At 50.5% G+C, this 60,948-nt stretch overlaps 1 protein-coding gene across 5 annotated transcripts; it reads right to left on the minus strand.

The window, feature by feature from the left end:
* Positions 1-25,891: 25,891 nt before the first annotated feature.
* HM13 (histocompatibility minor 13) lies at positions 25,892-50,539 on the minus strand. Of its 5 annotated transcripts, none has more exons than XR_012086087.2 (13): positions 50,237-50,539; positions 47,027-47,125; positions 43,600-43,682; positions 42,085-42,173; positions 40,622-40,707; positions 40,323-40,448; positions 39,452-39,509; positions 37,940-38,023; positions 36,490-36,526; positions 36,067-36,169; positions 35,091-35,176; positions 29,935-30,148; positions 25,892-26,580 (listed from the first exon to the last, which is right to left on the minus strand). XR_012086087.2 is itself a non-coding variant. In XM_072996624.2 (12 exons), the coding sequence occupies exons 1-12, from the start codon at positions 50,522-50,524 to the stop codon at positions 26,496-26,498; spliced, it is 1,224 nt and encodes a 407-aa protein (XP_072852725.2). In that variant the 5' UTR covers positions 50,525-50,539; the 3' UTR covers positions 25,892-26,495. The 5 variants fall into 5 exon arrangements, 2 of the variants coding, with proteins under 2 accessions (XP_072852725.2, XP_072852724.2); XR_012086086.2 differs by having other exon boundaries at positions 40,622-40,746; XR_012086085.2 differs by having other exon boundaries at positions 40,622-40,749.
* Between the last annotated feature and the right edge of the window lie 10,409 nt (positions 50,540-60,948).

The raw sequence follows: 60,948 nt of genomic DNA on the forward strand, positions 1-60,948 counted from the left end.
AAGAGAGCCAGCGTGATCCAGCTGACAGAATGCTAGACGAGGACTCCGGAGAACTGGGTTCAAATCTCGACTTGGCCGCGGAAACATGTGTTTTGTGTGTGTGGCCTCGGTGAACCAGTCTTTCAACACCTCACATGCCTTAAAAGCCCCATGAGGGTCACTAGTTGGAAGCAATCTAACATTACAGGTACCCCCCCCCACACACACACACACACTCCATGAGTTCACACAATCCATTGTTCCATGAGCCACCGTTAAAATGCCATTATCCTTTGCGTTTCAGCACAATAACTTTCTGTGCCGGGTTTTAATCTCCTTTTACTTATATTGGTTTTAATCTTTCTGTAAGCCTTCTTCAACTCCACTCTTGGCAGAAAGGTAAAGGAGGAGAGAGTCAAACCCCACAGGCAAAAAGAACTGCTGGATAACGCAGTGGGTTTGGCATCAGGTTGGGAGTTCGATTCCCCACTGACGGGCAGGACTGGATGATCCAGACGGTCCTTTCCATCTGCGCAGTTCTAAGAAAATGGTGATGATAATGAACCAGCCAATCAACAATAAGTTAGGTCAAATAATTATCTCCGGGGCCCAATATTGCTTTACATTATACATTGTTTTCCTTTTTTAAAAAAAAATTGGGGTCTATTTTATTTGTAAGATGCCTTTATCGGTTTCAAGAAAAGGCACACAAGAAACTAAATTGTTGTTGTTGTTTTATAGTTGATTTCCCTTCCTCTTGTTTTGAGAGTAAAACTTCAGCCTTTGCTTTTCTTCTTCAAGTATCAAAGATGTTCCTTAACTAGCCGTGAAGTCAAATTGCATTGAGAAAGCAGAGTTCAAAGCTTAGAATGGAAGCAAACCGCTTTGCAAGATAGCTAAACTCCTGTACAAGTTGATGAAAATGGACCAAAAAAACACAAAACAAAAAAAACAGAACCTAAGCAAGTTCAACAAACAGGGGTTCTTCGCGCTAGATGGTCTCAAAGATTAGGAAAATCAAATTAAAATTAAAGATATATCGTTCTCAAAGTGAGTGGTGTTTTGCTGCACCTGCTTGGCTAACAAGCATGATGGGAACTGCCAACCTAGCTTGTCCAAGTCGGGCAGAGCCATAACCATCATTCTTAAAATCCCCTTCTGTATCCCCACATCCCTGTTGATAAAGTAGAAGTTGAAAATACCCAGGGTGGTGTCGTGGACAGAATGATGGACTAAGACTTTAGAGACCTGGGTTCGAATCTCCACTCAACCAGGGAATCTCACTTGGGGAGCAGAGCTTGTAAAAACACTCCTTAAACATCTCACTTACCTGGAAAGGCCCTCTTAGGGTTCCTATAAGTCAGTTCCCAGTTGAAGATACATAACATCAACAACACCCCCACAAAAAGGATTTTGATTCCTCAGTTTTGCTCAGAGTGAATAGTTGTGTGGGCTTTCTTGGCCACACAAGAAAACAAAGGAGAAACTGAACATGGATGACCCATTAGATCTCTCCTGGCATTTCTTTCAGGACACCAGCGTCACAGAAAAGTGCTGCTTATTTAGTTATTCCAAATATTTACAGCCCCCCCCCATCTCACAAGATCTCAGGAGCCAAGGAGCTTCCATTCAACCCGTTTTGCATGGATAAAAAAAGTTGGCACCCCCTAGATTCTCTCCCAGTTTGTACCCCAGTGGAATCAGTTGTCCTACCACCCCTGTCTCTCTCACTGGGTCTGTTGGGGTCCTTCAAGATGGGCAACTTGTTGACCTCTCCATTTAGAAAATAATATCGTTCTGGATCACAGCCCTCTCTCCAAACCTTAAAACTATATTTGGCAGACTTGCTGGTCTGAAAGGGTGCCCAACCCTTTGAAAGGAACCCTTTGATGGGGACATTTGGCCACCCGCCTGGCCACCAACCCCTTCACGGATTGCTGCCTTGTCGTGGTGAAGGGCTTTGAGTCATTCAGAGAAGGGCTATGGGCGATGCCGTGCAGGGCTACCCAAGACGGGCAGGTCCTAGTGGTGAGTTCTGACTCAACGCGATCCACCTGGAGTAGGAACTGGCAATTCCACTCCAGTATCTTTGCCAAGAATGCCCCATGAACAGAAACAAAAGGCTAAAAGATATGACGCTGGAAGAGGGACCCCTCAGGTCGGAAGGCGTCCAACATGGTACGGAGGAAGAGCAGAGGACAAGTACAAGTAGCTCCAGAGCTAATGAAGTGGTTGGGCCAAAGCTGAAAGGACGCTCAGCTGCAGATGCACCTGGAAGTGAAAGGAAAGTCTGATGCTGCAAAGAAAAATACTGTATAGGAACCTGGAATGTAAGATCTATGAACCTTGGGAAGCTGGAGGTGGTCAAACAGGAGATGGCAAGAATAAGAGGAGAAGGGGACAACAGAGGACGAGATGGATGGACAGTGTCATCGAAGCCACCAACATGGCTTTGACCCAACTCTGGGAGGCAGTGGAAGACAGGATGGTCTGGCGTGCTCGGGTCCATGGGGTCACAAAGAAGAGTCGGACACGACTTAATGACTAAACAACAACAACAACAAAAAGAGAGGTTTCTACTAGCCTGGCTCTCTGTTGACATCCTGGTCCAGCTTGCTGGGTTTTACCTGGGTTTGGGATCTATCTGCCAACATTTCCCTCCTGGTGGTTTCCACAACCAGCTGGCCCGGAAGCAATTCTGCCCTCACAGCAGTCGTTGCCACCTTTGCCTGTGACCCTGCGAGGACCTTGTCCTCCTGGTTTCAGCCATAAGATCTGAGGGAACAGGGAACAAGATGCTTCCATAACCTGGCAACCGGTTTCAGCTGGAGATGGAGATGGAGGGGGGGGGGGACATGAAATAAAACCAAGTTTTTAGAGGCTGCTCTTAAAGCCGGCCAGCATCCAGTGAACACTCCTGCCTTTTGAACCAATAATAAACCAGGCAAGCATTTATTGAGAGCAGGCAAACACAAGGGAAACTATCCATATTTTATCTGCCAGGGGTGGGTCTGAATCAGAGGTAAGGCATGCAAAATCTTGAGATTTCTTTGCCAAGAAAAGAGATGAGCTGATTTTGCAACCTGGAAACAGACGTGTTAACAAGAAGTAGCTTTCCTCTGACATCTTTCAAAAACTGGACTGGGGGCTCATTTGGAAAAAGCATTTCATTCATTCATTTGATTTATATACCGTCTTTCTAGAAAATCCCTGCTCTGAGTGCCGTACCACGAAAATGCCCACGGCTTTAGGGTAACTGACGACAGTTTGCAAACTTTGGGCCAAAAAAGATCACGGTTCGGAGGCTTGCTGTAGAGAACGATGGCCCTTGAACAGGGAAGACGGTCACAGCTGTGGCCATATCACCTCACATCGCTTTGGCCCACGACCCCCAGAGCGAAGGCACCAGGTTCCTTAGGGCAGATCAGGCCTTGCCCTTCCTCAGCTTCAGGGGATGCTGAGACCTGCCTCCTGACCGGTGACCGGTGGATCGGGGCCCTGCTAAAGTCTCGGCCTCAGCCTCGGTGTGGGTGTGGAGGGAGCGAAGGGAGGGCTGTCTCCTTGGCTCTGGTCACCAACCGCAACGGTACTGGTGGCCACTGGTGGCCCAGAGCCCCTTGGCCAGCATAGCTGTCCCACGAGGGGTGTTGCTTGACCCACCTCCCACCACGGTTTCTGGGCTAAGCTCAGAAGCCCAGCCCAATGCCCAATGGGTCAGTCAGTTGGAGTACAACGGGCCCCGAGACCTGTGCTCCTTAGGTGGCAAACGTTATCCTCCTTGATTGGCGGAATTTATTTATTGGTTTCCCATGAGTAGTTGCTCCAGGGAACTCGAGGGGGTGTACGTTCCTCTCTGCCCCTCTGCACAACCACCCTGTGAGGGAGGATCAGGCTGAAGAGCGGCCACTCGCGGCCTTTCATGGCTCCGTGGCAATTCGCACGAAGGTCTCTCCAAGTCTGCTCCAGAGCCTTAACCACGACCCGACACTGTGTATCTCATGAAATCCCACTAAACTTCGAGGGGTGTCTTTCTAAGGAGGCGAGCACAGATTTTCCGCGTGAAAGGCTGAAGCCACCATCTGAAAGATGCTGGCCTGGGAGGAAGCCCCACTGAACTTACTTCTGAGTAGATATGCATCAGACTGTAGTACTGGTATCAAACGCAGGCGGTGGGAAACTAGCCCTCCAGATGTTTTAGACCTCCACCCCAGAAGCCTCACCCACCCTAGGGGGGAGCTGGAACATCTGGAGGGACAGTGATCCCCCCCCCAGCCTAGCCTAAGCTTTGAAGAGTGGGTCCGATGGGAGGCAGAGGCTGACATTGTCTCTAGCTGCCAGATGTTCAATGGCACACAACATCTGGAATTTACACCCTAAAACGGGTCAGTTAGCCTTTCCCCCGAGAGCCAGCACTGTGTCGTAGCGACCGTGTCAGACTGGGATTCCAGAATCCTGGGTTCAAATCCGTACTTACGGAGATTCACGGAGCGGTGGCAACAGTAAACGTCTCCTCGAGCACCTCCTCGCTTCACGCAAAACCCCAGTGAGGGTTGTTCTGAGTTGGAAGTGAGTTGACACCAAAGAAAGACAGAGACATCCTATCTTTTCATTACAGTACAGCCTTACAAGGTTGGCTTCGGGGACAGATCCTGTCTTCCTCGAGACCACCAAGTGAGCAAAAATTAAAGGTGCCCCCCCCCGTCTTGCCCATTTCCATCTCAGCCACGGGGAATGCTGCCCTGCAGTTGTTACCAGAGAAGGCAGTTGTGTGAATTTCTTTCAGCCCTGTGGCACAAAAACTAACGACCAAGGTGTGTGTGGGCAACTTAAAAGACTAAAACAGGTGCATTTGGGGGGGGGGGTTTGCTTTTTTGCAAGTTGCAATCCACTTCCTCTGTAATGATTTGGGCCATCATCCTTAGGGCCCAGGTTTATATGCACAGAGGACCCAGGAGGGGTGCGGAAACCCTAGTGATGTGGGAATGAGAGGGTGACAATTACCCTGGTCACAGGCTTTCGAAATGACCCCTTGCATTGTTCCCACCAGTAATGATCTGTCAAAGGGCTGATTACCTAGACATCCGATGAGCAGGAATCTTTGATGGCTTCCAGGAAGTGGGCTGAGGGTTAGGGTTACGCCAAAGAAAATGTAAGTCTCTGGTTACTGCTCAGCCCAGGACTCAGGACTGTGTGCGAATTCAAATTCCAAATATATATATATAGAGAGAGAGAGGATGCTAAGAATCCTCTCTCCTTATTTAATCCCGTTCATGTCCACAAGAATCCGTAAATGCAGACGACTTCAACTCTTTCCTCAGTGGCTTTGAGATCCGTGAAGGAGCGTTCAGGGAGGTAAAAGCGTTCTGAAGCAGGCTTTTGCGCACGGCCGTTTCTGATGTCCGACTTCTGTGAATTTATTCCCTTGTATATATAACATAGTTTAGTTGTAAAGTGGTTAGAGTAATGGGCTAGAACAAGAGACCCGGGTTCAAATCCTCTCCCAAGTTGCGACCTTAACTGGACGACCTTGGGCCAGTTGCTATCCCTCAGTCCAATGTACCTCGCAGGGTGTACTTGGCGGGTACACAGAGGAAGGCCTTTCCCTGTGGCTGCTCCCAGCCGTTGGAACTCCCTCCCACTGGAAGCCAGCCTGGCCCCATCTTGGCTGCCCTTTCACAAGCAGGCCAAGACCTGTCTCTTCCAGCAAGCCTTCCTTCAGTGAGCGACTACCTAAGTGGGTGTTTTTAATGAATGGTTGCGCCTTACTGCTTTGCATGTGTTTTTGGTATTGAACTTAGTTCCCGTTTTAAGATAATGTTGTTGAATTTTTTTAAAATATTTGTACACGTTCCATTTCTTGCTTTTAAACATTGTCTTTTCCAATGATGTAAGCCGCCTTGGGTCCTTTTTAAGGATAAAGGCGGGGTAAAAATATCTTAAATAAATAACAATGTATAGAAACGAACAAACACGTCCAGGGAGCTTGTTGGAAGGAAAGGCAGGCGAGAAATTTAATAAAAGACCATCTCTGTTTATAGGGAGTGGATGGATGTCCTTCGGAACCCATCTTCTTTCTCGTGGCGCCTGCAGAAGCGTCCTGTGTCACTCAAAGGCTTGCAGGCATCCATAAACATTGAATTAGTCAAGGGGAGATTCTGTTTTGCATCTGTTATTGTCTGGCGCCAGGGGGGCCCCAGCTGTTTCAGCCCGATGGCTGAATGGTCTGGGCAGCCATTCCAGGGTGCTTTCCTGGCCCTCTTATCTCTCCTCCTCCCTCCTCCTCCTCTGCCCATCCCTTGTTCTTTTCAGGGCATTCTCTGAAAAGGTCTTCCTGGGGGGGGGGGATGGGGGGGGACGACTCGGACAGAAGGATGGGTTGTTGGCCAGCTTTGCTCCAGATGGTCTTTGCTTCCTTCTGGATCTGGCAGGCCCTTCAGATGCAGATGGTGGAAGGCGGCCACCGGGCGCCCCTCTTAGCATGACAAAGTGGCGGCCCTGTGGGGGGGGGGAACCAGAGAGGGGGGGTGGGGAGGGGAGCCTCTCTGGAGGAGAGATGAGGGGCTGCTGGAGGAGGGCGAGCAAAGCCAGACCGTCCCGAGGGTCACACACGGACCGGAGGGAGGTCCGGCCAAATTTGGCACCGATCCCACCACCCCTTGGTGCCACCTTACGGGCAGGGAGGCCACCGGATCACACACACACACACCCCCCTTGAAAACAGAGGACCTGCCGTCCCTTTTTAAAGCAGGACAAACCAGGATGTCCGTTTGTGGGAAAGGACACATGCCTCTGGATAGGAGACAAAATTAGAAATTATTTTTAGCATTCCAGCGGCCTTGCAATCCCACCCCACCCATGCGGGGAAGATTCCCCGCGCGAGCCAAGCGGATCTTTGGCTCACAGACCTTCCAGCCGCCTCCTTGGTCCTGATCCGTCCGATGCAAATAGTGTTGCTTTCGCTTACTATTTTCTTAGTGTGGTGTCTGTTTGATCCTTTTTGGGGTACTGTATTTGATTTCTCGCTGTTTTTAGCTTCCATGATTGTCCTTTAATGATGTGTAAGCCGCCTTGGGTCCTTTTAAAAAAGAAAAGCAAGGTACAAAATATTTTAAATACAGTAAATAAACCCTCAAGGACACAATCCTGGACATTTTGGCTCAGGTGTTTAAATGCCATTGAGTGTCGTGGCGTAGAGGCGTTTAGCTTCCCACTCACATGGCAGCCGATCGCCTTAAATTTTGGACTTCTCGGCAAAGAGCTTCATGCAGTCCTGAACTCGTGCGGGAAAACCGTGTTCTCCAGTACCTGTGAGGTAAAAACTGGTTACTTGGGTTTTCCACATGTGAGCAAGGGTTTCACCCTACCACATTCATCGTTTGATTTACTGGCCACCCCTTCCCCTCTGCCGATCTGTCTCACGCTTTTCAAAACTCCTTTAGGGATATAAAAAGCCATTCTGGCTTGCTCTCTGCAACACCGTCCACATATCTGATATTTATTTATAGCTTTTGCTGTCGTCAAAAGGACAAGATTGACTTTTAAAACAGTGGCTCGGCCAGTCCAGTTGTCAGTAAGGGAGGAACCAAAGAAGGTGGAAGTGAGTGCAAATTGCCAAAACACCACCACCACCACCACATACCTGGATGGGCCAAATCCTGGCGAGGAGGCTGGAGAGTCAGGAGGAAAGACGCTGTACGAAGTAGCCCCCGCGGTGCCTGCTTTTTGGACCCTGTGGTCTTATTCTAGGAAGCATCAGGAGCAAACCACCACCACCCCGGTCTCCTGAGATGCCACCGTTGGGGTGGCATGGCTGGAGACTTGGGCCCTCTCTCACTGAGACCTGGGTTCAAATCCCTGTTCAGTTGCAAAACTCTCCAGGTGCTCTTGAGCCCATCTCAAGCTTTCAGTCTAAACTATATGATGATTATTCTTCTAAAATACCGGGCACAGTCAATCAAAATTATAAAAAGATTGACTGGTATACCATAACAGATACAAGTTTTAATCAAAAACCTAAGTAGCTGTTAAATATTGGCAGCAAGATGTATGCTGTTCCCAATATTGCAATTTTTTCGTAGCTCTGATGGTGTGATTTCTGAGATCTGCAACTTATAGTATTGAGTGAAATTTCTTGATATTGTTCCCAAAGCTCAGATAACGAAGTGGACTATGGAACTGTGTTTCTTCCACAGGTGAGATGTTTCGATGGCCCGAATATGCACTGATCTGAGATAACGGGAAGAGGAGGATATATATTTTAGTGGGTCTCCCCCGTTGCTGTTTTTTTCAGGAGCACCTCCTAAAATGAGACCCTGTGGTGGAGCTGACTTTGGGTGTGCATCGACCCAACATTAACCCTCTTCTTCCTTCAGGTACATGTGTGAACAGGCCCCGAAATGACCTTTTCTCACATCCAACGGAAATGTTTATAAGCATGCTGTCGCTTACAGGTCTCCGTCTGTGACAGATGCATGTATGTTACGGATACGCTGTCATAAGCCCCATGCCTCTTACACCGTCCTTTCTCCAGAAAGCGCTCGGATGACCAGGCGAAGCCTGGCGTATCATCAACCCAGTTTTGTTCGAGAAGGAGTTCCGACTCCAGTCCTCTGAAGAGGCCCATGGCCACAGAGACTGGCGAAATGTTAGGAAGAACAACCTTCAGAACAAAGAGCCAAAGAGCCCGAAAAACCCACAGCAACCAAAACTGGGCTTCTCTTTCGGGGAACTTGTTATGAGCGGCTCATGCCCGCAAAGTCTTCACAGACCACACGGAGACCAACTTATTGCCATTTCAACTACAGAGCCGGTTTGTTTAATTCTATTTGTTTGTTTGTTTATTATCCCGCCCCCCCTACCCCAATACCACTTCCAAGACCTGTTAATAAGAGTTACAAACTGAAAAGCACAGCAAATCATAACAGCAAGGCCCCGATCAATTACTATATTTAAAAGGATCAGGCCCTCTCTCTCATTGTCTTTTGGCCGCGGTGAGAACCGGACCCTTGACTTTTAGAAATCAAAAGGAATATGAGAAGGTTTGGCTTCGGCCGAAGCTAGGAGATCGCTTTGGCCCTTTGCCGTCCGATCCATCCCTTCCCCTGCCAGCTTGTCCGGGCCAAATTCTCTGGGCTGGGTGACCCATCCTAAGGATTGTGGGGATCCGAAGCATGCCGGACCCCAGCCTGGACTTCCAGATGTGTGTGGATGGCGATGCTCTTGTGAAAAAGCCGGGCACGTGGCTCCGTCCAAGGCCCTGCTCGGAAGGGCGGAGAGAGGCGAAGAAATAGCCTTTTCCAGGATTTTACGGGAAGTGATAAACTGGGTGGGAGAGTTTGCGGTGTCTTTCCGCCCAGCTGCCATCTCTCCAACCCAGGCCATCTCTCCAAACATTCCTGGGGTTGCTGCAAGACAAACGGGAGATTTCCTGCCAGAACAGGCGGTGTTTCCTCTGCGGGAGGACGAAGCAAAGGTTTTCCCATCTGGAGGGACCCCACCGAGAGCAGGAAGGTGGTCCGAACAGCTGGCCAGACAGAGTGGAGCCAGGGTTGGGACGGGGGGGGAGGGAGGAGGGAGGTTGCAGGCAGGGGTGGGAAGAGGCGACCCAGCCTGGGAAGGGCTGTTATTGTAAGGATCCAGGTGCAGGCCTGGTTTGGCGCTGGGACAGCCAGCGGCAAGTCAGCGGCTCAGAAAAGAGCCAGGAAGAGAGAGAGAGAGAGAGAGAGAGAGAAAGCTCGGCTGTCCTTGGCCCCCCTCGTTGTAAAAGCTGGCCACACGGGTGGTTTTACCTCCCATTCCAGCAACCCTTTCCCTGAGTGGGTGGGTTGGGGGCAAACAGTCCCCTGTAATGGAGGGAGATGCCTCTGTGTCCCAGTTCCCCCCTCCAAAACAAACAAACCCCCCCAAAATTGGCTTTCCAAAGGTGCTCCAGAGGATTATGGTAGATCTCGTGCTAAAGATGACCTGGACAATCCATTTACCCCCACCTGGTTTTGGGATTCCTGGCACCGTGCCAGCATCATCGTCACAACAACAACAATCTTAGAACTGCAGAGCTGGAACGGGATCTATGGATTATAGAGTCAAGGAAGCCCAGTGGGGGGAATCGAACTCCCAACCCACCGAGGTCTAAACCACGGAGCTACCCAGCAGTAGCTTCAGGACCGGACGGTGTGCTCCTTAGAGGGTGCGCTCCAGGGCTGGCCACCCTCTGAACCACATGCCCTCTGGATACGTGGGTCTATGGCCTTCGTCCTCCCCAGCGACAACGCGGATGATGGAGGCAGGGTGGGGTGGGGGGGCTCCCAAGCCAGCAACCTGTCGGGTTCACGGCTGCTGCGGGAAGCTGACTGAGCCACAGAGCAAACCGCAGCGACCAAATGGAGGGGGTCTGCTCCCCAGGGACGCTGAAATCAAACCACACACCCTGGTCTTCTGTGAAAACGCCGCATTTCTGTGGCAGGCAGAGAAACCCTTCCACCCCTGGCAGCCGTGGAACTGTTGACTCTTCCCCGGAGATGGTTGGCAACCTGCAATGAACGACTGTGAATTTGGGGGAAACAAATCCATCTGTGCCAATATTCTTCTTGAGCACCTTTCTCTCCCCCCCCCCCGTCCCTGATTGATAGGACAGAAAATATCTCCGTGCCTGCTAGATAGTAAAGGGTTTGTGTGCAGCCTTATGTTTATAATGCCCCTTTTCCTTAAAGAAGCTCAGTAAAGGGGGGGGGGGAGCTCTCTTTCTCCCCATTGATCCTCACAAGAACTCTGCAAGGAAAATCATGCAGAGAGAGAGAGATGGATAGAGGCCAAATATCACCCAGTGAGTGTCATGGCCAAATAGCTGGTTTATTGATTGATTGAGTGAGTGATTGATTGATTGATTGAGTGATTGATTGATTGGACTTATATACCGCCCCATAGCGCTACAAGCACTCTCCGGGCGGTTTACAATTTAATTATACAGGCTACACATTGCCCCCACCACAGCGAGCTGGGTCCTCCTTTTACCGACCTCGGAAGGATAGAAGGCTGAGTCAACCTTGAGCCGGCTACCTAGGATTTGAACCCCAGGTCGTGAGCACAGTTTTAGGGTTGAGTAGGCTAGGAAGTTTGGCTTCTGTGGAGTCAGAGGTTGGGAGCTTGATTCTCTAGGGTGGGGGGAAAAGAGCCAGCCTGTATAGCCTTGGGTGAACTGTGCAGCCCCAGAGCGCTCCCCAGAAGACAGAGAGGGGAGACCACTTTGGAGCACTCCAGATGTAGAGAGACCCTCTGGGAGAACCAGGCAGCTTCCCCAAGGGTACACAGGCTGGCTGAACTGGGGGAGGCACAATGGTACCAAATCAAGCTCCTGACTCCTGGCTCAGCCGCCAGTGGTCCAACTCACTGAGCTACCCTAAGCAACTTCGCAGCACATCATTCTACTTGCTTTCCATGGTAGACATTCCCAGGGGGTAGCTGCAGAACCTCAATAGGAGCAGGGAAATTGTGGATATTGACTCAGAGTGCTAAGATTTAGAGTGTGCCATTTTTTTTCCGCAGCTGGCAGAGCACAACCCGATCCTTCTTGAGCACCTCTACAGCCTCCCCTCTGCTCGCCCTGGGCAGAAGACAATCCAGAACAGGTGAATGCAGCGTGCAACTCGTGTGGCTGTTGTTCTGCCGGATCCAGGCGTTCCTCCCCATTTGCCCAGCCTCTTGCAGTCCATCCCAGAAGGTCTCCAAACCCCGGGTGTCCAAATGGCTTGTTCATGGCTCTGAACTTTAGTCTGTCGTAATGAAATGGACAAAGGGTCTTGTGTCACTCTGAAGCCTGTGAAGTTTTTTATTTGGCCAAAGCTTTCCTGCACTGTTTTCAGCCTGGAGAAAGGGGTTGCCATATGGCAGAATGGACTTGGTGGCCCACGATTATCTTTTTTTTTTCCTGGGCTGACCGACCGGGTATTTCAGACGCCTGGAGTAGGGCTGTCGCTGTTCATCTTTATGGAACTATAAGGCTTTCTGTCTTGGGACCCTCAGATCAGATCAAGACGTAAAGTTCTGCTCAACAATCCAGAATTTCTGCCTCCGTGCAAAGGCATAGGTGAACAGCGATCTTGCCGGCTCCGCTGAAGCTCTGCCAACGTCAGTCTTTAGGATAAGAATCTCGGTCACGGGGTGTGTGTGTGTGTGGAGGAGATGACATCCCGTCCGAAAATGGTCAGTAGCCTCTCTCTGCGGGACCAACCACCAGCCTGATGTTCTACAGACACAGTAAGGATGCTGACTCCCGGGAACAACAGGCAGGAAAGGTTCCAAGAACCCTTTTTCAGGGCTGATCTCCACTGGCCATTCCCAGGTCTCTGTTTTTCCTTTTCCAGCTGACACTCAACCATCTGCGGCCGCCAAATGGGCGCAGTTCTGATGGGCTGTCACACCGGTCTCATGCCCCTCGGTGCCTTTTTAAAAACCAGAAAACTTAGATTTCAGGTTTTTTAAAAAAAACCCTCCTGGTTGTCTGTGCATTAAATCTATTTATTTATTTGCCTGACTTCTGCCCTCCCCCCCCCCCCCGCCCATCCAGACCAAAGGTCTACTCCTCTGGCTTCACCCCCATGCTTTTGAAGGCGTGGGCTGTGGCTCCCCCAAGACGAAAGGCCAAATAAAACCAGTATACTTTAATGGGAGCTTTCGTGGAGAAGTCCAGCTCTGGAGAAGTTTTTGCCGAACGTGCTAGCCCAGGCCAACGCAGGCACCTCTTCTAAAATACAAGTGGCTAGTCCTTAAGAAGCTGCAAGGCTCTTTGTTCTGTGCCGTGTCAGCAGCTGGAGGGCATCAGCAGCATGGGGGGGGGTGTCGTGCAAGCATGATGCTTCCCCTCGTGCAACCATCTTGCTTCTCGGGGACCACGCTTGGGCTCCCTTTCTGTGGACACGGGGATGCTGAAGGGCGCCCTTTCTCAATATTGTGCCGATTCCGAGTCCATGCCTACAGTAATGATCTGAGAACTCCAGAGCTGGAAGGGACCCTCTAGAAGATCATCACGTCTCCAGCCCCTGTCAAGGAGTCCCAGTGGAGGGGAATCGAATTCCCAACTTCTGGCTCCCCATCCAGAGACCTCAAACCCCCAGCTATCCAGCGGTTCTGCCTCCACGTATAGCAGAGTGGAGCAAGAGGGAGAAGATGAAACCTGGGGCATTAATGACCTAGGGAGGAGGCACAGCTTGGAAAAGCCCCCTTTCTCCTTTCCCCAGCCAGGAAGATTCCTGGAACCGTAGATGAGAAACGGAACTTTGCCAAGGTCTGTGCAGGGGTCTATTACAGGGGTGCAGTCCTCTGAGCCAGAGTATTATGAGAACCCCCCCAGTCCCTCGGCATCAGGGTCCCCCCCTTTCTCCCCAAACTTCTCCAGGCCTTTGGGCAGCCAAGTGTCATTTCTGCCCAGGCCACGGCACGCGGGCGCAAGCACATCTGGAGTCTAGACTTGGTGGCTCGGTGGGCCGGGCTTGCCGGCTCGGCGGTGCCCATTCCTCCCCGCTACACTCTGTTTGCTTAGCTGGAGGTATTTAATTGGAATTAAAGTGGCCTCTCTTGTTTTTGTGGACAAGGCCGCTGGAAAAAAAGTAGCTGCAAGTCATCGAAAACATCTGCAGGAGACAAGCGAAGGGTCATTAGATGGCAGGGCGCGAGGCGCCAGTTTTAGTGCTTACAGCCGACGTGGGGAAGAATGGCTCAATACGGCTTTTGTGGACAGGCAGCCGAGCCAGCAAACGGGGCTTGTTGATCCTGGCATCGGGCACCCACTCCTGGGATACTCCTGGGTGAGCGCCCGGCACCGCCGGGCCGGCAGGAGAGGCAGCTCTCTCGCGCACCACCGCCGGGGCTGGGACAGCAGCTAAGAGATACAGGCTGGGCCTTGTCTCTCCTGCCCCCTCCCCTCCACGCAGAGGGGGGGTGGTTTGTCATTGCTTTAAAGGGGGTGGAGGAGCGTGCACCTCTGAGAAGGCTCAAGTTATGGGGGGGGAGAGAAAGAAGCCTTAATGTTTTCCACATCTGCCACACATCCCATGGTACCAAAAAAGCTCTTTTGTAGAAACGCACACACAGAGCGCTACATTGGATTTCCCACTTTCAGAGAATCCTAGAATCAGGGAGTTGGAAGGGGCCCAGAAGGCCATCTAGGCCAACCCCTGTTCAGTGGAAGAAGACAGTGGAAGAAGACAACTTAAAGGAGACTTTGGTTGGTTGGTTGGTTGGTTGGTTGGTTGGTTGGTTGGTTGGTTGGTTGGTTGGTTGGTTGGTTGGTTGGTTGGTTGGTTGGTTGGTTGGTTGGTTGGATGGATGGATGGATGGATGGATGGATGGATGGATGGATGGATGGATGGATGGATGGATGGATGGATGGATGGATGGATGGATGGATGGATGGATGGATGGATGGATGGATGGAGCTTGTAGACTAGCCAACCTAGTGAAAGATTACTTGGGGGCGGTTTACATCATTAAGCAAAACATTCAAACTAAAATAAAAGAACACATAAATCACTGGTTCTTAACCTTGGGTTACTCAGGAGTTTTGGACTGCAACTCCCAGAAGCCTTCACCACCAGCTGTGCTGACTGGGGTTTCTGGGAGTTGCAGTTCAAAAGCATCTGAGTAACAAAGGTTAAGAACCACTGACATAGATAACAGCACAGGCAAACCCAAACAAAATCAGGAGAGGCGTCCGAGGATTTTCACCTGGGGGCTTAGTTGAACCGAATTAGATCTGCCAGGTGGTGGTCTAAGTTTCTCTTGAAGGCCTCCAGGGTTGGCGCGCTCGGCACCTCTCAAAGTCATGGGTTCCACTGTGGTACAGCTCTAACAGTGAGGAGGTTTTTCCTGATATTCAACCGAAATCGGGCTTCCTGTCACTTGAGCCCATGATGACGTGTCCGGCCCTCTGGGCTGACGGAGAACAGATCTTTCAGACAGATCTAGCCGAAAGCTTGTTGGGGAAGGAATGCCACCTCCCAGTATCCTCGTGCAGCACAATATGCGGCCCAGGTTCTCCTCAGCTCAACTCACATCCAACATCCTGCTTGCCTAGCAGCGAATCAAACACCTACAAGAAAATCCAGCAGCTGAATATGAGAGAGCAACCTCACCCTCCCACCGGTGCCGCCTAGTGACTGGCATAAGCCAGCGGCATTACCCCCCTTGGGCACGGGAAGGGATGACACTGTCATGGCCAGCGGGGAGCGATGGGCAGGCCTTTTCCTCCTTCATGAAAAGATAAAGGGCAGAGACTGCCAAGCCTTCCTGCATTCCAGATGTTGGGCTGTGATTCTGAGCATTCCCTGCCATGGGCTATGTGCAACCTCTAGCGGAGAGCAATTCATTCAGCAAAACACGTTGCCCCTTTAACCACAAGACCATTCCCCTCGAAAGATAGAAGCATCTGGGCACCTCTCCTTTAGGGAGGCCTGCAAACTCTCCAGGAAAAGAACAGCTAGCGGGTGGGAGTGTGTATAAAAAGCTGCTTCTCATCCCTTTCCCATGTTAAAGAACCTTTGGTGAACAGCACTGCCAAATCAGAAAGTCTGACGCCTGAACATCTCTCTAAGAGCCCTATAGACCTCTAGGGGGAAAACAGATGCCTGGTGTTCATTGCAGCTGGCATTTATCTCTGAAAGGGCTAATTCCAATGTGAAACCAGATAATCATGTCCAATAATAGTACATCTGCGTATCCAGGGATACAAGGGTATCCTCTTATCAAGGATAAGCAAGATGCTGCCAGGGCAAATTACCAAAGGAGAAAGTTAGGGCCCAGACATTTGCTACACCAGCAAACACCACCTGCTGGTCATGTTCATGCATTGTAACATTTCATGGTCTAGGGGAGTTCCCCTTCCCCCCCCCCCACTGTTTTGTATTTCTTTATCAGTTGTTTACATGTAAAACTGTCAGCTATGAAAGAGATTCCTTTTGCAAGACAATGTTATTTCACATTGACCCTGCTTTCAGATTTGGCTGGAGCTACCCGATTAATTCACAGTGACTTTGGGTAAACAGCTGTTCAAGCGTCATTTTTAAGAGCACAATGCACATTTTCGGGATTACACTTTCTACACCCCTACATTAATTATTTTAATACTCTATACATTCAAAATTTCAAACCTGGACAATGCCCTGCACTGCCTCCAGTTCTACCCCTACACCACCAGTATATTAACCCCCCCCCCAAAAAAAAACCACTCTTAGATTCACCTCTCCTTTGCCCCATCCTGGAACCCGAGCCTCCCCCCCCCCCGAACCCCCATCCCTCCACAGGTGTTTGGATTTCAAGAGTTGATAACAAAGAGAAATTGTCTCTCCTGGTAGACTTTTGTTCCCTCTTTACATCCTGGCTCTGCTGGAAAAGTTACTTTTGGAGACTACAACACCCAGAATCCTCCCACCTCCACCTGCCGCATAGCCCATCCTTTGCCACGCTGACTGCAGCATTCGAGGAACTGTGTTCCAAAAGGTGAATTTTCTGAGCTCTCCTCTTAAGAAAGGCATGGACTGTTCCTGCTCAGCATGGAGGGGCAAGTGAAGCGGCTAGCGCTTCCCTTGTTTGGACCCCTGCTTCTGAACTTTCTAAGCTGCACTAGGATCTTCCCCTCCCTTTTTACCATCCTCTCCATCACCCTTTTTACCACCTTCACTGCCCTTTGTTTTAATTTCCCTTTTTGCTATGTATTCATTTATTTTTTATTATGTTTTAAGTTTTTCTTTCTTCCTTCCTTATCTGGTTGTTAGTCCCCCAGAGCGGCCTGTTTGCCAGATGGTGCAGGAAATAAATTCAAATAATAAATAAACAAAATAGATAAATCAGTTTCCTCCAGTGAGCTCAAGGCAGTGCCCAGGGCTCGTCCCCGACACCCAATTTGCCCTCACAACAACCCTGCGAGGTAGCTCGGGCTGAGCAGGGGGTAACCCCACCGAGCCCCTGTGAGGAGGTGGGAGGTAGTCCTGCCAGGTTATTCAGCACAAACTGCCGAGAGGTCATCTGTCTCCAAATACGAGGCGAGCGAGAGGAGCCTGAGGGTTGATTCCCCACATTCAGAGGGACATGCACGGGCATGGTGATTGGTGGGGGTGGCTGGTTTGGAAGGGTACCCGGCGTCACGGTGCAATGAGTGGCAAGCCAAGGTGGGAACTTGCTCCGTGGGCCACGATGTTGAGCTGGCCTCCCATTTGCAACACAAGTAGAGACGGGGCCGAAGTAGCCTAGGAGAGGCTGCCAAACCCTGGAGGGCTGCAGTTTACTTGAGCCAGGTGGCCAGTCCTAGGGATTAAGTCTGCCACGGAAGCACGGGGCTGTCTGCCGTCCACCTGCGGGTTACAAGTGTTGACCCTCTCAAGGACTGGCTAGTTCATTCGAAGGTTAAAACATGCATGTCCCTTTTTAAATAGGTGGTGAACCTCTGTTTGAGAGTATGTTAAGTGTAAAGGATCGGGCCCCCTCCAGTTTGAGAGAGGAAGCTTCTGATACTCTTATCTCAGATCCGTGATTGGAGATAAGAAGGCCTTTAAACAAGAAGTGCACTGGACAGAAGGGAGCTGCACAGAAATGAGACAGGAAAGGTGGGCAAGCAGGCTGTGGAGCTGAAAAGCACGCTTGGGGCTTGCTCCTGAGCGATGCTTTCCATGTTTGGAGTGGGTGGGTGTCCATATTGGTAAGAATTTGAATCTGGCCCCGGCCAAACAAATATGGACTTCCCCTCCTCCATGATTGGCCTCAAGCCGTCCTAGAGCACAATTGTGTTGTGGGGAAATATATGTGTATTTTATGTTGGAATTTTATTAAAGTTTTAAAAATAAAATTAAAAAATAATAATTTATTTGCACCTCCGCATCTCGAATCGGCTCACAGAAATTTAAAGAAAATCAGGGTCCTCCATGTGTCGGAGGCTGGTAACGCACGTTACGGGCAGGCTCACGGTTTCCATCCTGACCAGCTGTTTTGACAGCCTGGAGGCAGGTTTGGAGCCCGGAGGTGACCCGGCACAGCTGGGGCCAGGTGCGTGACATGTGGAAACTTAGCCATCGCCCCAAGCCGAACCCCTCAGAAGACCCCACAGGGTTGTGGGGCAGCGGAGGCCCTCAACCTGCCTTCTCCAGGACTTGAACCACGGGGGGGTGGGGGTGGCCAGTTGGAAACCGCCAAGCCACGGAAGAGAAGGCTCCGAGGATCTCAGACAGAAGCTTCCCACTGCCAAGAGGAGGGACAGAAGGAGGCAGAGAAGAACAGGAATTCGGCTACGGATGACCCGGGAAGGGAGACCACAGGCGTTCGGGCCTGAAACAGCACTGTATTTATTTATATAGTTATTAGACTTATATGCCGCCCATCTAGACAATGTCTACTCTGGGTGGCTCACAACAAACAGAATAAAAACAATTGTAATACAGCAACAATTTCACAACAATAAACAGTCATCCAAGATGGAAGATAAAAAGATAAAAATTAAGTGTCCTCCCTTGTCATATTCAGCTCAGAAATATTATTTTTGGGGGACTAGACCTCTCAGAAGGCTGACCGCCGTAGACCTGATGCTTTTGAATTGTGGTGCTGGAGGAGACTCTCCCTGGACTGCAAGGAGAACAAACCTATCCGTTCTGAAGGAAATCAACCCTGAGTGCTCACTGGAAGGACAGATCCTGAAGCTGAGGCTCCAAGACTTTGGCCGTCTCATGAGAAGAAAAGACTCCCTGGAAAAGACCCTGTTGTTGAGAAAGTGTGAAGGCAAGAGGAGAAGGGGATGACAGAGGATGAGATGGCTGGAAAGGGTCATCAAAGCGACCAACATGAATTTGACCCAACTCCGGGAGGCAGTGGAAGACAGGAGGGCCTGGCGTGCTCTGGTCCATGGGGTCACAAAGAGTCGGACATGACTTAACAACTAAACAAGAACACCTCTCAGATTCCCTCAATGCTCTTTTAATAATATACACACCATATATAGTGTGATTTCTGGCTCCCTCTCGTGGCCGGTTCTGGTAACTTCATTGTTTAAAAAAAATAAGGATTTTTCTTCTAATATTTTTAATATTTTCAGACTGCAGATAAGTGAAATAGCAGCAATGGATTGTGTAGATAAGGGAGTCCTGCTGTACTGCCAACACACACACACACACAGAGAGAGACACACACAGACAGACAGACAGACAGACACACACACACACACACACACACACACACAATATTTTCCGAGTCCTACTTTTCTAGGAGAGTAGAAAAGCTCTAGTTCTCAGGAGCTCCAGCCTGCATGGCCAATATGGTGCTTGGGGGATACTGGAACTTGTAGTTCAGAGAAACCTTCCCCCTGCCTTTGGAACTGGGCAGGTTTTGGGGAGGGGTTAATATAAATCCAAATATCAGACCTTCCATCAGAAGCAAACCAAATGCATGCAGTGTTTCTGTTCCATCTTTAGACCAAAGCCAATTTGTTCCAAGCTTTTTAAACATGTAAGCTTTTGAGTTACACAGAACCCTGTTAGCAGGACAGTTAGGTCTTGAGATGTTCGATTAGAAAGAAAGGTTTTAAAAAAAGAAAATATTTCTATTGTTAAGGGCTGCCTCCCTTTCTCAACCACATCCCTCCAAAGATAGTAAAATGTGAGCGTCACAAACTTTTGCAGGAGAGGCGCTTCTCATGGAAAAGCGGACCGTTCCCCTGATCAAGCAGCCGAAAGAGAAAGAACTGGATCAGAAAGGCCCTTGTATAAATCTCAGATCCACTACAAATTCATGAGGTTAGACTAAGGCAAACCAGCCTCTCTCTCGGCCTCATGCAACGTGGGAACACCAGTGGTGGCCTCCCTTGGAGGGCTGTTGTGTGGACAGATGGAAAATAATGTGGGTGACGTGAAATGAGCACCCCAAAGTCCCAAATGCAATCCCTTCCAACCGTGTTCACCTGTAGCAGGGAAACAGTAAAAACCTTGTGGGATAGGAATGCGCGAAAGCTTACGCCAAATGAAACGTGCTGGTTTTAGAGGTGCCACAGGATTATTTTGTTGTGGCAGAACTTTCGGACTTACTAATTCTATTTCTTGGTGCTTCTCCTCCGCCAGAAGCGCAGGAACATTCAAAAGCACTTTCTTGGCTAACTTCAGTTTGCGGGGTGGGTCATGGTTTAGCTCGGTTGGGCAGAGATGCACTTTCGCCAAACGCTGAGCCCCCGTCTAAATCTGCAAGCAGCTCCTGGTCGCGGCATGGAAGACTGCCAGTTCCAGCTTTTTCTAAACTGGTCCCCCTCCAGATGTGTGGCCCCCTCACATCTGGAGCCAGTGGCTTGGGAGCAGGCTGGATTCAGGTCGCCTCTTCCAAGGGAAGCTTCTGAAACCAGAAGCTTGACCTCGACATCTTGACTTTGTTGCTGCCGTCAACCATCCTTGACACCTTTGGGGCAGCTCCCAGGGAAGGAGGGAGGGACAGAGGGACGGAAAGAAGATGACCCTGTTAGTTTAGTCCTCGTCACTGTTTGCTCTAGAAACCAGCCGAGTTGGCTGCCTGTCTCCATGTCTGTCAACATCTCGGGATGAAAAACAGGCCATGAGCCACCGTTGAAGGACGGACAGAAGGGACGCCAGGGTGGGAAGGGCACAAGCTGTAGCCCTTTCTGCAAGCGTGGAAACTGTTTTGCTGGCACCCTGTCAGTCTTCAAGGCTCAGCACCACAGCTCTCAGTTGGCAGCTGAGCCCAACGGCAAGGGGGGGGGTCATCTCACCCAGGCTGCCCGTGCGAATCGGAACGGAGAATATCCAGGGGCATTTTTGCAAGGAACTAAATTTTTCAAAAGCAGGAATGTCCTTGGTCCAGGTCATCAGAAACACGGATGATTAAGTGGGCAGAAATGCACACATGCAGTTTTGCGTGCATTTGTAAACACTGTTGTTGACAATGAGGTGGGAGGGAAGTGAACAGCAAAAAATAATAATAATGCAGGGATGAAGGCACATTTATAACATGATCAGCATTGAAATGTGCCCCAGATGGTCTATAGGGCCCTTTCCCACTCTGCAGTTGTTGTTATTACAGTACATATTATTATAATAAGGGCAGGTGAGTTGCCCTGAGCCCTGCCATGCTTCGTTCTTTTCGAAGGAGCTTGTAACTTCAATAATTTGGGTCTGCTTTTGGCACACATTGGGGTGCGCGGGGGTTGCTGGGAGCAGAGGCGGGGGGCGCCAACATCTTAGGCACCTTTACTTCATTCCTGGCTGTCTTTTGGAAGTGGAGTCACTGTCCCAGGGGCCACGTCCTTGCATCCTTTCTATTTTCTCCCTGCTGTGCAAGAGAAGACCAGGTTTCTGAGGCCATCCCCAGGATCCTGATGGTGTTCAGACCCTCTGACATCTGCCCAAATATTATATATTTCTCAAAGCCTATGTTCCTTGACCAAAAACACACACAAGGGGGTGAATAGTACCTGGCTCCAGCTGTCTGCTTGTTGTTTTTTTAACTTGTTTGCAAGAAACTTCCTTTACACAGAAAACAAGTAAATCCTATCAGGGCTGCTGCTGAGCTGTCGACTTAAGAAGGGCCACAAGGTTAACTACCCCCTCCTGCCGATAAGATGGAGAATAGCAACTCTTTGCATAGCATCATAGACAGGACATGGAGAGGTAAGCGCCTGATTTTTTTGCAGGGAAAATAATTGTAATTACCTTGAGTCCTCTTTGAGGAGAAGAATAGGGTATAAATATTGCAAACAAATAATCAGAGCAACATAGAGCTGGAAGGAAATCTAAGAACCCACTTGTTTTAATCTTGGATGATGAAGCTAATTCATAGCTGAACAAAGCATTTCTGAGACATGGTTATCTCATTTCTGTTTACTGGGACGTGGGGGCGCTGCGGGTTAAACCGCAAAAACCTCTGTGTGGCAAGGTCGGAAGACCAGCCGTCGTAAGATCGAATCCACGTGACGGAGGGAGCTCCCCTCGTTTGTCCCAACTCCTGCCAACCGAGCCGTTCGAAAGCATGTGAAAATGCCAGTAGATAGATACCACCATGGTGCGAAGGGGTAAGGGCCTTCCGTGTTTAGTCACGCAGGCCACTGGACCACAGAAACTGTCTACAGACAAACGCTGGCTCTACAGCTTGGAGACAAGGATGAGCACTGCACCCTAGAGTCAGACACAACTGGACTCAAGGTCAAGGGGAACCTTTGCCTTTACCTAATTTCTGTTTAAAAACATTCAAAGGAAGAAAGCCAGAGGTTGGGAGTTTGATTCCCCCACTGTGCCTCCTGGGAGAACAGCCAGCCTGGGTGGCCTTGGCACAGCTGCACAGGAGTCCCAGGGCACCCCAGGAGAACGGGAAAGTTGTTCTCAGTCTTCTCTATCAGGAAAACCATGAAAAGGGTCACCAGAAATCAAAAGTGACTAGATGGCAAAGGATTATTAGCTGGCTGGATAGCTCAGGGGTTTAGCTTATCTGGCTGCGGAGTTCAATTCCCCCACTGTTTCCCAGGCGGAAGAGCCAGCCTGGGTGGCCTTGGGCAACCTACCCATTCCCAGAGGTGTCCCTAAAGGATCGTCCTGTTAATCCACTTCAGCCTATCCTCTGTCTGGAAAATCCTAGAAACGGTCGTCATAAATCAGAATTGACTTGATGGGACATGGTTATTATCATTCAAGGAAGACATAAAGAAAGGACAGGGAGTGGATTTCCCCCGAAAAAGCAGCCAAAGGCCATCGGATCTGACCAGACTCCAGGCAATAAAGACTCCACAAAAGCACAATCCAGACCCAGGTTGCATCTAAGGAAATGGGCCGTGGCCCACGTGGCCAAATGTGGTTGGCTTTAAGGAGACACGAGACATTTGCTCATTGACTTCAGTGTAACAGACTCTTGTGGCTATCCTTCTGGAACAGGGGACCTAACGGCCTGATGCAAACAGAGCAGAAGTGTCCGGAGCAGGAGGGCTGTTATGGACGGATGGACACATTGCAACAAAAGGAAGCAGAGGCAGTTTGTAAAGTTGCTTGTCCTTCAGAGAAACCTCCCCCATGTAGACATCACAAAGCGACGGATTCATAACAGATCGTACAACCTTCTCCTGCAGGCAGGTACAATTTCTGGTGTCCGTCGCCACTGGACAGGACCGTAACCCAGACGTATTCAATGTCCTGTCTACCACATACGTTAAGACTACAACGGCCATCATCCACAGAGACAATGGCCTTGGATGCCTTTCTAGGCTGGCTTGTCAACTTCTTGTGTCATCACAGTGTCAAGTCAGAGCAGTGCGACGGTTCAAAAGGGGAATTAGACTTCCCTTTCCCTTTTCTTCTTGAATGGCCATTAGTCATGGTGGCTGCAGTCCACAATATCTGGAAGGCTGCCAGGGGTTCCCCCCCCTCAAGCTGTAAGAAAGTTAGCATTCACTTCCTGAAGGCTTGGAGGCACCAGAATCCAAAGGCCTGTGGTAGGACTTGGGATCATCCAGAATGGGTCCTCAGCTTGGCAGCTGCTCAGCCCTGTTCCCATATAACTGAAGATGATGTGGGAGAGGGAAAAGGTCACCCTGGCGTCGTTGCAGGAGGACACGGCCAGTGGGTCAACGAGCCATGGCCGAAGTTGACTTGAGGGCTAAACCAGGAGCCCTCCTTCAAGCACCTCAGACAGAATCCTATCAAGTCCATGCAGTTAAAGAGGGGAATGTTTTTTGAGGAAGGCGGAGGGGGGAAGAGAGAAATGAAAAATCAAACAATTGTAAAGATTTCACTGCTACAATTTAAGTTGAGCTTTTGTGGACCACGTCCACTTCCTCAGACCTAAGGGAGAGATGGTTATGGCGGTCCTATGGATCCCTGGCCCCGTGACCAGGTGGGGAGACAGATAAGGGACAGAAAGGGACTGTGGTTTGGTAGCAAAAGAGTAAGACTGTTGGGCTGTGAATAATTTCATTCATAAGTCTCCAAGAGTACCATTAACATGAGTGGCAAACTGAGAACTAATGTAGGATTTCATGCTTGGTAGTGACTTAAGGACCCTTGATTGATATTCAGTCCTTTTAAGGAGGTCTCTTAACATCCATAGATGCCTTATCACAGCTGGGTTGTTGTTCCCCCCCCAAGTCTAGTTCTATAGTTGTTTTTCTCTCTCTCAAGACTCACTCAGAAGTCACTTAAGAGGCTGCAATGTTCTGAAACAGGTCTTAGTCAGATGCTCCCTCCAATGTCCAATTTATGTGCGCAATCCTTCTTTTGCATAGAGATTGTCCCGTTTGTCTTTGTGGAGTGTCGAGGGAGATTGTGGGACGAGATCGCTCACAAGAGCGGAGGAACACATAAAGGCACCCAGGATGTCGGTTGGTGTGACGCGGTTGGGTCCTGTAGTTGTGTTGCGAGAGCAGATGTTGGGTGCAAGAACTGGCCTCTGGATTTGGAGCAGGGCTTGAACCCCACCTCCATCTCCATGTTGCGTGGTCTGTTGTTGTGATTGTGGGGCTGTTTGCAAGCCTGCCTAGGCCTGCGGCCACCCCGGGCTCAGGGAAGGGCAGTATTCTTGTCAAGCGTGGGTTGCAGGCCATTTATCGTGAGCAGACTCCGTTGTGGGGAACTGGGTCAACTTTAGCCACTCACTGGCACTTGATGGAATTGCAGAACCAGGAGTTCCCTCTTAAAGCGTTCAGAAAGTGACGATCACGCCCAGAGGCTGTGCCTTCTGGGGTACCGGATGCACGGCTCTGTGTCTCACAGCCATTCCAAGCGGACGCGCTTTCCCTGCCACCAGCTCAGAGATCCTTTAAATGCCAGCGGCTGGTCCTGGGATTCCTGGCAGGCCAACCAGCAGCAGGGCTGGATGGACCATTCGGGGTCCCCGAGAGGGAACCGTGGGATGGGACCTAAGAGCCCCTCATGCGTGCTAAGCCCTGCACAGAGGCCGAGAGGAAAGCTGCAGGGCTCCCCATCTAGTGGACCCAATACAGAACGCAACAGGGAGGACGAATGAAGTAAAACATTAAAGTCTTCACCAATCTTAAGTTCGCCCGACCGGGCACCCGTCAGATGTGCCACAGATTGCATGTCCGTTTTTCTCGACATCGTGGATCCTGCATGTGCTGCCCCCACCCCGGGCCAAAATATATTGGGACTACAGCTCCCATGATCCCACACCCTGCTCTCCTTGGCTGGTTGCAGCATTATGGAAGTGGTAGTCAAACACATCCCGGAAGCTCCAGATTGTGGAAAGCTCTCGTCATTTGCACCCTGGGGTGGGGGGAGGAGGGAGGGCACAGCTTGTCTGCCACCGACGGCTGAAGTCATTTTCTCCCAGCTGTGAGACCCTGGCAAGCTGCCGCTACCTGAGAGGGTCACGAAGAACTGGGAGCAACACGGGCCAAGGGTAAGAGGCAACCTCAGAGGGATCACGATTTGCCCATCCAGGCTCGGAGAGAGCAAACAGCAACCCCTCAAAGCGGCTTCTGTGGCCACGAAACACCCCCTGCTTTAAACAAATCATCTTTATACTTTATACAGAGTGCTGTCCTCTGAAGATGCCCATGGCCACAGAGACTGGCGAAACGTTAGGAAGAACAACCTTCAGAACACGGCCAAAGAGCCCGAAAAAACCCCACAACCATCTTTATACTGTCTGCTCCTGGAGGCCTCCAAAAGCAGTGAGTTTGTCACCAAATGGGGTGCCCGGCCTCGGAACCCCACAATAAGGATAGTGGGACTTCCAGTGACACCCAGTTTGTGATGGAAAATGTGGGCCCCCACAAATCCCCCCAAAAGCCCCACTTCTGCTCTTGACGGAGGGTCCCAAAGGCACGGTGCAAGCAGTTCTGCCTCTTCCCCTTCCAAAGGGCTTTCCCTGGCAGGAGCGGGAGGGGGAAGATGGGAGGAAGACACGAGGCGGCTGACAAGGGAAGACAGAGACCTCGCACTCTGCTGCAAACTTCCACGTCGGGGGGGCTCTTCCGAAGCCCCTGTAAAAAGCGCAGCCTAGACCACAAGCCGGCCGACGGCGCTCCAGAGGCCACGGAAAAGAGCCAGCCCCCTGGGTCCCTCAGGAAGTCGTTTTTATTTAATATGATAAGAAGCAAGTCCACAATACAAAATTTAAAAATCAGCCCCAGTGCGACCCCAACCCCCCACCCGGATTTTCTTCATCCCACCAAGATAATGAATGAAATAAAGGGGAGTGGGTGTCCAGTGCGGATGGGGAGGGGCCGGAGAGCCCCATTTGGGCCCCCCCATCTTTTCCCTTCCCTGGGCGAACGGGGGGGGTGGAGCCTCACGCAGGCAGAGATGGGGTTCTCAAGGCACCCCCGACTCCCCTTTCCCTCATCCTCCGCCCCCCCCGGCTATTCAGACAGATGGGGACACCTACAAACACACGTGGCCGTTACAGGATCCAGTTACTTAAAAGAAAATGAAAAAAAAAACAAAAACGAAAATCACTGGCGATGCAGGGGGTGGGTCGTTGGGGGAGGGCGGGGGGTGGAGGTGGGCAGCCGGCCTGGCCCAGCCCGGCTGAGCAGCCCAAGGTCACTTGTCCTTCTTCTCCAGCTCCGTCTTCCCTTCTTTGGCATCTACGGCAGGCACCTCCTTCGGGTTGGTGTTCTCCTCGTAGCTGGGGGGGGAGAAAATGGGGGGGGGGAGAGAGGAGGGAGATTAGAAAGCTCCATTCTGCACGCCCCACCCTCCAGCAGCCGTTGTGCGGCAGGCGTTCTCCTCTGCCCCAGAAAATCCTAAGCGCCCCCCCCCCAGACGCACACATATAGGGTGGCAGAGGTGGTGGGATCCCGGCAGGATCGACCTCCTGAGATTCACGGGGCTCCCATGCTGGGCACCTTTAAGAAGCAATTAAAGACATGGATGTTTCGGCAGGCCTTCCCATCACGTAACTCCTGACCCCCTTTCTTTCTTCTCTTACTGTTTTTTGTTTGGTGTATTGTGTATCGTAATGTAGTGTTTTTATCACCTAGAACAGTCTATTTACATTTTTGTTGTATCATTTTATGATTGTTAGCCGCCTAGAGTGGTCCCCGCTCGACCAGACAGGCGGGATATAAATAAAATAAATAAATAAACGTTGGATGGAAATTTCTGCATCCGCACGGTTCCGGTAGCCACGTCCACATTTCAAACCAAGATCCCTTCTCCGTTTCTGAGCCTTATGACTCAAGTCTGAACCGATAAGAGGCACAGGGGCTGAAAAAGGCCACCCTCCCAGGCTTTGGGGGGCTCAACAAATTTTTCTAAACACACTCACTCACTCACTCACTCACTCACTCTCACACACACACACAAAGTCTCCTTACATCTTTTTAAGGGTCATAACTGCAATTTCACCCCATTCCCTTGCCTCCATACACAGCAGGCGTGGACAGAAACGAGCAGCCACCAAACCCGGCTCCGGTGCCTAAGGGTTTTGTTTTTTGCGGGGGATGCGGCGTGTGAATTCCTGGGGTGCCATTTTGTTCTCGCCCCATAGACGACACAGCCCTTTCAAGGTGCCTTTTTACCTTCCACCCTTTCCACAGATCTCAGCTCGGATCTGACCGGTGGTGCTGTGAGCCGGGCCACCGTCCTTGTGGCCACCATTCCTTGGGGCAGCTCCGGATAGCCCCCCCCCCAAAAAAAGTGGTACTGCGACATTCTGCACAGGCATAAGCCTCCGCTCACAGCCTAGACAGCTGGGGCCCTCCCAGTGAGCCCTGCAACCCCCATAAGCCCCCACCCTGCACTGACTCGGGGGTGGGTGGGTTGTGACCCTTCCCCTCCAGCTGAGGAGGGCTTCTTTAAAGCAGTGGTCCCCAACCTTGGGCCTCCAGATGTTCTTGGACTTCAACTCCCAGAAATCCTGGCCAGCAGAGGTGGTGGCAAAGGCTTCTGGGAGCTGTAGTCCAAAAACATCTGGAGGCCCAAGGTTGGAGACCACTGCTTTAAAGAGGTGGCCTCTGAAGCCCAGGCACTTCCACAGCAGAAAACAGTGCAGGAAATCAAGCCCACCAGCCAAGCCCAACAGATTTGGCAGCCAGATGGAGCCGAGAAAGGCTCCACATCCCACCACTCTGGACAGCCCATGGGGTGGTGGTGGGTGTGGTGGTTCTCAACGCAGTCGACGAGAGCAAAACCAAGCAAAAACCTAGGCCCGCAAGTCTAGGATTTCATTCCGCTGAGCCAAAGACAAAGCCGCCTTGTGGGCCACCAAGCCAAGCTGGCCCTGATCCATACACCCATCAGGCTGGCAGTTCAACAGAAAGCACTCTAAAATAATAGCTCGGGGGGAGGGGGCAACAGGCATGCAGATTTTCCTCTCCCAATGTCCTTCCATAGAGAACAGCTCTTTCTAAGGATGCAACACTGCTCTGGCAGGATGGAGCCTCCTAAGGAACGATGACTAGAGAACTTTACTGGTGGAGGCAGGTCCCTGTTGGGGGTGGGGAGGCAGGCAGGCTGTCCATAATGGATCCTGGATGCCCCCCTCCCCGGTCAGGAACACGCTGGCTGAAAACGTCCATGACTGGCAGGTGCTTGAACTCAATGACCCCCGGGGATCCCACCAAACTTCACATATCTATGGTTCTACCTTTACTGCAAACACCCCACGGATCTGGACACCAGAGCAAGAAGGGGCGGGTGCCACTTCCAGAGCCTCTGGCTGGCCCACCGTGAGGAAGCAGGGCACCGGCTGAGACAGCCTTTTGTTTTCGCTTCAGGGCGCTGCTATTGTCCCAATGAGATGCGACGACAGGTTGAGAGACACGGATGGGAGCGAGGAAGCTGCCTGGTAACTCTTCAAGACACCGCCAAGCGTAGGGAAGACAACTTCCTGTTTTGATCTTGCCCTTTGGTAGACCCAAGACCACAGACTAACGGACCGACCAGCGAGCAGGGTCTTCTCTCGCCTGCAAGCCCACCTACCCCCTCCTCAAATTCTGCCCAAGGAGGTCCCGGGGCAAACCAGTCCAAGATGCTTTCAGTCTCCGTATCGGGAGAACGGCAGGCTGCCATGGACACGAAATAAATATTTCACCTGGCTCGGGTGTGATTCCCAGTCTGGTCGCCCACTCTGAGGGCTTCTGTTTTTTGGCCCAGTGACTGAAGCCGCTTGGAGGAGAAGCTGGCGCTCCTGAGACTTCTTGGGCAGACTTTCTCTGCAGAAGCCCTCCTTAGACAGAGCAAAGCTCAGAGATCAATGGGCTCTGTTCTAGAGAAGATTTTAAAACATGCCAACTTCTGAACACGTTCAGGTCTCAGTACCTGGTTAGAGGTTAGCAAAGTGCTTTGGGGAGCCTGGTTGCAGTCTGTGCAGCCTCGGGCACAGAAGAGGGGAAGAGAAGCCACTTTTAAGCATTCTCAACCTAGAATGCCTTGGAAAGGTTTCCCATATGTCAGAAAGGACTCAACAGCCTGTGATTTGTAGGTCTCGGATATTTATTTATTTTTTAACCAGGTTACTGGAGTCTGCTAGCATTTCCTGTTTTACCTTTCAGCTTTTGAGATCAGACTGGTTTCAACGTACAAGCTTGTCAGGGAACCCATACAGGGTCAAAAACAAAGGGGAAAAAACCCACCACCTAAGTGAATCTTTCTCTTAAAAAAAAAATTAAATATTGACTGGCCACACCCCTCCAAGGCTGCTCTTCTACCTATGATCCATTAGCACTGCTCTACAGCTTGGGGAAGTTCTCTCTTTGAACTACAACACCCATTATCCCCCAGCCAGCCACAGGGCTGGATGGATTCTGGGAGCTACAGGCCAGAGAGACAAAAAGTTCTCAAGCTCCGCACACAGGAGGGTGCTTTGCATGGGTCCCCGGCCCCCAAGGTTTGAGCATCTGGCTCTAGCCCACCCCCGCCCGCCTGCCTTTTCGGCATGCCGTTTCTGCCCCCCTCAGCTGGGCTAACAAATGCTCTCCCCATCCTTCCCCTCGCCGCAAGGGTCACTGAGGCCTAAAGCTCTGCTCTCCCCCCCTACCTGGCTAGAGACACACGGGCGGACGGGCGGGCAGACAGGCAGGGCGGGCCTGGCCCGAGAGAGCTACATGGCGCTGGGGTTTTGCGGCCGGCGTCTATGGGAACAGGACAGCGTCTGCTGCATGGAGTCAGCGAGGCTGGATGGAGAGCCGGAGACACTAGGGAAATGGGTGAGCCTTGGGGTATGGGGCAAGATTTCGGCAGAAGAATCGTAGCTGCAGGAAAAGAGACAAACAGACAAGGCGGAGAGACGGGAGAGGAAAAGGGGTGGAAAAAAGAAGAAGAAAGGCTTAAGAATGGTGGCAGGAGAGGGGCAAAGCCCATGGCCACAGCCTCCGTTGCTCCACCTGCTCCCACTGTCAAGCAGATCGGGAGAAGCATCCAAGGAAGGGCTCAGAGGGCAGACCGAGGGGAGAGTCACCGGGTGAAGATGCACACTGGCTGGCCTGGGCACACTAGGAGCCCAAGGTGGAGTCCCCCGCTAGGCTGTGCACAAGGTCAGTGCACGGACAAGAGGGCGGCAGACAGCCAAGCAAAGGTGCTGTGACCCTGGGATTCTGCCCAGCTCTTCCTGCATGCAGGCGGTGTCCAGCTTCCTTCCTGGTCTAACCTCCCCCCCACCAAACGTCTTTCTGTTAAGAGCGGCACAAAATGCAAAAGGAGATTCCATAAGCAAGGAATCAGCACAGGGGGGAGGACGGCAGCCAGCTCTGCCCAAGGACTTGGGAGGACTACTGTACGTTCAAATCCCACCCACCGCTGCCGTGCAGGTGATGAGGTGGCCGGCCGCGAGTGTTGCCTCACAGGGACGTTGCGAGGGGGAAATGAGGAGGAGGAGAACCACAGAGACAAGGCAGCCCCATCAAGGAAATGAACCGATTGAGGAAAAAAAAAAAACTTGCATGCACAAGGAGGCCACGGTGGGAAGCTGGCTCTTGGCCACGGGCACAGAAAGAAACAGGTGCCTCTGAACCCCCCCCCCCCCGCCCAGGGCCGGCTGTGCAGCTTCTCTACTCCCACAAAGGGAGGGGGGGGACTCCAGCTGAAAGGCTTCTGCATGGACCGACAACAGTCTGGACAAAGTCTGGACTACTGGCGCGACAGGTCCGTCAGCGGCAGGGGGAGAAATACAGCAAATCTAGAGGCAGCTTTGCAGATCCTCACCCCAAGCAATGGGGACCCCACAGAGAACTTTAACCGGGGGTAAGGGGAGAGGGAGGGACTCACCGCATCAAACCATAAAGCCAAGAAAAGCTGCCAAGAGAGAAAACCAAACCACAGGACGGTCCCAAAGCCTCGAAACTAGACCTTTAGCCTCCCCACCCCCCAGCATCATCCTCTATCCAGGCGTGTAAAGAAGCCCCATCCCCCTGGGTGCCAAAACAGGGAGGGGAAAAGGGAGGGCACCTGTCAACACTCCAGCAACCCAAACCAGTGGGGCAAGCTGGGTTGGAAAGGTGGGTTCCTTGCTCCTTCAGCAAGAAACCCGTTTCCACATCATTTGCTGGGAGGGAAAAGGAATTTTTTGCACCCTGGCAAGAACCCTCCTCCTCTCCAGAGGCAGAACTTGCCCCACTCATGCAACGTGCTCCGTATGGCAGGGGAAGCTCAGGAAGGACGGGCAAGACCTGCAGCTGGAGGAGGAAGGCAGCTCCCAAGCCAAGCCATCCCACCCTCACCCCCCACGGTTGGGAGCCAGCTTTCGCAAAGACAGCTCTGTGAAAGCCACCCCATGGGGACCCCCTGCCACCCAAGGGAGCCGAATGCCTGCCAGCTGTGCCAGGGCAGCAACTTCTGGGTGAACAAAAAAAATATACAGAGAGAGAGGGGCTGTCCCAGGATGGAGAGAAGCTGGCTTTGGTTTCTGAAAGGAGCCGACTTCTTCATGATTGTCCAGATCCACAAACTGCCTCCGTACCATGCTCCGTCTGTTTTAATGTCATGTCCTGCCTAAGGACAGGAACGGAGATGCCTTGCCTTGGAAAAGGCCATGCCTATTATCGATGGACAAAGCATGTGCAAGAGAGGCCACTGAGCCACAGAGGAGACGGTGCCTCTGCTGCCCAAAGGAAAAGGCCAGCCACGAAGCAGCCACAGAGCCTCCACCTCAGGGCTCGACCACTGCCCAAAGCGGCCGATACAATCGGGCCAGGGCCTGAATGCCGTAGCAGGGCCAACCGGGGGCAGCCTCCTCTCCTCCAACAGCATCAGCGCCCATCTTTGCAGTGCACAGGATTAGAAAAGACCCTCCGTTGACAGCAAGGTCCACCACCACTCCCGTTGTTGCGCAGCCCTTCCCATGTTCTCTCCTCCCAAACCCGGCTTCCATTCCCAGGACCTATAAGGAAACCTCAACCACGAGTGCTCACTGGAAGGACAGATCCTGAAGCGGAGGCTCCAATCCTTTGGCCATCTCATGAGAAGAGAAGACTCCCTGGAAAACACCCTGATGTTGGGCAAGAGTGAAGGCAAGAGGAGAAGGGGACGACGGAGGACGAGATGGTTGGACAAGGTCATCAAAGCTACCAGCATGGATTTGACCCGACTCTGGGAGGCAGTGGAAGACAGGAGGACCTGGCGTGCTCTGGTCCACGGGGTCAAGAAGAATCGGACAGGAATTAACGACTAAACAACAAGAACAACATAAGGAAGCCACCAGGAAAGGCTCATGGCCTGTGCCAGCCTCCCCGAGAGGGCCAAGAGAGGGGGGGAACAGGTGCCCTCCCAACCTGGGTGAAGGTCAGGGCGCCTGGGAGGTGGGAGGCCGGCTGTCATCCCCCATCCGCGCTGTCAGCACTCCCAGGAAACGGTTGTGCATCAAAGGGACCTGGAAAGGAGCCGAGCGACACCACATGACACCTGCCTGCATTCCTGGGGGTGGGGATGGGGGAGAGCCTTCCGCCGGGGGGGCCAAACAGAGGTGCTTTTCTGTGCACCCACTTCCTGCCCCCCCCCCAAAATCCCACAGCTCTTTCAAGGTGCTCCTAAACTCACCCGGGGTGAAAGCTGGGAAGGATTCAAACCCTCTTCAAGCAATCAAGCCTACAAGGAGAGACAGAGAACCCCTGGGATTTCCAGGAAAAGTGTGTGTGTGTGGGGGGGGGGTGTTGTTGTTTCCACTTTCATCCCCAGCTTGAGGAAAAGCCTGCAGGTGCTTAACTCCCTCTTGAGACCACTTCCCAAGGTGCAGAACGTGCACCGGCTCCTTAAATCCCAACACTCAACCTTGGATCTGGAGAACTGGGGGCCTTCTCGATGGGTCGGACTTCACCTCCCAGAATCCCCCAACCGCCAGCAGGGAGGTCACCTGGGCAACACCCCTCCACCTGTCTCTCCTTCCCTCTGCCCCATGGAAGCTCCTTCCTTCCAGCTCTCCTTGGCTCACAGCAGGATGGGTTCCTTCTGCCCCAGAGAAGGAGAGCACGAGCTGGGGGGGTGGGGGTGGGGGGGAGGAGGCAGTGGGTGGCTCCCTCAAAACAGATATGGGGTGGGTGGGTCCCAATCCAGAGAAGGATGTGCTACAGGCCACCCACCCTCTTCGGTTCTAGTGCTTGAATGCAAAAGCCGAGATCAACCAGGCAGAGCTGCGAAGATCGGCTGCCCTTTGCACAGAGACTCATCCAGCAGCTTTGGGAATCAAGGGGTTGGGGAGGTTGGGGGGGGGACGGCCCTTCCTCACCAGCCCTTCCTCACCAAGGGCTAACCATCTGAGAGGTGTGGTGCTCAGAATAAGCCTGGAGGTCATTATACCACCCCTGCCCAGCCTGCAATAATTTCATTCTAGAGCAAGATATGTGGAAATAAGCTGTGGGGGGCTGGCAAGGCTTCTGCACATGTTCAGAGGCCCTCTTCTATTGCCTCAATGCACTTTTTCAAAAAGGCAAAGGTTAAATCTCAAAAAGCCCACCGCCGCCCCATTGATCCAGCAACTCGCTAATATTGTCATCCATTCACCAACCACCTGAACACGCCACACTGCAGCTGGTTTTGCGAGTTAAGTCCTGGGATGAGAGAGACCACCCAGGAACCCCAAGCTAGGCTAGGAAGGCATTCTGGCAACAACCCTAGATAGCCATTGATGCCAGTTACGGCTAGCAAGGCTCAGCTCAGATGGACCCAGGGCCTGGCTCCTCGCCAGGAGGGCCAGGTACCCCTCCTCCTCCTCCTCCTCCTTCGCAACTCCTTCGGCCAGATTGGAGCCCTGCTCCCTATTCAACCATCCGCCACTCTCTGAGGATCAGGGTGTTAACCCCAGCCAGCTCATGTCCCCCCCCCTCCCCAAGTGCTCCTCCTGCTTTAAGAGACCCCCCACACCTTCTCTCCACCACCACCGCCAGGGGCTCCTGCTTTGCTGCAAATCCAGCCGGCCCACGGCCCACAGGGGGTCAGCAGAGGTCGCCAACATGTGCCATGGAACACCCGCTTCGTCTCACGATCCAGACGCCAGGGAGAAACCCAGAGGAGAAGGCACGGCTCATCTCCGCCTGCTTCTCCCCACACCATCAGCAAAATGGGTCCAGCCTCTTCCAGGAGGCCTCCCTCCCTCTCTGAAGCAGAGGCAAGGGGAATGTCAGAATTCGGTCCTCATCAGCTTCTCCGGTGGCAGAAGAGACCCCTCTTCCTGACAACAACACTTTAGTGAGTTGTCAACCAACTTCCTAGAAGGTGGACAGGCCTCCCCCGAGCCTTACCGTATTTTTCGCTCCATAAGACGCACCTTTCCATAAGACGCACCAGTTTTTTAGGAGAAGAAAACAGGAAAATATAATCTGTTTTCTTCGCTCCATAAGACGCACAGACTTTCCACCCCCCTGTTTTGTGGGAAAAAAGTGCGTCTTATGGTGCGAAAAATACGGTAATTACTGCCCCCCCCAAGAACTCCATGCTAGAGCTTTCTGGCCTTTTGCATCCAGCCCTGCCCACAAGCAGCACCTGCCCCCCCCCCACGCATCTCTGAAACTCCACCAGGCTCTTCAGCTAAAGGGGGGGGGAGAGGAAGGGCTCCCCATTCGTGTCCTGATGGGTGAATGGAACGATCTCAGCCGGCCCTGGGCAGCAGCAGCTGCAGCCGTCCTCCTTTCTGGTCCCGTCCAGGCAGCTCCCCCACTAGCCACACAGGCCAGCAACGGGACCACAGAGCCAACGCCGAGCTCTCACCTGAACATCTCCGCCACTTCTCCCTTCACCAGCGCGACCAGGAGAGGGAAGCCGATGCAGGCGGGGACCAGGTACAGCAGAGCAGGCTGTGGAAGAACGAGGGGAAACAAGGCATTACGGAGAAGGGCTAAGGGACCGAGGCAGGGCCAAGAGAAGCGAGGACACGGAGCAGAACGGGGGCCGAGGAGCAACACGGCCGTGCAGCCAGGGGCCCCCGGCTGCTGTGGAACTCCAGGTCCCATCAGCCTCTGCCTCCACAGCCAGGACTCTGGACTTCCAGGTCAGTAGTAGCCTCCATGGCTCCTGATGCCAAGTCTGCTGAAATGTGGGGCCGTCAGAAACTTACAACTGGCTCAAACGGATGCGAGGAGACTACTGATCGGGCCCAGCCGTACGGATCATGTCACTCTCGTTACAACAGCTGCGCAGGGGTCCTGCCCCTTTCTGGGTTCACCGTGACGTCGTCACCTACAGAGTCTCAGACCTGTTGCGTCCGGGCTGTCGGGAAGACCGTCTCTTCCCACAGAATCTGCCCAACTTGTAAGGCACGTTTGCCAAGGACACGCGAGAGGGGCCTTTCCGGGGGCAGCTTCTAAACGGCGTACCCCATTTCCCACTGAGGCAAGACTGTCCTTCTGCTGGGACAGAAAAACCTTCCTTTTCAAGCAGGCGTCCGAATCCTTTGGTCAAAAGGGAGTTTTAGTGGGGTATTTGGCTTGTTGTTCCGGTGCTTGCGATTTTGCGCAACGTGTCGCAGGGTCGCTTTGGGGCTGCGTGCTGTACACTCCAGAGACGGGAGCCAAGATGCGCACTTGGAATCCAAAAATGGGATCACACCCTCGGGCGATCATCCTTTCCTCCTTAATGCCCATCCCCAGCATTAGCCGCGTCCCACGGCCTGCAGTCCAGAACCACCACCACCCGCCACCCATAAAGCCCACGTGGCCTTGGGCCGCTTGCCGTGGCAGTGGCTCACCTGGGCGTGTTTGAAGACGTGCATGATGAAGATCGTGAGGCCCAGGCCGAAGATGTAAGCCACAAAACTGGCGTAGAAGTAGGTGTGTGTGTTCTTCTTGAGGCTGTGAGCGGGAGGGAATGGAGGGGAGAGGGAATGTTAGTGAACCCAGAAGATCATTACTTGCCCCCACCCCCCCAAGTGCTGCTCCTGCAGAGAACGTGCACCCCCCACAGTAGCTTCATCAGGCTTTTCCCTCCTCCTCCTCCTCTCCCCCCCAGCCACTGATATTTTTCAATATCGGAAAGGCCTGTTTCAGCAAAACTCCGCCCTCGCTCAATGTTGCCGTATTGCAAATTCAGCTTGTCGGCTCGCAAACCCAAGCCACCCACCCACCTCCCCACCCCCCGAAACTCCCAGGTCTCCTTCCAGACACGCACTTACCTGATGTCAAAACGCAACAGTAGGGCAATGAAAATTCCTAGGAACAAAAAGTCAATATTAGGATGACAATAACGGAAAAGGGGCCTTGTGTAAGCAGACCAGCCTTCTTTTATTCCTTCTTGGTGCTTAGGACCTACTTGCTCAGACGGTGCAAGATTTCCAGCAAGCAGCCCTGGAGGTGTGTGTGTATGTGGGGGGGGGGAGAGGATGCTATTCTCCAAAGCACTTAAAAGGCTGCACCTCCCTCTTGTGGCTGGAGATAATACTTGCAGGTCCTCCGTGGAATCCCTGGAGGGAACAGATTGTGGGTCACAGATGTCCCCCCCCCGGTCAGCTGTTGTGCCAAAATAATTCTACGCCCACACTGTTCGTAGTTCTTGAACCAAGTTGGGGGCAACCGCCACGGAGGGCCGAGATCTGAGGAGTCACGCCTCCCTGGAAGGCATCAGGCCAGGGGACGTCCACCACTGGGTCCTGACCCAGCGTCCCGTTTCCGGAGAAGGGAGTTGCGAAGGAGGGAGACTCAGGCCCGGGGGCCCCATTGGGGCAGCCACACCCTGGCTGCGAACATCTGGTGCTCGGGGCAAAGCGAGGTTGCCCCCTGGCCATCATTGGTCTTCAGACCAGGGCTGTAGAATATGCAGCTCTCTAGATCCAGCCATTCTCAGTGGGGCTCATAGGGTCCCCTTGGAAGGGGGCCACAGACTGGAAGCTGTTCCTTCACACACGCCGCTATCAGATTCATTATGCAATTGATACGATCCTGATTTGGATTATATTTCTTTCATACTGCGTTCATAGCCATGACCCAAAAATAAATAAATAAATAAAAGGTTGAGAATGGCTGCTCGATTAGTCACTGGACAACAATTCCCATGGGGATGAGAGCTGGAGGCTGCTGTCCAGAAACATCTTGAGAGTCATCCCTGATTGAGATGGGCGGCAGAAACGGTCTTCTCCCGTCCATGGCTCAGGGTACAAGTCACACCTCCATTTTAAGACGATCCCAGTGTTTCATTTTAAGCTGCTTAGTTTCTGTGTTTTTATTTGGTTTTGTAAACTGTTATATTTTACAACTTCTATGGTTTTCATTGTAAAAAAAAAAAAAAAGGCTTGAGTAGCCACTGAGTGGAGGAACAAATTCAGAAACACATCAAATAAATGTAAGGCCGAGTATACTTTGTGCTGGTAATCTCAATGAAGACAGACTGGACGATTCCAGACAAGTAGGGTGATGGGGGAAATGAAAGATTTAACAGCAGCCATCAACCTCCTTTGGCTTTCACCCACTTCCTCCTGCCTGCATTTCTGTCCTTCCTTTCTTCTGCTTCAGAGGATCAGAAAGGCATCATTTTCCATCCCAGAATCAAAAGCACCCCAACCAGCCAGCCAGCCACCCGAGGACCTTTCCAGCAGAACTGTGGTATTCGCACAGTCCATCCTTGCTTACCTGGGATAACAATATCCCCCAAGCCCAGCATGGCGAAGTGGTCAGCTTCCAAGCCCCTCTCGAGCAGATCTTGGGGGAAAACCACTGACAAAAAAGCAAGAGAGGAAAAGACAATCGATACCCACTAGAGGAGAGCCATGTTAACCTTCAAAGTCAAGTCTTAATCAACTCCAACACAGATTCACACCTTGCCCTTCCCACTGTAGAAGGCAGCTTTAACGAGAACATATTACATCATTATTAAAATGATTTCCAATTAGAACTAAAGAACATCTAACAATCAACAGTGTCAACAGACCAACCCACTGCTGCTCACTTAGGGCTACGCAGCTTGGCTAGAGAGGGTCAGTTCCGGCTAAATAGGGTCACTTAAGGTCAGGTGGAGATCCCATAGGCCATGTGTGATGTGATCTTTAGACCCACATGGCACAGCAACCTGGGGTTTGGTCCTCTGTACTTTTTAAAGAAGATTGAAAAATCGAAGGCTTCCTTTCAGATACTGAAGGAAGCAGGAAGCGACAAAGTGGGGGAATTTTTATTTATTTTCTTTACAATCCAGGAAGTGAGTTTGCGTTGTCAGAGAAAGAAAAGCTGTAAAGAAATGAAAATAAATCCCCCCTTTACTCGCTGCCACTTTTGGAAGGAAGCTTCAATATTCTTCTAGTTCCTCTAAAGCATATAAAAATCAGTGCTGCCCTAGCCAGCTTTTTTTTAATTGGCTCCTATTTCTGTGCCATGAGCAACAACAACAAAAATCTCCTGGTTAACCCCACATCGTTAAGTGGTTAAACTGTCTGTTCAAACCACTAATGATATGGGGAAATTGAAACCAGCCAACAAACTGAAGCAGGAAACCTCAAGGTGCTGGCTCACCTTGATTTGTTTCTAGCAATTGCATGAGTTGGAAATGAACCAAAACAGGGTGATCCCACTTGCACCAAAAAAAAGAATAAGCCTCTGATAGGGGCCAGAAAGGTACAGGTAGGAATGAGCTGAGGGTCTGTTGGTTTGCTCAAGCAAAGATGTCGAATTGCTGGCTTTGAGAAACAACAGCCTGTCCCTGCAGTAGACCAAACATCAGGCTAAAATGCCCACGGAGTCACCCCCGGAGAAGCTTCAGAGGAGTCTTTTATTTTCCATAAAGGCTAAGAGACAGGAATGCAGACAAAGCTTTTGACCTTCTAAAGAATGCCCTGTCACTCCAGATGCTAATACTGCCATGACGCCATTTTAGCTTCCTCCAATAAAGGCAAAGCCAAGCAGTTGAAGGGTGAGATACTCCCAGCTATGAAAAACCAGCACCTTGAATTGGGTTCAGAAACTTGCCAATGAAGCAATGAAGTTGCTACGGACCTGGCTGAACAGAATATTACTGCCTCACTCTGGCCAGAAGACAAGGGGCAGTATTATTCTGCACCAGCTAAAGCAAAGACATTCATTGGGTTGCCGTTTTCACTGCCCTTCCCTGCCCGCCCCACGTCCAGAGGACTGCAGCTGGAGAAAGCAACTCACCTTTGATGGGTGCCTCAAACGACTTTGCCACAGTCACCATCACATTGGTGCCAAAGACCTGGGGGAAAAGGAGGGCAACGTCAGAGGGGAAAGCTCCCGGAGGGCCACGCCTGCCGCTACGGCCAACTCTCAGGGAAACGGCGCGCTCTTGGGAAAATGGTAGGCTGCAACACCCACCCACCCAACCCCCTTTGAGTTCCTATGTTTCTTAACTCATCTTTCAAAATGTTTCTCCCAATCTACTCGAAAGGGTTAGCGGTAACAGTAAAAATGGCACATTAAATATAATGAATGCACAGCAAAATCCTCGTTGGCCAGCTTCAGCAACAGGAAGCTGAGCCCATCAGTAGCTCCTCCAGTCACCTATTCCTCTTCGCCTCCACCATTCTCTGGTCCTCAGTCCCCTCGTCCCTCTTGGCTATCTAGAAAGACCCAACCCCAGGCCATCAGAAGTGGGCTTTCATCAGAGCCGTGGCGGTATCGTCTTGCTCTTCCTTCTTAACTCATATTCCTCACAGCATGATCCGTCTCACAAAACCTTCGGCACCGGCCTTTTCACCCAGCCCCTTCCCAAACCTCCACTCTACATTGCACCCATTTCCTCTGCCAAGCCAACCTTCCACACGCCAGATTTCCTTTACATTCGCCAACCGAAAACACGCAAGCGCCTGGAGGTGGGTTCTTCTCGTGATGCATAGACCAAAGAACAGGAACACCGGGGCAGGGAAGCAATGATTTCCCCGCAACCCCCCTATGTACAGGCGTCCCTGCCTCCACCTCCATTTCAGCAGGCAGGTAAGAGCCTGCACAGAGGAGGGGGAGCAGCCAAAGAACCAGCAGAGCAATGGCCAAGGCGGAGACCTGCTCTCACCCAGAAGACGTCGTAAATGAAGAGGCCACCAAGGAGAATACATCCCGTGCTGACGTTATTCAAGTGTAGGAGCTCCACCCCGTTGAGAGAGAAGGCCAGGCCAAAGAGGTTGTTGGCAATCCAGTGCTGGGCAGACGGGTGGAAGGAAGGAAAAAGCACATTTCAGCACCCTCTCAACGGCAATGCCCTCCGCGCCCTCTAAGCCCCGAAAGGCAGGCCCGTGAGCCGACTTTCCGGGCCTGGCAGCCCGTCTCTCGGCCAGGCGGCCCCAGCGTGCCCAGGGGCACCTCCTGCCTTACCTTCCTCAGCAGATACCAGACGCCAACCACACTGCTCATGGCCAAGCACACCAGGTCCTTCGTGTCGAATTCATAGTTCACAATCTCTGCAACAAAAGCCACCCCGGGGCTGTCATCTTTAGCAGCTTCTTTAATACAAAGGAAGAGTCAGGACCGCGTTGCCCAGCAAAGGGAAAAGGAGAAGGGGCACACACAACCGAGTTGGCAAGAAGCCGCCGATGCCCAACCCAGGCCCACCCCCCCCACCCCGGAGTCTCCACAAATCTTTCATCTGTTTTTAGAGCCATACGAGTCGACAGCCAGCATGGCCTATTCAAGCAACAAATGACATTGTTTTCCCAACACAAGGTGTAAAGAAGCCAATCCCGTTCTTTCCCTCCTGCATTTTTTCAGCCCCTCCAAATCAAGCCATGCTACTCTCTCTCGGCTCTGGTCCTGGTCTTCCTCACCCAGTTCGCCTACTGTAGACTGCAGCCCCTTCGAACACCTGGGGAGCTACCAAGCGGAGTTCAGACATGTGTGGCTCTCTGAAAGCCTCCCCCCCACCCCACGTTTTGACGGTTCACCAAGGCTGTTATGGGCTGCATTTTGTTTGGGGGCTCCTCTGTTGCGTAGGCATGCTGCAGTCCCAGTGGCAAGCACCCACATTGCTCCTGGGTTTGGTCACATGCTGAAGCTGTACATGGCTGGCACCAACATCTGGCATACACATACACATACACATACACACACACACACACACACACACACACACACACGACAGCAAGAGGCAATGAGAAGAGAAGGGAGACAGAGACACCAGGGCACCTGCCAGTGTTTCAGGACACCGAGCTCGTTAAAAGGAAGAGGGAAATGCTCAGCAGATCCTACTTTGCCGAACTGAATAAACAACAAGGAAAATGACCAAGGAGTTTTCAGCATCCTGGCCAAAGGATCAGTCAAAGTTTTGGACACAGAACTCGGAGGAACAGGAACGCACGACGCCAGCAAAGGAGGCCCCTGGTGCACGCAGGGCGGAAGAACTTGAGAGCCCCCAAGCCTTATGGGACCTCGTGCCTAGGAGTCGCCCCTCAACCGAGCGCCACCCAGGGAGAGCAGAGCTTCCTCCAAGAGCCCTGTGATGTCTGCAGCTGGTGTGCCAAAGCCAGCATCGTGCCCAGGAGAGATGGGAAGATGCTGGGCTTAATGCCACAAGGTCTGTCCCTTTAAGGTTTCCTCCCTGGCAGGATGCCCACGCACGCACACTCTGTCTGCCAAGAGAAAGGCAAGGCTTCAGCCGAGGTACCAGCCCTCCGGAAGAGGGCACTCACAACCAGCCTGCCCAGGCACAATGCTTCCTGTTGGGCTGGAAAACTGTATTCAGTTGGAGAAGACGAGCAATCAGGGCTCGGGGAAAGGGGAGCGCGGACCCATAGAGAAAATCCACCCAGCACAAGACCCAAGGGCATGCTAAGCTGACTTACCTTCCTTAGATTCCCCAGAGCCTTGAGTAAAGAGGAGCTGGTACTGTTTGTTGGGGAAATTGGCTGGGAAGAGCTTGTTCATCATGGGGCTGAAACGCAAAGGGAGGGGAGAGGAAATCAGAAGGAAACAAGTCCACTCCGTAAACAAATGCAAGTAAGAATCACAGAAAGAGAAGGGGAAGGCGCTGCGTCAGGGAGAGGTAAGCTCTGCGGCTCACCCCAAGTTTAGCTCAAACAGGGGTGCTCCAACAAAAGCATTTGCAACAGGGCTGGGACGGAATGCACACACATCCAGCAGAAATCCAGGCACACGGATATGTCCCCTTTGGCAGGGACAAAAACGAGGCGTGGGAGGAGGGACGTTGCGTAGACGTCAGCTTTATGTACCTTTTCACATACCAAGCTTGGGAACAGAATAAAGCCACATTTAATATTAAACCTACAACTAGTGTAGACTTATTTTCCATGGAGTGTGCACAAAGCCAACTGATCAGTTACGCCGTGCCTCCTTTATGCAAGAAATGGTAAAGCCTATGAGGAGGGGAACTGGCAGCCAGAACCCACTCATCTGTGGCCTTCTGTTTTTTTTTTTTTAGCTTGTTGTTATTTAGTCATTAAGTCATGTCCGACTCTTCGTGACCCCATGGATCAGAGCACGCCAGGCCCTCCTGTCTTCCACTGCCTCCCGGAGCTGGGTCAAATTCATGTTGGTTGCTTTGATGACACTGTCCAACCATCTCGTCCTCTGTCATCCCCTTTTCCTCTTGCCTTCACTCTTTCCCAACATCAGGGTCTTTTCCAGGGAGTCTTCTCTTCTCATGAGATGGCCAAAGTATTGGAGCCTCAGCTTCAGGATCTGTCCTTCCAGGGACCATTCAGGGTTGATTTCCTTCAGAATGGATAGGTTTGTTCTCCTTGCAGTCAAGGGGACTCTCAAGAGCCTCCTCCAGCACCACAATTCAAAGGCATCAATTCTTCGGTGGTCGGCCTTCTTTATGGTCCAAGCTGTCACTTCCATACATTGCTACTGGAAAAACCATAGCTTTGACTATGCAGACTTTTGTTGGCAAGGTGGTGTCTCTGCTTTTTAAGATGCTGTCCAGGTTTGTCATCGCTTTCCTCCCAAGAAGCAGGCGTCTTTTAATTTTGTGGCTGCTGTCACCACCTGCAGAGATCATGGAGCCCAAGAAAGTAAAATCTGTCACTGCCTCCCAAAGCTAATTTTCTGTACAAGGGCATGTTAAGAAACTGGTACCTGCCAATACAGAGGGGAAAGAGGGAACGGCTCTAAGGGGAGGAATCAGCTCAGAGAAGGGCTGCGAACTGCTCTGGATGGATCCCGATCACATGACAGGAAGCCACCTTCTCGTCCTGGTTTTGCAAAACTTTCAGCAACAATGGTCCTTCACTCTGAATGGTTCTCTTGCAGCTCAGTTGTCAAGAACATGTGTTTTTTAAAAGACACAATCACAGCACATAGCAATCAAACAATTAAAACTTTTCTTGCTCCTTTACCTGATGGTGTGAGAAAGGGCAAGGATCCCCAGGACAAAGAAATACATGGAGAGCAGCAGGTTGATGTATTCTTGAGAGAAGATCTAGAAGACAAGACAAACCAGTTCTCGCTAAACATCCTGTTTCCTAACTGTGCAATAACACACCAAGAAAAAATATGGAAGTGCAATTAGCATTTTTTTAAACTCTCATTCTCATCAGTGAAGTCACCTATTTTAAGAAAACCATTTTCCAGTTCTGAGAGAAAAAACAAAATGAGAAAGAAACGAAAGCTTCGGTTAAATGAGACCATTTGCCAGAATGCTTTATCATCTACCGGGCAGAATCTGTTTTTATACAGGAAGCCAGATTTAGGCTGAATATCTAACTTAAATGTTAGAGCAGTATGACAACAGAATCCCATGATCTTGGGATGTGTCGAGTGCTCCAGCGCTGGAGGCGTTTAAGAGAAAATTGTACAACCCTCTGTCCGATCTGTTTTGATTTGGATCCCTGCACTGAGCAGGAGGTCGGACTCAATGGCCTTATAGGCCTCTTCCAACTCAATAATGTATATCAAATGCAAAAAAAAGGAATAATGTGAAAAATGAATGACCAGCAAAATAAGGGCTTAAATACTTGCATCAGCAGGGCAGGGTAGCCTCTGTTTGAGTCTCAGTGCCAGCCCCGGATTCAAAACCAGGGTCACTTTCTCTCCAAATAACAGTTTTGGGAGCAAGAAAAGGTATAGTTTGTGGCTGAAGCAGGATGGGCGTTATTGAATTTTTCAGGAAACGTGTATTCTATTCGGGGGGGGGGGGAGATGAATCGAACAGAAACCCCTCCACCTCACCTCTCCAGCGCGAGGCTGCTAAGAGTGGCCATAGAACAGCATTGGGCTAACAGCAGAGACTTATCCGGTGCTTACAAACTTCAATTATGCAGACAAACCACAAAATAAAAAAGCAGCTTTGAAATTTGGGAAAACCAAAGGAAGGAGAAATCGGACATCCTTACGGGATTCAGCCATGGTGGTGCACCTGCAACTTTAGGCACCCCTTCTTTCGGAGGACCTTCCCATGAAATCAGGGTGACCTGTTTCTAAACAAATATACACAGGACTGAGCCTTCACGTTCGTTCTGTTCATTCGAGCCTGCACAGGGTGCCTTTACATCCATGGTGGGGAGTCGGAGCTCCTTAAGTCCCCCACCCAGCGGAGCGGGCCTTGATGCCTATGTAGAAGCAAGACCCCTTCCGGAAACAGTAGAGAAGCAACTTGCAGCCTGCTCCACATGACAGGCCCCCATTTGCCAGGCACAGCAAGAGGGGCGGATTAGTCACCACGGAGATAGGGAACATCCCTTCCATCCGTGGAGTGATTTCCTCTTGCCTTAAAGCAGCTGTTCCAAGATTCCGAGCCCACCGTTCTTGGAACTTGCCCCTGAATAGGGGAACAGGACACGGAGGAACTCAGCAGGGGATCAACAACCGAAGAGCCGGGCTGCTGCATCGCCATCGGCTCCCCTGCTTTACACCCATCGAGTCTGTGTCAGGAAATTTCAAAACGTGTCTCAGACGGCCGATCGAGATCATTGAGAAGGGGGCTCGTCTTGGAAAAAAAAAAAAGCAACACACTTCTTAAGAAACAGTCAACGGTTTCAGACTCGAGCTTTTTCAGACTGACAATTGGCCAAGACTCTGCCACTTCTGTGTGCAGAGCTTGGAAAAGTTATCTTTGGGGATTATAACTCTAAGAACCCCTACCATTAGGGGGGCACAGACAGGCTGACTGGGCATACTGGGAGCGGTTTTCCAAAACCTGCATGCAACCATCCCAACCAATCCGCAACTCATGTTCCTCTCTCCCAATCTTTTCATAGCATTTTTCACCTGGATTTTTCTCACTGTTCCCTCTGGTTCCTGTCCCAGTTTCCAAATATTATATGGCATGCTGGCAAGGAAACCAAAGGACTGTAGGTGACTATAATAAATGCTTCCTAATATAAGAATTACAACCAACAGTTCTTGGTCTACTTGATCCCCTTTGCAGTTGGGTCTTTGAAGGCAGAAGCTTTTGACTCTCCCAAGCTCACTGAAGCAGCTGCTTGGAGGAGAAGCGAAACCTCTCAACCTAACAAGAAAGAAGCCCAGTGGCCAAGTGTCGACTTCCAGATAACCTCACCTGGAGGACTGAGAATCTTCACAGATATCCTCCCAAGCTCAGGTACAGCTTGTCAAAACATTGAGGGCACAAATGCCATTTGGTGAATAAACATCACCCAGGAAACACCATTTGCCAGTTAGGACCATTTTGCTAGTACAGACCGCAACTGCCAGCTGCCCCCAGTTGGCAAATCAGAAGCATGAAAACCTTTTAGTTAAACAGCAACTGATTTAATATATAATAAAATGATCTTGTATTTGAGTACCTTTCCAGGTTCTTAATAGCTCAGGTAAGAGGTTGTGCGAACCTGTCCTAAATAGCCATTGTTTCAGAGTGGGGGAAAAAACCTTTCCAGGATTTTGTTCCGTTCACTGCTGTTACTGCCAGGATCTCAGGCCGTAGATGCCAGCTCTCGTACTGCCAGAGACTGTGAAAGGGGAGAAGCTTTGCACCAATGAGAACCACAGCCAAAAACACTACCTCTGGATGGAAGACAACTGTTTTTGGCACAACTGTATGAACTTGCTTCCCGTACCTGGAGACCTCTAAGGGGCCCAGCACATAAACCCCAACATGACCTGTCCAGGATGCAATCAGCGGAGTGGAAACTAGGCCTAGACTGTTTGGGGGGGAAGGGGAAGGCCAGCTTTATCCTCTCTGTTATGCGGCCCCTAGCTTAACCTGAAAACAGTCCTGGGTGCAACTGTGTCTGGCTGGAGCACAGGGCAAAAAGGGGGGGGAAAGAGAGATTGCTACCCTTACCATTTTAAAAAGCTCTCCTGCTGTCTCATGTGATAGTCTGACACTCCTGCTTTATTGCTTCAGTATTATTCTGTTTTCAATACTGTGTTTCATTGATCATGCAACCTGCTTCTCCCTTCTATTTCTGAGTAGCAAAGTGGGCTAAAAATAACGAACTGAACTGAAACCAGCCAAAAATATGTAAATATGTTACGCTGATTGCGATTAGGCATCCTTTATGTGATAGGAATGGAACAAGACACTTGCTTAAACACACACAAAAAGGGGAAGAGTGAGTAATGCCATCAGATAGAGTTCAGCACCCCCCCCTGTAACTTACTATCGCAATGTCTAGGGGACCCCTAGTTCCTAGAAGGCATCACGTCTGGCTGGTCAGTTATTGCAAACGGACCATCAGGAACATTTTTGCACCCTTTCCTATCCAAAAAAGGGCAGCACTCTTTCGTATGTAAGGATAAATGTTGTCAGTTCAATTCAGTTATGCAACAGGGTAAAACAAAATCCTCAGTAGTTTCACTTACTTTGAAGAAGAGATAAAGGCCGAAGAGTGTGCAGCTAGCAACGATAGGGAAACGGGCAGCGTCTCGGCTGGTAATGGTCTCCGGCATATCTGAAGCATTCTAGAGGAGAAGTGTAGCCAGAGGTTAGTCCCTTTGCTTCAGTTAGGTAATGTCCAAAACATATCTGGCCCAGGATAAATGGAGAGACACCCCCCCCAAGTCCCCTGCACAGCGCTTGAAGGTCTATCCTTTATTCCCCCCACTGGAAATAAAAGCATCATGGCATGGGGCAGATGGCTCACCCACCTGTCCACACCAGCTTTTATTGTTCCCAAGAAGGCTGGCTGTTTGAACACATAACTGTGTTTGCACTGCTAGGTCCCTGCTACTGTTCCATTTCAAAGTTATTCTTTCTACAGAACAAATTGTCTTCTGCATCAAAATGCAGAGGTGATGGAATGACAGCCCGAATGGTCATTTATGTGCTTTCATTACACTGTATTTGTTAATTGTAAGGGGACCCGGCTGGCCCCATCTTTGCTGTCCTTCTGCAAGCGGGCAAAGACCTTTCTCTTCAGACAGGCTTTGACTGGCTATCTAGGAAACAATAAATGGGATGATCTATATTTTGTTGCTTCAGAATCTGTTTTTGTAAATGGTTTAACTAACATTTTTAACATGATTTTATCTATTCTTGAAAATCTGAATGTAGCTTTTAATACAGTGGTACCTCGCTTAGCGATCGCTCAGTTGAGCGACGAAATCACTTAGCGATGGGGTTTTGGCCATCACAAGAGTGATCACTCAGCGATCGTCCCTATGGGGGAAAACCGCTTTGCGATGATCGCGGGGAAGCGATCATGGCAAAGTGACCCTTTTTAAACAGCTGATCGGCGGTTTCAAAATGGCCGCTTGAAAAACAAAATGGCCGCCCGCTGTGTGTCCTCACTTTAGAGGCACCGAAAACGGCTGCCCCTATGGAGGATCTTCGCATAAGGTTAGTTTTGAAGCCCATAGGAACACATTAAATGCGTTTTAATGCGTTTCTATAGGCTTTTAAAAATCACTTAGCAACATTTTTCCTGGAACGGATTAACGTCGCTAAGCGAGGCACCACTGTATTGTGTGGGTCCTTTTTAAAGAGAAAAGTGGGGCAAAAATATTTTTAATAAATAAATAAATATTGTGATGCATCTGAAACAAAGAAAGAAATAAGTGTTTCTGCTGTAAATTTGAGAGCAAACCAATGTCTTCATTTATTTTATTTATTTATTTAGGGTTTTACCCCACCCATCTAGATTCAAACGAATCTACTCTGGGCGGCTTACAGTCCAAGAAATATAAAGCAAGAATTAAAACGGACAATAAAAAGAGAAATAAGCAAAGTCCAAGATGGGGAAAACACAGGGAACTAAGTGATGGAAGCGGGGGGAAGGCCTGCCTGAAGAACCAAGTCTTCAGCTTGTTCTTAAAAAGTAGTAAGGGAGCCAAGCGAATCTCAGGGGGCAAGATGTTCCGGGGGCGAGGGGCCACCGCCGACAAGGCCCGGTTTCTAGCCCAGCCCGGCTAGATCGAGGGATATGAGTAGAGCTAGGTGGGAGCAGACGCTCTCCTCATTGAGCTTACTGCTCATTGCTTATACCAGTCTTGATGGCGGCCAGCAAAGTGCAAAAATCCTTTAGTCGGTTCCAATAGGACCGACCCTAATTTTCTTCCAGACTGCCAATTTGAACCAATTCTTTCTAAACCAGGTTTGTCTCTGAGTGTTTGGGTCATTTTAAAGAGAAAGGCAGGGTAAAAATCTTGCAATTTCAGATATTCCCAACCAGAAATTTAGGCAGGCCAGCTAGACACTTATGCATTTATTTGCAAGCATGCTGAATTACACCATCTCTGCACTCATCATAAGTCCGGTCACTGCTGGGGTCATGTTTATTTTATACCAGCAGACAGAAAACAGCTTAGAACGTTAACACACCATAGCGAAATCACACAGAAGTAGCATTTTTTGTCTTAAAATGGCTGTGCACAAACCCATGTTCTTCCATAGCAAACAGAGAGTACTTTTTCCTTATTCACAGCTTATGCAATACTCATCATTTCATGTAGGAAAAAGAATACAATCATCTAGAAAAGGCCTGGCATCATTTGCAGAAAACTGGACCTCTATGAAAGCAACAGAGAGCATCGGCCACCGCCTCCAGCTCAGGATAGTGAGCCAGTGTCTAGAGGAGGGACTTGCTTCCCTTTCTGACCCATTTACACGTTAACACGTCAGCCAGAAGGGCGTCTTTTGTGGTTCACACCTGCAAACCCTGTGGGGGAGGGGTGGGAAAAGTTTTTTTGGGAAAAACAGGGCAAACGTATCATACTGGTAATTACTTGTTCCTTAAACTTGGAAGAAAAAGAAAAGAAAAGAAAAAGTCTATCCAGGAGTTACCCGCATTTCATGGGCAAAAAAGCACAAATACAGAACAGGGTCATGAGAAGGCTTGGATTTCACTCTGCCAAGAAAATGCCCGGGGGATGCATGATGGGCAATTAAAATCATGATATTTCCTACCTCCAGAGGCTAAGTTGAGGACAAGATGCTTGGGGTCAGGGTGCTTTGGAAAAGGTCACCCATGACGGGCAGAAGCCCAAGTTTGGCCAAGGTAGAAAAAAGCACACACCTTGGGTCCTTTTTGGTGGTGGGGGGGGAAGTGGCACAGGGGTATTATAAATAAATCAACCAAAAAAACTGTATGCCCAACACCAGACGCAGAGGTTCCAGGTGCAAGGTTTTGGAGGGGGGGGGGAGAAATCAGAAGGCAAAGCCACCCACGGGGCAAAAAGGGGGGAGGGAGCCACTTCAGGCACGGCCACCCCCAATAGGGATAGCCTGCCCCTGCCCAAAGAGGCTCCGCAAAGCAGCTGGGAAAGCAAATCGCTCCCCCATCGCGCCCAGAAATTCCTCCGCTAGGCCGGCTGTCAGGGGGTGGGGTGGGGTGGGCGAGGAGGGGGGGTGCTTTGGGGGACATGCCGGTCCCAACAAACCTTCCTTTCCATCGTCGCTCTGCTTTCCTGGTGGCGGGGAGTTCCGCCGGCTCATTCGCGGGGAGGAGGTGGGGGAGGGCCACCAAAGAGGGGGGAGAGTGAGTAGAGGGGGTGTCTCTGCTTCCTTGCTTGCTTGCCAGCCCCCCCATCCTCCCCTTCCCCTTCCCCCCCAAACCACCTCACCCGGCGACCCACCTTCCCTTTCGCGCAGGTGACGGAGCGCAGCGCCCCGAAGAAAATGGGCAGCAGGGCCATCACCACCAGGCTGCCGTAGGCCAGCGCGACCCCTTCCGGGGTGGCGGGGGGCCGCGCCCCGGCCGAAGCCGACTCCCCCTTCCCGGTGCACGCCTCAGCCTGCTCCATCGCCTCGGCCTCCTCCGCTGGGGGCCCCACCACGGTCCGCACTTCCGGCCCGGCCGCCGAAAGCCTCGCCAGCACCCAGGGACACGTTCCCTTAAGAGCCGGAAGTGCCCCGCGACGCATGCGCGGCTGGCGCGGCGGCTCGAAGCGATACGGCGGTGGTGGAAGGGGGGGAGAGAGTCAGGGCCCCGCCCCCTAGCGACGGAGCCTGGCCGCCGTTGCTAGGGAGCGGGGCGCACGGGAGGCCTAGGCCTCTCAGCCCGGCCAGGCGGGATGGCAAGCTGGGGGGGGGGGGAGGAGGAATGACCGCGGGCTGTGCAGGCGCGGCTTTTTTTGGGGGGGGGGGGAGGAAATCTGCCAAGTCCCCCCCTCCAGCCAGCCAGCATGGAGTCCGGAAAAGCAACGCTTCCACGCTCTGCTGACCCATTACAGTAGTCTGTAGCTGCACACCCAAATTTATTTATTTATTGAATTTATATCCCGCCCATCTAGTCAATAGACTACTCAAATTGCATTCCTGCTCTTTGGAGCAATTTTGCACCCCGATTTCCATACTGCCAGTGTGCAAAATAAAATAAAATAAAATAAGAAAAGAAGCACCACAGGGAGATTCCAAAATAATCTTTCCCCACCACCACCTTCTCTGCCTCCTGTGTTGTTATTTCGGTGGAGTTGGTTACCTGCGCAGCTCAGCATGGTCTAGGCACGTGGGGGGGGGGGGAGAAAGAGGAGGAAAACTTCTGGTGGGGGTGTGTGAAATGGAATTTGATGAGTTAGGGTGGCGTTTCTTCTGGTTCTGTTGGTGCTTGGCTCACCCAAGGCTTTCCAATCTTGCTGCTCTTTTCAGGGGAAGGGGGGGAATCTCAGTCTGTAAGGAGTGGGCAAAAGGTCAGTAACCCCACACCCAAATAAGTCAAAAGCCAGAGGAGAGCGTAGAGCGGGTTGGAAAGATCACCCACCCCAAACACCTCATTCATCCAGCGGTTTCCATCTCTCCACCAAGCCCCGCAGCTAGATCTGCAAATAAAAGGCCCCCATGCATGCAGCATCCCCATGTCATGGTACCAGCCATGGGCACGCCTCTGTGAGCTGCAATCAGACTCTTTGTGGTGTTCAGAGGGCTGCAAGGAACCTGCCTGGTCCCACTCTTTGATTTTATTGTTGTTTAGTCGTTAAGTCATGTCTGACTCTTCGTGACCCCACAGACCAGAGCATGCCCTGCCCTCCTGTCTTCCACTGCCTCCTGGAGTTTGGTACCAAATTCAGTTTGGTCGCTTCGGTGACCCTGTCCATCCATCTCATCCTCTGTCTTTCCCTTCTCCTCTTGCCTTCAAACTTTCCCAACATCAGGTTCTTTTCCAGGGAGTTCTTCTCATGAGATGGCCAAAGTACTGGAGCCTCAGCTTCAGGATCTGTCCTTCCAGTGAGCACTCAGGGCTGACTTCCTTCAACAGGGATAGGTTTGTTCTCTGTGCAGTCAGTACAAAATATAAATGCAAAAGCAGGCAATACCTTTCCAGACTGCTAAAAAAAAAATCACAATGTGCTAGCTTATGCGGATCAGGACCATTTGCCCATGTTGGTTAAGCCTCAAATCCGCTAGAGGGCAGCACAAACCCACAGAGTGGCTCATCGTGAGCTCAAGAAAGGCCACCCCAAACCAGCTATCTATCTACCATCCTTTTCCCCTGGTGTTATGAGTCGGGATGACTTCTTTCTCTTGCTCTTCATTGGCATGGTGTTTTAATTGCAGGGCAAATTACTGCTTCCACAGCTTTGCACAGGAAGCTGAGAGCAAAGGGGTGGTGGGGAGCAGAGGATGTCTGGAAGGCCCGAAAAGTCAGCTCACATTGAATGAGTTTGCCCAGCTCTTGAGGTGTTTATTTCATCCTGTCAAGATGAATCTGAGGAGATCATAACATAATAGCATGGAACAACAAAGGGGAAAAAACCCAAGAAGATACGTAATACTATGAATATTTCAAATGCATGGGAATAAAGTCAGTAATCGTACAAATATGCATGTTTAAATTATGACGTAGAATAAAATTTTATAATCAGACAATTCCTCTTGTGCAGCAAGAAAGATCATCTGCCTCCCTCAAGCCTCTCAGCATCTTCTTCACTGTTTCTCTCTGAAATTATGACACTTTCTAGCAGAGGTTTTTGACACCTACAAAGCCAGGTAGATATTTAACAGGAAAGAGGATCGAGGTGGCTGGCAGATTGTGGGAGCTATCATCCAAAAAGTGCTATTTCTAAACTTTGACCACAACACTCATTACCCCCTCCCACATGCTTTTCTTTGGGCTGGCTTAATATACACATAAAATAAGCCTTGGGTACAAAAGTAGACCTCCTTCAGTCTTGAGAGACTCTGGTAACGTGCTCTGTATGGAGGACTTGGAACAGCGTCTAGTGTGGCTGAAGAGGCCAATTCGAGAGTGACCATCCCTTCCAAACTGAAGACAACTACAATCTGTCCCCTGTCCAGCTCCCTGATTTTGCTGGTTTCGGGACTTCCTCTTTGCCTCGGCCTGCTGGACGAGGGTCTCTTCGAATTGGGAGAGGCTTTCCCATCGATTGAGGTCCATTACTAAGGCCTTCAGATCCTGCTTGCAGATCTCCTTGGATCGCAGCTGTGGTCTCCCTCTGGGGCGATTTCCCTGCACTAATTCTCCATACAGGAGATCTTTTGGAATCCAACCATCAGCCATCCTTACGACATGCCCAAGCCAACGTAGATGTCGCTGGTTTCAGTAACATATTCATGCTAAAAATTCCAGCTTGTTCTAGGACTACTCTATTTGGAACATTGTCCTTCTACGTAATACCAAAAATGTCGGAGACAACGCATATGGAACGTGTTCAGCTTCCTCTCCTGCCATGCACAAAGGGTACTGGAAAATGAAACCCCTTGAGGGTGCCGGCCCTTACAGGAAGCTGTTTGGGTGAAGTTTCCCAGACTCTGATCAGTTTCAAACTTGACATTGTAAACCCTCTTCCTCCCATCATCCACCCTCCACCCTAAAAGATGAATTGTCGTCTTGCAGCTGAACTGACTTGGACTGTGAAACGAGCCGCTTTGTCTTCACAGATTCCCACAAAATTCCAGGCTCACAAATTTTCAGTTTCTAAGCCTTTTATTCCAAATACACAAACCCCATCTATTTTCTTTCGTTTGCCTCTCTCTCTGGGACTTTTTTCGCTCCATCTGGGTGCCCCCGCCGTGCAACTGCCTTGTAAATGAAATCAAATTTTCCACAGAGCTGGAAAGTAGCCAAAGGCCTCTGGAAAATTGGCTGGAATGCCTGTTTTCCTTTGGAATACTTCCTCCCCCTTCGGAGTTCCTGGCAGGCTGGTTGTACGTGTTATAGTTTCCGACTTCGCCTCCCGCTGTGCATCTGAATACATACATCGTAATTCTCCACCCTCGTTGCTCAGCAGTCTGGGGGTTCTTAGCAAACTGAGGCTTCACCTACTTCTGAACTGACTTTAGTTCTTTGCAAAATGGGCTTTTTATTTGTCAAGGGTATCCATGAAGGAACTAGAAGAGATCATCAAGTGTCAGGAGGTGTCACTGGAGACTTGAGGCCAAGATCACCCACACTCTCATATTCCCAATTCTTATATAGAGGTGTGAAAACTGGATAGGAAGTAAAGGTGACAGGAAAGAAACTGAATCATTTAAAAAGTGGTGCTGGAGGAGACCTTTACGGATTCCCTGGACTGCCAGAAAGGCAAACAAGTGGGTACTAGATCAAAACTCTCTCTCTGGAGGCAAAAAGTATTGAAACTGAGGCTGTCCTACTTTGGGCACTTCCTGAGAAGGCAGGGTTCTCTGGAAAAGACATTAATGCTGGGAAAAGCTGATGGCAGCAGGAAAAGAGGAAGACCCAGTGTGAGATGGATTGACTTCCTAAAGGAAGACACAAGCCTGCATTTGCAGGAGCTGAGCAGGGCTGTTGAGGACAGGACTTGTCAGCACATAACAGCAAACAAGCTGACCTGAGCCAAGCTTAGAAAAATTAGTTTTTTTGGATCACAGTATGCAGAATCCCTTAGCCAGCATGGCTGCTGCCGGCTGGGGGATTCTAGGAGTCATAATTTGAAACCGTTGAAGGACCCTAACGGTTCATAGTCATACCTGTGTCTGCGGTTTGGTAAAAGGCATCTACCCTGGCAACATAATCACAGACCCCCAACAACGTCACACCAAGTCCCAAGGGAATGCTTGCTTGTTCCTCTGCTAATGTGATCCATGTCACCCTTTGAGAACAATGCCCATCTGCCACTGCACACAGGACAAATGGAACAATCTCTGTACAAAGTCCCTGTCCCTTCCCTCCATGGCTCCCAAAGAACAAGTGAAGATGTGGCTGTTCACCCAGGCTTTCCACAGCCTTACCCTTGGTCAATTCTGATTAATTGTGTCTTCTCTAGTTTTTAAGATTCCTTGATATTGGGCTAATTGTTGCTACTTTGGCTGCCATTGTTTTGCATCAGCTGCTTTTACGCATTGTTAGTTTCATGATTGTTTTACTGTTTATTTGTCATTGAAGTTGATATTTATTAATATTGCATCTTTATGTCATGTTATTGTGTAAATCCAACCAGAGTAGTGGGCTGGCACTAGATGGGCAGGGTAAAAATGTAAACAAACAAACATAAATTGGACAAACAGAAACCTGTTTGAGAACATTGCAATCTACCTGGAAACTCATTACAGGATATGAAGGTTGCTGTACTGGAAAAGAAACACGAAAGAACAATACTTCAAAGGGAAACAGCTGAGATAAAATATATACAGATGTTGAGGACCCATTTGAAAGGGTTAAATATCAGTCAGGGTTTTTTAACAGGTGTGAAATGCTACAAAGATTGTGTTGTTATCTGCTGTTGTTATCCACTGCTAGTGTGTTTTTTTAATCAACAGATCATTTTCACTTAGTACAGAACAAGGATTCAAAGGGAATGAAACCCACTTAAAAGGACAGAATATCAATCGGGGGTCTTAAGTTTGTTTAAAGGTATAAAATGTATAAATGCATAACAAATTGCCATGTAATCTTGTTTTGGCCTGAGATTGGGACAAAATTGCCTAGTGGTTGGGTGGGTGGGTGGCCGGATGGGGCGGGGATTTCAGCAAGACCGTGGCTTAACGTGGCACCCAAAGGGGGGTGCAAGTGCCCAGAAGAGCCCACCAAACTGGAAACGTGCTTGTCAATGTCGTAGAAGGCTTCCTACGTGAGGTTGACCAAACGCCTAGAAGACCAGCATTCTTTCCATTGCCCCCCCCCTCTCTCTCGTCTGGAAAGGGTTGCCTTTATGCCCAGCGTGATGCCCTTGAGATACGTGCAAGCGGGGAATTGAAGGCTGCAGAGAAACACTTCTGTTTGTTTCTGTTTCATTTCTGTTTCACTGTGTTTATATAGACATGCAGTTTTGGATGGACTGGAGGAGGAGGCCAAGAAGCCTTTGTTTTGCTACCGTTGGATGAAGACTGCCTGGGCGGGTTACATTTTCCAGAGGGTGGTGGGAGAGAAATCCTTGTTTGGATTTGAAGCAAGGGGGTCAACCTCCGACAGAAGGAGCAGGACCCGGCAGAAGTTCTGGATGGAGGATTTAAAGAAAGAGGTCCGTTAGAGTCCGTTGGTGACTGTTAGGAAGATGAGCTCATTTTTCTTGCTAAGGGGAAGGATGCTAAGAACGAGAAGAGTTTGGAACAATCATAGGGTTTGTTGGCTACATAATTGTGGGAGTTGTAGTCCTAAAGGTAAACGTGCCCTGCCCTGTCTACTGGGAATGGCAGTTCCCCAGTGCTGGATCCTTTTAAGGAGAAAAGTGAGGTAAAAATGTTTTAAACATAATTAAATTAAATTGGGCAGCCACTTTGCCGGCTCTGAGGCGCTGGCCCTGGCTTGTCATGGGAAGAGATGCTGCCAGGCATGCAACTTCATTGTCGTGGCTTCTTGATGTTTAGCCAATGGCCAAAATCCTGTTCATAGTAAATGGTACAAGGTTGGACCCACTGGATCAAGTGGGGATTTATTGGATGGCGCTGTGGGTTAAATCGCAGAAGCCTCTGTGCTACAAGACCAAGCAGTCGTAAGATCAAATACACGTGGTGGAGGGAGCTCCCATTGCTTGTCCCAGCTCCTGCCAACCGAGCCGTTCGAAAGCATGTAAAAATGTGAGTTGATAAAGAGGGACCACCTTGATGGGAAGGTTACAGCGTTCCGTGTCTAGTCGCGCTGGCCACGTGACCACGAAAACGGTCTTCGGACAAACGCTGGCTCTACGGATTGGAGATGGGGATGAGCACTGCGCCCTAGAGTCGGACACAAATTGACTAAATGTCAAAGGGAACATTTCCTCAGCAAATCCCATAGATTCAAATGGGCCACTAAGCTTCAATGCCAATATGTTTTAGAAACAATGAGATGAATTAGCAAAGGGTAGGCGTGGCTATAGTGAAATGGACATTTGAGAGCTGGCCTCTCAGGTTCGGCAGGTCTGGCTGAACTTCTGGAAACACAACGAACCGGTGGAGGAAGAGGAGGATGGAGAAAGAAAGAAAAGAAAAAGTAAGTGCCCGGAAATCTCCTCCTGCTGAACCCCATTGCTATAGAATGAGGGGTGATCTGGGGATGGACCTGACTTGGTCTCTCTCCTCCTGCATGGCCCATTCCCAGAACTGAGCTGACAAGTGGATTGGGGAGGGGGTGGGAACACCAGCATTAACAAGCATCGGAGATTGCTTGTTAATCCAGCCCTCTGAGCCCCCGAAATTCTCCAAACGCTGCCTCAAGCCAGCATTTGGAGAAAAGCACTTGGGGGGACTCCGGTGACCATAATCCCCCAAGCAGCGTGGCCCAAAGCAGCAATGCTGGGCTGCAATAAGATGACCGCCGTGGGTAAGACTGACCCTGTGCAGCCTCTCAAGGAGAGAGCAAGCTGCTCAAGGTTCAGAGTGACCTTTGAGGAAACTGCGGGTATGAGAAGACCCTTCGACACCCAAAGCTTATGAGCGGACAGGAGGAGGGGGCCTCCTGGGTGGCTTTGGGCAAGCTGCCTGGTGCTCCCAGCAATGTCCCCAGGAGAAAGAAAGGGGGAAACCACTGCTGAATATTCTCTACCTGGAAAACCCTGGAAAAGGGTTGTCATGAAGTCAGAACTGACTTTACAGCATGCAGTTATTATATTATGCACAGATTAAGCAGTGTGTTATAACAGACAGTGACATACCTGGACCCGTGAGACCTGGGTTCAAATCCCTGCTTGGCCATGCAAACTTACTGGGCAGAGTGGCGACACTGTCAAAATCGCTCTTTCAAGATATCTTACCTTGAAAACTCTGAGGATTGCTGAGGACACACACATGGATCGCTTAGAATGGCATGCAATTCAGGGAGAAAATGTTCTAATTACTCACGAGTACAGTACTTGAAAAGTTTTTAGGAGAGAAATTCGGAATTGGTGTGCCACCGTTCCTTTAAAAAGACTCTTTCAAGGAATTCAAAACAGTACTTATTGTACCAAAAAAGGGAATTTGTTTCCCTGTTTGTGTAACTTTTGAATGTAACTTTACCTTCTTTCCTCCTTCCAAAGTAACTAGTGGCAAGGAACTATGTTTCTTCTATCTGACCTTGACAGGGTTTGTGATGGCTGCATGTCTAAGTGGGCGCTGTAGCAAGGAAGCGCTTTTCCACAACCACTGCGGGTTCCTCATTGCTCCCATGAAGTGGCCCCCATCTTGTGTTTTCACTGTATTTTCTGCGAAGGATTCAGCTCTCTGGTCTTCTAACTGTTCTCGTGACCCCCTCAAAAATTCTGAATGGAGACGAGACCCCCGGGGGGGGGGGAGAAAAGAGGGATGGAAGAGGCAGGGAACGAAGGAGGGAGAGATGAGGAGAATAGGGAAGGGAGAGAGATTATTTTAAAATGTACCGTTTTTAAAAAGAGTCTTGAGAATCTATTTTAAGGCCCCAAAAGGGATGATTCATCATTTCACATTCCAGGCTAAGAGCATAGATAAAAAGCTCAAGGGAATTTGCTTTTGTTTTTGAATCTGCTTTTTGCCCCTTTTCTGACACGTTGTTTCCACTGGACAACATCCATCATGAAATTCTTCTGCGTTTCTCCTGTGAAGTGAAGGCAAGAGCCCATTCGATCTTTTCAATAAGACTTTTAAAGGAAGAGACCTTGACTCCTTCTGCAGATCGACAGTGGTGGTTATTTGAATGTACATTGTGTTGTATGGCATAATGGCATTTTACTGGAATAAGAAATCGAAAATTCGTGTTACCGTTTAATCGGCTGAAATATTAAAGGACCTAGTCAGAGCTAAAGTTTTCCAGTTGCTTCCAAGTACAGTAGGATCGGGGGTTGGCTGTTAGCATGAGTGGAGGAAAATTAATTCTGTCTAACTACAGTGAGATTTGAGTTTGGTTTTTGCGAACGTAGAACTAAAGGGAAGTTTACACAGGCCCTATGTAGAATGTCAGATTTTACTTTCTTGGGCTCCATGATCACTGCAGATGGTGACAGCAGCCACGAAATTAAAAGATGCCTGCTTCTGGGGAGGAAAGCGATGACAAACCTAGACAGCATCTTAAAAAGCAGAGACATCAGCTTGCCGACAAAAGTACACAGGGTCAAAGCTATGGCTCACTGGAAGTGAGAGCTGGACCATAAAGAAGGCAGACCGTGGAAGAATTACCGCTTTTGAATTGTGGTGCTGGAGGAGACTCTCCCTGGATTGCAAGGAGAGAAAAAAACTATTCATTCTGAAGGAAATCAACCCTGAGTGCTCACTGGAAGGACAGATCCTGAAGCTGAGGCTCCAATCCTTTGGCCATCTCATGAGAAGAGAAGACTCCCTGGAAAAGACCCTGATGTTGGGAAAGTGTAAAGGCAAGAGGAGAAGGGGACGACAGGGGACGAGATGGTTGGACAGTGTCATCGAAGCGACCAACATGAATTTGACCCAACTCCAGGAGGCAGTGGAAGACAAGAGGGCCTGCAATGCTCTGATCCATGGGGTCACGAAGAGTTGGGCGACTTAACGACTAAACAACACAATGTAGAATGTCAGGAAGAGGGAGAACAAGCCAGAAAAAGGGGCAAGAAGATGGCTCCGATACAGGGCAACAGCCCTCCAGATAGGACACAGGGAACAACTTCATTGTGTTTTCAGTGAATGTGCTTTGGTTTAAACATCGGGGGGGGGGGGAATCCTGACTGTTAGAGCAGTACGATGATGGAACCAGTTACCTTGGGAGGTTGTGAGCACCCCCACGCTGGAAACATTCAAGAGAAAATTGGATAACCTGTCAGATCTGCTTTGATTTGGATCCCTACATTGAGTAAAAGGTTGGGCTCAACAGCCTTACAGAGTCCCTTCCAACTCCCATTCTTCTATGATTCTGCAATGCGGTGTAATAGACAGAGCAACGGAGCAGGACTCTGAGGGACAACGTTCAAATCTCCACTCAGCCATGGAAACTGACTGGGGGACTCAAAGTGGTAAAACCTTAAATATCTCACTTACCTTGAAAGCCCTATTAGGGGGTACCTTAAGTCGGTTCCAGCCCAACAGCACAAAAACTAGCGAAGCTTCTTTGGGCCGCAAGCCCTGGGCCAGTACAGAGGTAGGTCCGGAATGGTTTGGCCCCTGGAACTATCTTGCCCCAAGGTGAGCCTCGGGCATCCCTCATCAGGTATCGACAGAATTATTTTGATCCACTTGCCAGGGTGTGGTCTTCGTTAAAAGGACTCGGCGCTGGTTTAGTGAGTCCCTTTCTTGGGAAGTTCTTCTACGGACGACTCTTGAAGGTGACGTACTTGGGGACAGGTAAAACGCTGTAACCTTGTGTGGGATCTGGACTGGGGGAGTTCAGCCATAACCTGGTCCAAATACACCACCACCACCCCCAAAGTTGTGGAGAGTGTGACCCTCAAAGGAGGTCAATGTAACCCAGGCCAGAAGATTTGGTCACATCTCGCTGTGACCTGCCAAGTTGCCAACTGGCAACCCTTTCTGCTCCTCTCCACACACACACACACACATACCCAGTCATCTCAAGGGTTGCTAGAAGACGCAGGCCAAACAGTGTGACCGACGGGGTGCTCTTGGGTCACACAGACCTCATAAATGATAGAAGCCATTTTATGCACAGCACTTATGATACACAGCACCACCTTTTTCACCATCTCAGAAACATTGCACACAAAACACTCGTTCAGCAGCCCAAGAATTTCAAATCCTGAAGCCGGGAGAGGAACGGTGGAATGCTTTTCTTCTCCGGGCCTTTTCAAAGCTGATCCTACCAGCCTTCGTTGTGTCTTGAAAACACATCCACCCGCTTTGTGGGTGACGTGAGTACGCATGACTAATTTCAGCTTTGGATCACAGCTTCAAGGATTCTGAGGTTGAGAATGGACAGCCATGGACAAAAGGTGTGGACCCAACAGGGCACCGAGAGTAAGAGGCGCTCTGTGTGACCATTAGACTGTTGGTGCTTCACCCCTCGTGCGAACCAGTT

The sequence above is a fragment of the Pogona vitticeps genome, chromosome 4 (genome assembly GCF_051106095.1).
Source record: "Pogona vitticeps strain Pit_001003342236 chromosome 4, PviZW2.1, whole genome shotgun sequence".
Classification (NCBI taxonomy): Eukaryota; Metazoa; Chordata; class Lepidosauria; order Squamata; family Agamidae; genus Pogona; species Pogona vitticeps.

Coding starts and splice junctions, on each gene's coding strand:
- HM13 (XM_072996623.2), bottom strand. CDS start 50,524: ATGCGTCGCGGGGCACTTCCGGCTCTTAAGGGAACGTGTCCCTGGGTG. Junction 42,174..43,599: donor GCCCTTTCTCACACCATCAG/GTAAAGGAGCAA, acceptor TTTGCGTTTCAG/CCCCATGATGAACAAGCTCT. Junction 36,170..36,489: donor CTGTTGCGTTTTGACATCAG/GTAAGTGCGTGT, acceptor TCCCGCTCACAG/CCTCAAGAAGAACACACACA.